The 72,089-nt window shown below is 37.3% G+C and overlaps 1 protein-coding gene across 1 annotated transcript; it reads right to left on the bottom strand.

The window, feature by feature from the left end:
* Positions 1-41,254: 41,254 nt before the first annotated feature.
* Positions 41,255-55,898, bottom strand: LOC121382655 (kelch-like protein 24). Its single transcript, XM_041512189.1, has 2 exons — positions 55,619-55,898; positions 41,255-43,288 (listed from the first exon to the last, which is right to left on the bottom strand). Exon 2 carries the CDS (start codon positions 43,272-43,274, stop codon positions 41,550-41,552), a length of 1,725 nt encoding a protein of 574 aa, XP_041368123.1. The 5' UTR covers positions 43,275-43,288; positions 55,619-55,898; the 3' UTR covers positions 41,255-41,549.
* Between the last annotated feature and the right edge of the window lie 16,191 nt (positions 55,899-72,089).

The raw sequence follows: 72,089 nt of genomic DNA on the forward strand, positions 1-72,089 counted from the left end.
GAAGTAAAAAAAAAAAATATTACGATAAAGCACAACTTGTTCTTGAGTTATATTACTTGCCAAGTAAAGTATATTGCTCAAAATAGCGCCCTGAAATATATATTGAGACCTCTTTGTACTCTTACTTATTTAATTTAAATCCATTTTTTGCTAAAACAATATACTCCTTACATATATTTAATAATTTATTATAATCGTTAGACTGAGAGCGATAAACACTTGGTATCAGAGTCAACATAATATAAGAATTTTGCAACATAAATATGAATGTGAACTCTTAAACATTTATATGCATATATATATACACTATCCGGCCTATCCACGTATATGCATAGCTACAAATACAATGTTTAATGAATTTGAGATCGTGTTTCGTTTTGCCTTGATAAAAATACATGTATGTATATTTATTTCGAACAGAACATATTAAACCAATAGCTACTGTGCTACACTGCAGGATGTCGCCATCTTACAAGTATATTTAAAGATGTCAGTAAATAAACTTATGGTTTTTTACCTATAGCTTATAACAAACAAATAGTAATTAATTAATTAATAAGTAAAATTATAAAAGTATATAAGTACATGTATATGGATAGATAAATAAATAAATAAATATATAGATAAATATATAGATAAATAAATAAGTTATGCAGACATGTCATATCCACACATATACATATGCCACTACACATAATAAATAAATAAATAAATAGATAAATAAGCATGTTAACTATATACATATACATAAAGAAGGGAAAAGGAGTAATAGCAATATTACGCAGACGTAAACAGAAAGTCTCCATAGTTGTAATTTGTGCCCACCTGCTACATTTAACTCAACGCAACACTCAGTTTCATCTATTACAAACATAATTACATTTGCAAAAGGTGTAGTCTGTTGTTACTCTTTACCCCTCTCTCTCTCTCTCTCTCTCGTTGCCCCCCCCCCCCCTCTCGCTCTCTCTCTCTCTCTCTCACCCACACACACACACACTGTATAAGCAAAACTCATAGACACAATTGCGCAATGTATACACATGGGTGTATAAAGATGCAATGGTCACTGGTCTGCGGATGTATAACTAAATATAAATGTAAGATATAAGTATTATTATTATCAAAAGGTCGCACATAAAATAGTGAAACAGTTTTACCCTACACATGCTGTACAAAAACAAATCCTACAGTTTGATGGACATCGTTTTGGTAGACTGTGATAATTCCGATATGTTGCTAATATTAAAAGTATTCATCTTCTGTGTCTGCATTATTAGTTGTATTTTCAGCCAGAAATTCAAATGGATCAATCTTTTTCACAAAACCAGTCTGTTTCAGTTTTACAAAAAAATTCTTATCACTGGTCCAGGCCGCCTCGACATCTTTATGTTCCTGCAATCTGCTTAAGTACTGGTGATTTTTGTGCGTTAAGTCCTCACTAATGCCCATTCCAGTGCCTTTTAGTTTCCGTCTCTGCGACAGGGCTTGGATTTTGTGGATTCTTGCTTTGAATTTTACTATGATTGGCCGAGATCTGTTGGACTCAAATTTTCCCAGACGATGTGCAATACTGATATCACTCTTGCTTATTTGAACGTTTATTTTTGATAACACCTTAACTACTGTCTCCATTGTTTCTTCTGCGTTTTCACTTTTATTAGTATCTGCCACCCCAAACATGCGAACACTATCTTTTCTAGTGTATTGCTCCAAATCGTTTATTTGTTTCATGGCAAGATCAGTTTTGTACACCGATAGTTTCGCCTGCGCCTCATATGTATTGCATTTAGCTTGTAACACGCTCACAACCTTTTCCATTTTTTCTTTATCAATTTCCAATGTTAGAACTCTCGATTCCAGTTTCTCGATTTTCTCATTCAAACAGCTAATGATTTCGTTTTTATTTGTTTCAAGTTCCTGGCGTAAGTCTTCTTTTGTAATTAATTTGTTATTAATCACTTGGAGCTGCTCTATTACCGACTGCAAGTCGGGTTTTGGGGTACTGTTGACACTTGCTTGCTGTGTGTAGTCAGTAATTTGCTGTTGATTTTCAGATTCTGTTGCTTGGGCAGCTCTCATCTTTTTGGGGTCTGGTTTTGCTTTACCTTTTGTCGTCTGCTTGTCTTTATCCATACTTTCAAAACTAGTGTCACTTGATAAGTTTCTTTTTGAATTCAGCCGATATTTAGACATACTTTTCTCTCGGTATTTTACTTGTGTAATCGCAGTTTACATCATGCGCTCAAACCCTACAGTGTATTGTTAAACAATGTTAACACAGTACATGACAATGATCTGTTGTGGTCAAAGTACATGAACACAGCTCACAATGTGCCATCGGCTTAGGCTTGGGTTGGGAAGGTGGGGGGAGAGAATGTTTATACTGCCATTTGACTGTTTATGATTAAATTTGCGGAATTACACCACAAAACACAACTATAAAACTTGCCTGACCTCTGACGATGATTCTATATTACTTCGGCAGTTTCCTGATACCTTTCTGCTGTAAATTTCTGATTTAAACAGGTAAATAATCGGGTTTTCATGAGAGCGCAGAAAAACACGTCCAGCCACCTTGCATGAACCAAGTGGTTTGTTGTTAGGAACATGTAATTTAGCATGAATAGCATTCATAATTTGGTCTTAAACCTGTTCAAAATATGTCTGGATGTTAACTTGAACATTGCCATGCAGTTTTTTCATATACTATGTTTGTAATACTCAGGACATTTCAAATTCATTGACTCACTATGCTTAGTCAGATGCCAAAAATGTATTATTTTTTGGTGAAATACATTCACCAGTAACTCAACTTTAAAGTAAAAGCAGTGATATAGTCCAGAATTATTTTCAAATATTTTTGAAAATTATGTGGAACATTCACCGTGATCAGAAATTTGCCCTGTTAAAAATAAATAGAGTGCCTACACTCAAACGTGCCCTACAGGCACACCCACCAACAGATTGCCTGCAGACAAGCTGATTTGAATATGTCTATGGATAGGCTTCAAAGATATACTCATCTTGAAAAATCCCTAGGGGGGAGGGGGGGGGGGGCAGGGGAGGTTATAGTGGACCCACGGTCTAAAACCATTAACAAACATAACTGAACACATTATATTCTGATTGAGTACATTTAGTTTGCATCTTTTAATGTCAGGATACCAACTTTTAAGTATGTAAATACTGCCTGAGTTTAAATATTTATTATAAGCAATTCCTTATTTTTATAAACCATAGTCAAACATTTAAAACAACAGAACTTGTCGATTAGATTTGGATGTCCAAAAATATGTATTTCAAAATTTCAAAATTTTCTTGTGGCCATTTTAAAAAATATGGCACCACTCCACCCATTGCCCACTAATTTTATATAGTACCTATCATAGCATCTATATATGTATATATATATGTATGTATGTATGTATGTATGAATAAAGGTCATTGTCATTGTCTTTATGATAATCTCGAAGAATTACCAATTGGGTGTGCAAAATTTGATACATAGTTGTTATCTATGGATTCTGAAACTGTTGGGGGTTCACATCGATAATCCACTGGGTGCCATCCTTGCGAAATTTGAAAAATCCAAGATGGCGGCCAAGATGATGGCCAAATCAGAAAACAAAGAAGAACAATTTTTATATCTACCCCATGGTTTTAGGAGCTAGGAAAGACACTGGTGCCATCATAATTGGTGTCATCATAATTCATGAGGGCGGGTAATGCGTTAACTTGATGCACGGTCGGTCTAGGATCGATCCCTGTTGGTGGACCCATTGGGCTATTTCTCATTCCAGCTAGTGCTCCACAACTGGTGTAACAAAGGCTGTGGTATGTACTATTCTGTCTGTGGGATGGTGCACATAAAAGATCCCTTGCTGCTAATCAAAAAGAGTAGCCCATGAAGTGGCGACAGCAGGTTTCTTCTCTCAGTATCTGTGTAGTCCTTAACCATATGTCTGATGCCATATAAGCGTAAATAAAATGTGTTGAGTGTGTCGTTAAATAAAACATTTCCTTCCTTCATAATTCAGATTTCATAAATGGGTCACCTGAATACAAGATGGTTGCTAATATGGTGGTTCAAATGGAGAAAATGGAAATAAATTGCTTATTGTTTGACCGGCCTCAGTGGCGTCGTGGTAGGCCATCGGTCTACAGGCTGGTAGGTACTGGGTTCGGATCCCAGTCGAGGCATGGGATTTTTAATCCAGATACTGACTCCAAACCCTGAGTTCTCAATGGGTAGGTGTAAACCACTTGCACCGACCAGTGATCCATAACTGGTTCAACAAAGGCCATGTTTGTGCTATCCTGCCTGTGGGAAGCGCAAACAAAAGATCCCTTGCTGCTATCTGTCAATTTATAAGCAAGCTATAGCCATTTCCCTGATTTGGCCACCATTTTGCCCGCCATCTTGGATTTTTCTTCAAGGGTGCCCAGGTGGCACCCAGTAGATTATTGATGTGCACCAAATTGTGCAGACTTTGAACCCAAATTGGCATTTTGCTATTCACATTTTTTTTTTTTTTAATTATAATAATAATAATTTTTTTTTTTAATAATTTCTTATAATATTGAAATCTACCCTGATCATTTAGATAATGGATTAATCCATCATATACTTATTTAGTTGTTAGTGTCTATATAAGAAGGTGTTTACTTAGCTAAAATATATATTAGCTAACAAACAAGTAAATTAATATATACCATATTTTGGGAAAAGTATCCTCGGTGGATGATCTTGTAACCCCGGTAGTTGGGTACTATAAAATCCACCCTATTGAAACCTTAAGTGTCTCATTTTCCTAGAATTATCCCTAGCACTAATAGTAACCATACAGTGAGATTATTCACATATATATATATATTTTTTTTAAATGTGTCTACATAAGAAGGTGTTTACTTAGATAAAATATACAATAACTAACAAAGAAAGGAAATATTTTATTTAACGATGCACTCAGCACATTTTATTTATGGTTATATGGCATCAGACATATGGTTAAGGACCACACAGCTATAGAGAGAGGAAACCCACTGTCGCCACTTCATGGGCTACTCTTTTCAATTAGCAGCAAGGGATCTTTTATAGGTACCATTCCACAGACAGGGTAGTACATACCACAACCTTTGATATGCCAGTCGTGCTGGAACGAGAAATCAATAGCTCACAAATACATAAATTAATATACCATATTAAGGAAAAAGTAGGCCTACACTCGGTGGATGATATTGTACCCTATTGAAATCTTAAGTGTTTCAATTTCCTAAAACTATCCCTAGCACTGATGGTAAACATACAGTAAGGTTATTCACATATATTTAAAAAAAAAAAATAATAATAATAATAAAAATATAATAATAATAATAATTTCTTATAATTTGGAAACCTACCCTGATCATTTAGATAATGGATTAATCCATCATATACATATTTAATTATTAGTGTTTATATAAGAAGGTGTTTACTTAGCTGAAATATATATTAGCTAACAAATAAGTAAACTAATATACCATATTTTGGGAAAAGTACCTTCGGTAGATGATCTTGTACCCTCGGTAGTTCGGTACCATAAAATCCACCCTATTGAAATCTTAAGTGTCTCATTTTCCTAGAACTATCCCTAGCACTGATAATAAACATACAGTGAGATTATTCACATATATATATATATTTAAATTAAATAATAAAAAAAAAATAATAATAGTAATTTAATTCTTATAATTTGGAAATCTAGCCGTATCATTTGGATATTGGATTAATCCACCATATACATATTTAATTATTAGTGTCTACATAAGAAGGTGTTTACTTAGATAAAATATACAATAACTAACAAAGAAAGGAAATATATTATTTAACGATGCACTCAGCACATTTTATTTATGGTTATATGGCATCAGACATATGGTTAAGGACCACACAGCTATAGAGAGAGGAAACCCACTGTCGCCACTTCACGGGCTACTCTTTTCAATTAGCAGCAAGGGATCTTTTATATGTACCATTCCACAGACAGGGTAGTACATACCACAACCTTTGATATGCCAGTCGTGCTGGAACGAGAAATCAATAGCTAACAAATACATAAATTAATATACCATATTAAGGAAAAAGTAGGCCTACACTCGGTGGATGATATTGTAACCTATTGAAATCTTAAGTGTTTCAATTTCCTAAAAGTATCCCTAGCACTGATAGTAAACATACAGTAAGGTTATTCACATATTTAAAAAAAAAAAAAAAAAAAAAAAAAAAAAATATAATAATAATAATAATTTCTTATAATTTGGAAACCTACCCTGATCATTTAGATAATGGATTAATCCATCATATACATATTTAATTATTAGTGTTTATATAATAAGGTGTTTACTTAGCTGAAATATATATTAGCTAACAAATAAGTAAACTAATATACCATATTTTGGGAAAAGTACCTTCGGTAGATGATCTTGTACCCTCGGTAGTTCGGTACCATAAAATCCACCCTATTGAAATCTTAAGTGTCTCATTTTCCTAGAACTATCCCTAGCACTGATAGTAAACATACAGTGAGATTATTCACATATATATATTTTTTTTTTAATTAAATAAAAAAAAATAAAAAAATAATAGTAATTTAATTCTTATAATTTGGAAATCTTGCCGTATCATTTGGATATTGGATTAATCCACCATATACATATTTAATTATTAGTGTCTACATAAGAAGGTGTTTACTTAGATAAAATATACAATAACTAACAAAGAAAGGAAATATATTATTTAACGATGCACTCAGCACATTTTATTTATGGTTATATGGCATCAGACATATGGTTAAGGACCACACAGCTATAGAGAGAGGAAACCCACTGTCGCCACTTCACGGGCTACTCTTTTCAATTAGCAGCAAGGGATCTTTTATATGTACCATTCCACAGACAGGGTAGTACATACCACAACCTTTGATATGCCAGTCGTGCTGGAACGAGAAATCAATAGCTAACAAATACATAAATTAATATACCATATTAAGGAAAAAGTAGGCCTACACTCGGTGGATGATATTGTACCCTATTGAAATCTTAAGTGTTTCAATTTCCTAAAACTATCCCTAGCACTGATAGTAAACATACAGTAAGGTTATTCACATATATTTAAAAAAAAAGAAGATAATAATAATAATAAAAATAATAATAATAATAATTTGGAAACCTACCCTGATCATTTAGATAATGGATTAATCCATCATATACATATTTAATTATTAGTGTTTCTATAAGAAGGTGTTTACTTAGCTGAAATATATATTAGCTAACAAATAAGTAAACTAATATACCATATTTTGGGAAAAGTACCTTCGGTAGATGATCTTGTACCCTCAGTAGTTCGGTACCATAAAATCCACCCTATTGAAATCTTAAGTGTCTCATTTTCCTAGAACTATCCCTAGTACTGATAGTAAACATAAAGTATGTTTATTCACAAATATTAAAAAATAGTAATAATAAAAATAGAAAAAAATAATAACTTGTTATAATTTGAAAACCTACCCTTATTAGTTAGATAATGGATATACATATTTAATTATTAGTGTCTACATACAAGTTTTTTTCTTATCTGAAATATACAATAGCTAACAAATACATAAATTAATATACCATATTAAGGAAAAAGAAAGAAAGAAATAAATTTTTTATTTAACGACGCACTCAACACATTTTATTTACGGTTAAATGGCGTCAGACATATGGTTAAGGACCACACAGATTTTTAGAGGATCTTTTATTTGCGCTTCCCACAGGCAGAATAGGACAAACCATGGCCTTTGTTGAACCAGTTATGGATCACTGGTCGGTGCAAGTGGTTTACACCTACCCACTCACTCAGGGTTTGGAGTCGGTATCTGGATTAAAAATCCAATGCCTCGACTGGGATCCAAACCCTCTACCTACCAGCCTGTAGACCGATGGCCTACCACGACGCCACCGAGGCCGGTCTAAGGAAAAAGTATCCTCAGTGGATGATCTTGTACTGTTGGTGGTTAAGGTACTCTAAAATACAGCCTATTAAATTCTTAAGTGTCTCATTTTCCTACAACTATTCCTAGCATGGATAGGAAACATACAGTAAGGTTATTCACATACCCGGTATATTTTAACAAAAATAAATGAAGGAAGGAAATGTTTTATTTAACGATGCACTCAACACATTTTTATTTCTGGCTATATGGTGTCAGACAGGAAGGGATCTTTTATATACACCATCCCACAGACAGGATAGTACATACCACGGCCTTTGTTACACCAGTTGTGGAGCACTGGCTAGAATGAGAAATAGCCCAATGGGTCCGACAGGGATTGATCCCAGACTTACCTCACATCAAGCCAATGCTTAATCTACTGGGCTACATCCTGCCTCACTTTTACAAAAATAGAAAATGAAAATTACAAATAACAAATTGTAAATATACCCTGATCATTTAGATAATGGATTAATCCATCATATTCATATTTAATTTTCAGTGTCTGCATAAGAAGGCATTTATTTAGCTGAAATTAACATTACATATAAAATGGAAAATCTACCCTGATAAAACTGAAATCTGAAGTTTCTCATTTTTGCAAAATCTACCCCAGTATATATAGTACTTGTGCAGCTTTGGTGCAATCTAAAGCCCTGACATTAGCCAAATATCATGTGCCACATTGTTAGGTCAGTTGTTCGGTCAATTTAACCTCACCGTACCTGTAGGTGGTAGATTATGAATTAACGCATGATTATATATTCATTTTTACATATACTGTATATATATTCATGTTTACATATCTGATACAGACGTTAACCCCCCCCCCCCAAAAAAAAAAAAAAAACACCCACCCAAACTATGCAATATATTATATTATTCACATATTATTAATATTGTGTCACGTTTACAAACGATTAACTTTACAGCGTTGTTTGTAGTCCGATACATCTGTCATAAACTCACTGTTACTCAGTTGCCGAGTTGACGGCAGGTGTATCGGACTATGTAGGTACGTCAAAACATCGGAAGTACAGATTAGAAGAATAAAACACATTGAAAAACGCTTAGTTATAAAACTGATTTGTATTACTTAATATTTTATTAAATGCTCGTTACAATAACACAGATCTATATTTGACATAATTTACTAGGGAATTAGGCCTATTCGTTCATATTTATGTTTATTTCCCGCGGAAATATATCAGACTCGTTTATGACATGGGGCGTGGCTTACGAAAAAGGGCGTAGCTTAAAATCGCATTTCGCGAGATGTTACATCCTGGTGGCTACGATTAAGTATTTCCCCCAACCCCCCCCCCCCCCCCCCCCCCCCCGTCATGGAACCGTGGACTGGCGAGGTCAGAACATGGATCCATGGTGGGCGTGCCTGAACCTTTTTGGAGAGGGGTACGAGAAAATACCCATTGCCGATCATGTTAACGTTTACTAGTTGTATGATGGGGACATATAATAAAAATGTGGTAAGACCATTATATTTACTTTTAAGAGGGGATCAATACTGTACTTATTTTTAATTATATATACCTACTTGGTATATTATTTACAATATTATAAAATATACATTTTTGTTTTTCCGCACCAATATAAAACATAAAGTCAGGCTATAGCATTTAGGATATCATTATTTGGTGCTAATTTTTGATCGGGCTGGTCAAAATGTTATATTAAACTAGTAATATAATTTATTTTAACTTAGTTGCCTATCTTTAGCCCTCGAGAGAGGAGGTTGGCATAGGCAGGCGGGGCATCACGCCCAGTCCAGCCCGCGTACAACACCAGGCTAAGCCCAAAAAGCCGGCCGGATTCCCACGGGGTAGGCGTGCCGGGGGGGGGGGGGGGGGGGCCTCCTACCAGGCATTACTATCGGTCGAAACCGCCTACGCCCTACCGCACCCAAAAAGCACCTTAACACGGCGTCCCTCCCCCATCCCGTCTATCCCAAAGTTATCCATACAGCCAATTGGACCACGTTAAAATGTTAATATGAGGGGAAGGATGGGTAGGAATGATAGGGTAAGGAATGATATGTGTTGAAAAACCCGCCAATCACGTCCGGACCGAAGCGGTGGCAACGCATCCCTGGCTCCATCGTTGATGTTCATGGCTCCGAGGTGTCTCATTGGATTCCTCCAGCATTCGTACGCCTACACCCGCTAGGGTGCGTCACCCATACGGATGACAAAGTCATTGCTATATAAACCTTGGTGTCGTCCAAATGACCACTATTCGTTAGGTGGACGGCTCCAAGTAGCAGTCCGGTTATTTTCTTTTAATTATATTAAATAAGGACTGCTTAAATTAATACCTGTTTAAAACCTGTTTATTAAAAGAAAAATACATGTATAGTTAAAGCATTAATTAAAATGCCAAGAGGAAGTATATCTAATAATTAAAAATAATTATTAAAAGAAAAGGGAGCAGTCAATCTCAACTTATTGTGATCAATCACTCCCTAAACAACATATAACTACATACCACATTCATACTTCTGTCAGTCCGGCCGGCGCCCGGGAAGAGCCCACACTGCCAGGTGTGCGTCCCACCAAAAGACGCCAGTCTAGACATCTTTCATACATAGCTCATTCTTACTAATAAAAGAGAAGGGGACATTTAGTAGAGAGGTGGGCCCACCGGCACCAACGTGCCGCCGTGGCCAACCTCCCAACACAAAACTTACCAGGTCTGGTACCGGCCTGTTGTGAGCTGCAGGAATCACAAAACCAGCCACCATCCGCAGCGTATCTGGCTGTTACCTATATACTAGTTAAAACCACACCAATTCTGTTAAAATCATGTCCATCATGTAGAATACCATGTTATACCTCAGTAACAAGGATGGAATTACAATCTTGACGCCGACGCCAGCCCAGCGGACCTCTATACTACTACTATCGGCTAGATCCTAACACCAGTCTCCTTAATATATTTAATTATAGCTTTATTTATTTCAATTTTACAGTATTTAGGCGGATTAAACATAACTATTGGGTTAAACGATATATTATATTTAGTAAAAATACTTTTAAATATTATTCTCTCCCCACTGTACCGAGTGCAGTAGAATAGAAAATGACGAGCATTATCCACCCTACCGCAGTCGATACAGTTGGGTTTACTTAATTTATTCGGCAATAGGAATTGATTTGGTCGATTGGTCTATATATATATTATATATTCTCCGATTCGGGTTGCGCGCTCATCCTGACAAACCGCTTGGTGGCAGGCCGCAGTTACCATGACGACTACGGGACTGGGTGAAAACCAATCTAATTAAAATTAGCTCCACTATTACATGTGGATCTAAAGACAGCCAGTTGGAGCTCATGTCCACCAATCAAAACCTTACTTGCAGAATCCTGCCAGTGATTTAAAACTAACAACACTGCGTAGTCCCCAATGTCCAGGTAACATTTCGTCTGTAAATAATAATTTAAATATTGACCAATCACACTTCGCCTTTTATAACGTTATTTGGGAGCATACAAATTCTAAAAATATCGGGCAAGTCTATTTTAGTGGCCACAGTGCAGCGAACCATACCAATACGTACGGGGTGGGTTATCAGTCTTCAGTTTTACATTAAAAATTATTTATTTTATAAAATAAAACATGTTTTACGGCATTCGTAATTCACACGAAACATGTCGTATACCCTCAGGATAATTCGGAATGTTTTCAAATTATTTTTAAATCACTGGCAGGATTCTGCAAGTAAGGTTTTGATTGGTGGACATGAGCTCCAACTGGCTGTCTTTAGATTCACATGTAATAGTGGAGCTAATTTTAATTAGATTGAGACGAAATGTTACCTGGACATTGAGGACTACGCAGTGTTGTTAGTTTTAAATCACTGGCAGGATTCTGCAAGTAAGGTTTTGATTGGTGGACATGAGCTCCAACTGGCTGATGTTAGATCCACATGTAATAGTGGAGCTAATTTTAATTAGATTGCACCCGAGTCTATATTTTTAAAGGTATACAGGACGCTTCGGTTGATTACGGTATATTCTCTCAGGCCGAAACGCCATCAGAAATCCTCGGATGGCCAATGCACGTCACAATCAATGGGCTACACTGAAGCTGTGTTAACAGTCGACGTACCTTACTATAGTGGAAAGATGAAATGTCACAATAACTTAATAATTGCAGCTACCACATAAGCAAACTACATCAATATATCACTATGCGTCTGAACATTGATATAGTTTAGGTATTGTGTAGATTTGTTTAATTATTTATTTAAACCATTAACATGACTATCGAAATTAAAGTCTACAAAATGACGTCATTATGACATAGATTGGCCAGACTGGTATTGGGCAATCGGAAATCCTCGTAACTTCTGTCTAAACAGAACCGAGTATTCACTGGTTTAGGAAGCGGGTGTGGGGGGGGGGGGGAAAGACGACGTGCCCCCCCCCCCACTTTTCAGATATTTTGTTTTGTATTGGCTTTATAATAGTGTAAATATAAAAGTGTGCCCGCCCCCCCCCACCCCCCACACACACACCTTTTTGGCACCTTCCTACGCCACTGCAGTTTATCAACTTGTTTGAATATTCCTACAAGGAGAGCGATTTTCCCTTACAAACAAAACAATCTAAATTAGATATGTATCTCTAATAGTTTATTTTGATAACAAATAACTAAACTATAAGAACATAATATCAATACAATAACTAACAGAGGAACAAGCATCGCACCCCTATTTGGAAATTGGACTTGCCCGACATCAGCCCTAGAAATAATCATGGGCACCAGTATTTGGTTGAACATTGAAATTTAACTTAACTTGATAATAATGGCCATTTACTGTCAAAAGCTAGTGTCAATGAACCACTTACACTGACATATGGCAACCACGTGTTTGGAGTGTTCGTAGGCCCTATGGTATGTACTATGTACACTACTGTATACAGTCAATAAACATATAGTGATGTAACACATGGCTCAAAATAAGTGGTGTCGCATCGCAATTTGCAATAATTAGAAATTATAGGCCTACATGATCATGATTAAATATTTTTTTTGTATCTCATTTTTGAGGGACTAGTAATCCGCCCTTCTCCTAAGAGAGTTGCAGTTTTCTAGGTCAGAAGGCCTAACTGCACTATTTGTGTAACCGACTGCATTCAGCAATAGGCCGTGACCCAGTTTCTCTTTGCGCATGGACTAAACAAGCACGTGCCGCGCTTGCGTAGCAAAAGCATTTTCCCGCGTCGCCTGGCACGTTTTTGTTTTTTTTAGAAAATTTATATGAAATGTATTTCAGGCGGCCACTGTTTCAAACATGACTTCTAACGATAGTTTAAGGTATGTATAGGAAGGAAGGAAGGAAATGTTTTATTTAACGACGCACACTCAACACAGTTTAATTACGGTTATATGGCGTCGGACATATAGTTAAGGACCACACAGATATAGCGAGAGGAAACCCGCTATCACCACTTCATGGGCTACTCTTTTTCGATTAGCAGCAAGTGATCTTTTATATGCACCATCCCACAGACAGGATAACACATACCACAGCCTTTGATATGTCAGTCGTGGTGAAGGTATGTATAGAGGCGTTGTAAGGTGCAAAACACTTTGAAGCAAATTAATTATTTTTCTTTACATCCCAAATTTTTCTGAAATGCTGACACAGGGGTTATGCATTTCCTTGCTTGTATGTATTCTTATCCCAGGGGTAGGGATTCTTACCCCGGAGTTAGTAGTAGTGGTGGTGGTGGTGTGTGTGTGAGTGTGTGTGGGGAGGGGGGGTCAAATCAATGTTTTATCGAGTTTGGTGTCAAAATAAAGGGAATTTAAAACTGAATAACATTCTAGTCCTCGTGACCTGCTTTCCAAACGTTTTTATTTTCAAAGATAAACATCGCGTTTGGTACCAAAATAAAGGATATACTAATATGGACTCGTGGATTTTGAGAATGGACTCATGGAAATGAGCCAATTCAGGGGTCCACTGGGAAAAAATTGACTTTATGCTACCCCTGTACCCAGGAACATGGATCGGTGCCACCAGTTGTTCGTTATTCCTCCACTGCAGACGACCGAGTACTGTCAACATTTTGTAGCAAGAAAGTGTCGGATTTCAGAACCTTTGGTAAGTATTGTTTCAGTGTACTGATATTACCAGCATGTAGTTTCATTAGTTCCTTAAGAATTAAGCTGCACCTTGCTTTCATATCCTGGCTGAATACTTTTTGTGCTCACGCTTTTTTTCACGGGTGGGCCCAATAAACATGTCGGGACTAAAGTTAGCTTTGTAATACTTACGAAACTGACTCTGACCTAAGTGGGTTGGATCGGCTAGCCGCTGCACTTTCTACATTGGATCTAGAAGGTTCAAAGCACTATCAAGTCCAGCAGATGATCTGGATTCTCCATCTGTAGTGACGTATCTTATAAGAATGCCTTGTAGAGCCAAGTCTGTTCCGATATCTTTTCCCATCTTGTATTCTGACAGTGGAGCAAACGGTGGCAAGTTTGCTGTGCAGTCAGGATGACCACCGGGACATGTCACATGAACACCTTTGTTTCTTAACCAGGCTCTGGTCCATCAAAGTTTATTCTGGAAGCAGGCACTTATGATGAATTTTCTTTCAGTCATTGTTTTAACTGCAAGTCCTATAGCTTGTGATGCATTCTGGCCCGGTTTCTTCCGACTTGTTATTGTCGTGGAGTTGTATCTCCCATTTTAATATGATGTATGATGTTCTCTGCATGCTGCTGCGACTCTTGCTCGTGTATTGCCGACGGGAGTATCTTGGAGACCGATAGCAAAACCCACATTAGTTTTTGCTGCATTTGGGCCAGGTTTATTGGTCTTCACCACATTGTACAGTTTTCTTTCAGGAGCAGTGAAGTCACATTTCACACAGTGTAGTGTGACTTTCCAACAAATACCCCACTTAACCTCTTTTAATATTTGCATTTCAAGATCGTCGCACTCAGGGGAAGCTGTGGAGTGGTTTCTGAAAGCTGCATTCCATGCATTTTACCATTCTGTCATTGTCCATTATTCTCATGCCTTCTTTGTCTTTGCACTGTTGTTCTTCTTTCATTTCAGATGCAGTACATGTACTCTTAATGGGAAAAAATAGTTTTCTTATGTAATTAATGGCTGGAGAGCTGCTTTGTATGCTGAATTGTTACACTGGGTTAGACAGGGAAGAGGATGCAGTTTGTGAATATGTGCACTTTGTTTACACTGGATACTGCATACTGTCCCCCACAGCACTTTGGTATAAAATGCACAGAAATGGGTGTGATTCGGTTCCTTAGCCCACGTGTGTTTGTTTACATTGATATAACGTGAAAAAGAGCTGGACAACAGGGTTCGTCCTTTGAAGTGTTCATTGGCCCCAGACAGGTTGGGTTTCTTGTGAAATGCCAATGGCCTGGTGCAATTAATAAAAGTGCTACAGCCACTGGTGCTATATGAGAAAACCGTGTAATTGTGGTCCGAGTCCTGATATAGTGGGATGTTTGACACAGGGTGACACACTTTGATAATTAATTGTCAGGTAACTATGACATTTACAGGACTGAAAATGTACATGCTAATTGTCAAGATAGGTAGAAATTTGAAACGTATCAGTTTGGGTGATGAATTTATTTCTTTTTTAAATTAAATTGAATTTAATTATATACTACTCAAAAGAATTTAAGGGTCAGACGATATTTTCGACATTATTTTCTGAATGTCAATTATATTAGCTAGACCATAATGTCACGCATGGTATTGTTCCATTTTGACGAAAGTGGGTCTAAGCAACCCATAAATGAATTAAAATCCACTGTCATTGACACTGTCGACTAGTTCTAATGGCGAAAACATGCTTACATTTGCACGTAAATTAGGGCGAAAGCGAAAGGTCTGCTAAGTGCCCATAACTTGCTTTTTCACAAAGCGCTTCATTTGCACGCTTTGCACGTGTATTCCATGTTCCCAATGCTGAATTTCCGTATAATTGGAGTTTGCGTTCGTGTACGGTGCACACTCCAAATTCGACAATGGTACGACTTCAACTGACTATCAAAGATCGAGGAAGGGCTATTGCTTGGCTTCAGGATGGCAATACGCAAAGAAATGTTGCTCTGAGACTTGGTGTCAGTCAGAGTGTCGTTGGCCGACTGTGGCAACGGTACCAAGCAACGAATTGTTCGAAATCGTCCACGTTCGGGAAGACCCCGAAGCACTACAAATAGAGAGGACCGCTACATCACCAATATGGCTCTACGTCAACGCACAACCACTGCACGCCGATTACGTGACAATCTGCGGACTGCGACCGGAACTCGAGTGTCTTATCAAACCATACGCAATCGTCTGAGAGCCAATAATCTACGCTGCTGTCGCCAGGCTGTTCGACCACCACTCCTACCACGTCACAGAACGGCCAGACGTCACTGGTGCAGCTTCATCTGCGGTGGCAACGTGTTCAGTGGGGTCAAGTGATGTTCACTGATGAGTCCAGGTTTAGTCTCCAGTTCAACGACGGTCGGGTTCGTGTCTACAGACGTCCTGGGGAGCGCTTCGCTTCGCTGATGTTAACATTAGACAACATCACCGGTTCGGTGGTGGCAGCGTCATGGTGTGGGGCGGCATCTCTATCCACCACAGGACCCCCCCCCCCCCCCCCCTCTATGTGGTGGATGGCAATCTGAATGGAATCCGCTATCTGAATGAGATTATCTGGCCGTTGATTCTCCCAGGCCTTCAGCAGATTGGCGGCGGGGCAGTTCTGCAGGATGACAATGCCAGACCCCATCGCGCCAGGGTGGTAACAGGCTTTCTCAGACAACAAGGTATCGCCAGGATGGATTGGCCAGCATATTTGCCTGACTTGGCCCCAATAGAGCATGCCTGGGACGAATTAGGCAGGAGAGTTTGGGATAACCATGCCCCTCCAGCCAACCTTCATGATCTGGGTCAACTTCTTATGGCAGAGTGGCAGACCATTCCCCAAGAGTTCTTCAGACGTCTGATCAACAACATGAGGCAATGATGTGTCGAGTGTATTCGCGCCAGGGTTGGATTCACACACTATTAAACGAATGTTCTAATGTGTAAAATCCATGTTTGACAACCTTCAACTTTGACAGCATGTGATGTGACTTTCTTGTATACAGTGACGTTTATTTGGGGTTTTTTTTGTAAATATGGAACAATAAATAAAAAAATTGGTGTAGTTTACATCATCAATCTAATACACTCTGAAACTTATTTGGTTATAAATGTTTGACCCTTAAATTCTTTTAAGTAGTATATTTATATTTTAAAATTTGTAATTTAACAAATTTTGACATGATTTTTGCCTTCATTGTACCCCTATTAGGTGATAGGTCATTCTTTTTAATCAGAATGTATTTCTACACCCTGTGGCAGCCTCACTTTGAAGGTTAAGATTAAATAAGTCAATATGGAAGTTTTCTTAAAAAAATATGAGAGGGTAATTTTTTCAAAATGTGATCCTGTGCCTAATCATGAATGTATAATATGGAATGGGGCCCTAAGACCAAATGAATATGGTGCTATTAAATTCAAATCACCAATCACAGGCCAGTATCATATACAGTAAATGCTCACAGATTAAGTTTCATGGTCTTTTTAGTAAGGAGATGGACATTGATGGCAGAGACATCAGTCACCTGTGCCTTAACCGTCTTTGTATATTTAAAGATCACATATTTGCTGAGCCACATGCAGTAAACAGTTCACAAATACAGTGTTAACAGGAATGTCTGTCAGGGACATGGGCAATAGGCCTACCTATCCCTGCCTCTTGCATCTCAGAATGCAAAACTTATAAGAATGTAAAACAATAACAAAGTTAATTTAAATAAAAGATTTGTCATAAAATCACATATAAATATCACATCATACATTTATTCAACATCATACATTTATTCACATGACTGTTTTGGAATGTTTAAATTCATTCTTCAATGTCTAGGGTTTATGTCCACAGCAGAAATGCTATCAAGCAAACTGATAGTTCCTACATTATTTTTATAACTTGAAACTGTCACAAAAACTACTTTGAATAACTGTGGTCACAGGAGTTATCTGCTCTTTGACTGTCAATATCTAATAATCCTTTCTTGTAGTCAGCTTGCTGATCTCTGTGCAAATGTTTATATTGTAAGTGATCTCTAATTTTACTTCCATGCTAGACTAAGTGCCTTTTAACCACCTGTGGATTCTTTCGGTATCTTTTTTGATAGTCTGACTCTGTTCATCTGATGTAATGAATGCCTCACCCAAGCTGACAGTTCAGTGCCACAGTACTTGCATTTTTCTATCGTCGATGTTCCCGGGGCGTTGTTCAGCCTGTGGATGGTGGATGCAACTCTTCCAGTCATTGTTCGTGAATAGTTCACATTTTTAGGTAAGGAAACACAGAGAATTATTCGCAGCCCCACATTTCTGTGTGTCTGCATGTATACAGTTTCATTTGTTCTACAGCTGAAATACTAACTTTAATCTTCAGAAGTTCCAGTACTAACACTTTGTCATTTTCATTCATGTTCAGCTCTGTGATTCGGTGTGTACCCAGGAACATGGATTGGTGCCACCAGTTGTTCGTTATTCTTCCACTGCAGATGACCGAGTACCGTGAACACTTTGAACAGTCGCCACATTAGCACGAAAGTGATGATTGCAGAACCTTTGGTAAGTTGCATTTGAAAGTTCAAATCAATTTTTGATGCTGAATTCTTTCATAATGAGTTTTTGACGAATGGTGGGTAATAAGTTGTAGAATAAACACAGTTTTTATTAAAAAACGGATGCGTACCACTCACACAGGGTGCCGTACGTGCACCAAATAAATATGAGAACCCATGTGAAGTCAGTATATATGAGGTAAAAATCACAATAGAAGACTGCACTATATATAGGGGTGAAAACATTGATATTTGTGTTCTGACGTCCATATCCAACAACCCGTCCAAATACAAGATGTACATGTAAACACACGTGCATGTATCGTATGTATTCACTGCTTGGGAGAATCATAGACACATTTATTTTAGTTAATATGAGAACCCATTCGGAAGTCAATATATATGAAGTAAAACCTGCAATACAAGACCGCACTATATATAATGGGGAAAACATTGTTATTTGTGTTGTGACATCCATATATTCAACAACCCGTCAAAATACAAGATGTACCGTATTAGCCGACTTTTGAAGTCTAGAAACACTTTCCAAAAGAAGAGATTCGGCTTATACACAGAGGCAACAAATTGGAGCGTAAAATTCCAATTAAAAATACTTCTGACTGCGACTTATACATTTTGATTAGACCCTTAGCCTTTCACAGATTATGTAACAATAATTTGTGCACAGTATAAATAAAACACCCCATCATGCAATATTATGCAGTTTTTTGTTCTTGAATGCATTATAAGTTTGATGAATTATTTTTCATGGCATGATAGATGTTAGCATTGCCGCATTGACTGCGATCGTGATTACCGTTTTTGTAATAATTAAAGGGAAAACAAATATAATGAACAAGAAAAGCACAAATCTATTTGTTGACAGTATTATTGAAATCGATACAACTGGACAAAAGATGACCTCGTCTTATACACATGCAAGGCCGATGATTTTGTACTAGATATTTAGGGTCAAACTAAGAGGTCGGCTTATGCAAGGAGTCGGCTAATACACGGCAATATACGGTACATGTAAAGACACATGCATGTATCATATGTATTTACTGCGTGGGCGAATCATAGACACATTTTTTTAGTCCTTGGCCAAAATACTTGGTGAAACATTTCAAATCAATATTTTTAGGCTGAATTCTTCCATAATGCGTTTTTGACGAATGGTGGGTCATAAGTTGTAGAATAAACACAGTTTTTATTCTACAACAGATGGGTACCACTCACACAGGGTGAGAAATCGCAATAGAAGACCTCACTATATATATAGTGGTGAAAACATTGATATTTGTGTTCTGACGTCCCTATCCAACAACCCTATCAAATACAAGATGTACATGTAAAGACACATGCATGTATCGTATGTATTCACTGCATGGGCGAATCATAGGCACATTTATTTTAGTCCTTGGCCCAAAGATTTGGTAAAAAATTTGAAATCAATTTTTTTAGACTGAATTCTCCCATAACGAGTTTTTGACAAATTGTGGATCATAAGCGGTCGAATAAACAGTTTTTATTAAATAACGGATGGGTACCACTCACACAAGGTGCTGTGCACCCAATAAATATAAGAACCCATGCGGAAGTCAGTATATATGAGGTAAACATCGTAATACGTATAAGACCGCACTATATATAGTGTTGAAAACATTGATGTTTGTGTTCTGACATCCATATCCAGGGTTTCTGCCAGAGGGTAAAATGGGTATGGCACCATACCCAGATTTTTTTTTTAAAGTTAACCTTTTGACAAAATTAATTACTCTTCTCATTAATGTGTAATTTTCTTAACCCTAACCCTAGACTTAACCTATCTAGGGAAGTCATCCCATACCCCCTGTTGACTGTGGTTGCATTAATTCAATTCCATAGTGCCAAACCCAAAAATTTCTTTCTGGCAGAAACACTGATATCCAACAAGCCATCCAAATACAAGATATACATGTAAACACACATGCATGTATGGTATGTATTCACTGCGTGGGCGAATCATAGGCACATTTTTTTAGTCTTTGGCCCAAATATTTGAAATCAATTTTTTGAGGCTGAATTCTCCAATAATGAGTTTTTGACGAATGGTGGGTCATTAATGGTTGAATAAACACAGTTTTTATTAAATAATGGATGGGTACCACTCACACATGGTGCCATGGACCCTATAAAGATGAGAACTCATACGGAAGTCAGTATTTTTTATGTAAAAACCGCAATACAAGACCGCACTATATATAATGGGGAAAACATTGTTATTTGTGTTCTATCATCCATATCCAACACCCCTGCGCATGCTGTAACCTCACCTTGGTGCAGGGGTGTAACATTCTCTTTGAGAATGGCCAATACAGCACAACTCTCCTTTTGGTGCACCTTGTTGGCCGTGAGGTGCATCCCATAATGCTGGATGATGGGATCCTGGTGGTTGAGTTGGGAACATATCTGCGGATATGTTTTCTGGCAACACACCACTTTGAGTTCAGCCAGACGGGTGGTCAGGGAGGCCCGACCTGATTAATCGGTTGGTCATGCCAAGCTCTAGAGCAAACAACCTTTGTTTTGTTTATATAGCCAAGAACAAACACTGTTTTAATTACCTTTTGTATTTGTTGCTCTTAGGGCGGTGGCTAGGGTCAATTGGGTAATATGTTTTTTATTGCCGGAGTATATCAATCATGTATCCCTGGCATGAACGTCTGCTGGTTATCCGCAGCGTCATGTCCCCTTGTTGGACTCCGTGGTGGGTGGGGACATGGTTGATGAACATTTGCGCTTATAATTATGACTACAAACAGCTTTATACCTTCTGATGGGGCCCTTAAACGGGTCCACACCAAGGTTTCGGACTCTTCATCATGAGATGAAGAGTCTACGAATGTGCATGTTAAAAAATCCAAGGTAATTTCTGGCAAAACCTAGCCAAGGTTCCTTGTCATCGGATCATCCGAAGATGGGGCCTTGCGGAAATTATCACCCTTTGCCATTGAAAAGGGTTTGCAAGGGTTAGCTGGAGAGCTTAAAACAATCATGAAACTGCGGAATGGCTCTTTGTTGGTGGAGTGCGCTACAGAAAGTCATTCTAAGAATCATATTAGATCGAAATCCTTATGCAATGTGTCAGTTGAGGTTTCACCACATTCCTCCCTTAACTCTTCTAAGGGAGTGGTCCGTTCTAGAGACTTGGAGGGTGTAAGTGAGGATGAGATTTGTACAAATCTTGCCTCACAGGGTGTTGTATTGGTCAAACGAATAAGTGTTCGTTGGAATAATGAACTTGTGCCGACGAATACTTTGATTTTGACTTTTAATGTGCCAACTCTCCCAAACTCGATAAAGGCAGGGTATTTAAATATACCTGTTGTACCTTTCATACCCAATCCCTTGAGATGCTTTAAGTGTCAAAAGTTTGGTCATGGGCAGAATACATGTCGTAACAGGTTGACATGTGCTTGTTGTGGTCAGTATGATCATGACAGCAAGGCATGTTGCAATGATATGGCATGTACCAACCGCAGAGGCCAACATTTTGCTTATTCACGTGAATGTCCAAGGTGGAAAGTTGAAAAGCAGGTACAGCAGGTGAAAGTTGATAAACACCTGTCTTTTTATGAGGCAAGAAAACTTGTGGAGACCTCTACAACTGTGGTGGCAGGCAGGTCGTATGCTTCTGCAGTTAAGGTTTCTACAACCAGTGTTGCCTCTCAAATGGATTTAACTTGGCCCAATGGTGATGATCGATTTAAGAAGAATTCAGACATTGCTAAAGCTCAAAAGCATGCTACAAAAATTGTTAGAAACAAAGTTGTCAAGTCTACTCAAGTGTCTTTGGATTCTAGAAATCCACTAAAAGGTTTAACTGCAGAGCCAGGTCCCAGTAAATCTAAGTCAGGCAAAGACACTAAAACACCACATAAGGATTGTTCTTCAGGTCGACTGAAGAAGTCTGAGAAGCAACTCATTCCTTTAGACAATCCTTATGAATCTTTGGCTGATCTGGATGATGAGATGGATATATCACCATGTGATCATCCACATTCTAAACGATCACCAAAGAAAAAGATTATACCCATACTTCCTCCCAGTGACTAATTCAGTCATTCAGTGGAACTGCCCAATTTTGATGAATTAAGTCTTTTAATTCAAAAACATAATCCTCTTGCAGTGTGTCTTCAAGAATCTTTCTTGAAGGACACTGATCATATTACCATGAGAGGCTTTAACCTCTATCATAAGTTTCAAGAAACTGAAAATAGGGCATCTGGGGGTGTTTCCATTCTTGTTAATGAAAACATTCCTCAGAGTATAGTAACATTAAATACTAATTTACAAGCTGTGGCTGTCAGTCACGGCTCATAAAACTGTTACCCTATGTTCAGTTTACTTGCCACCTCGTAATCATTTTAATTTTAATCCTAGGGATCTTCAAGGTCTTCTTGATCAGCTCCCTACTCCCTTTATTTATGGGAGATTTTAATGGTCACCACACATTGTGCGGATGCGAGGATGTCAATATTAGAGGAAAACAATTAGAAGACTTAATTCTCAAAAACAACTTAATTTTATTTAATGATAAAAGTCGTAAATATTTTCATTCTGCAAGTGTATCTTTTACTTCCATAGATTTAACTCTTTGTAGTCCATCACTTTTTCTTGATTTCTCCTGGAAAGTTGGTTCAGAACTTTGTGGTAGTGACCACTTTCCCATTATTTTGGAGAATGATTGGCCACCATCACTTGAAAGGGTTCAAAGGTGGAATTTGGCGAAGGCAAATTGGGGTCAGTTTCAGCATCTGTGCAGCACTCGTCTGCAACAATTTGCCATTACTGATGCTGATGATCCCATGTCTTTGTTCACTTCCATCTTGAAGGACATTGCAGATGAAACTATTCCTAAGACTTCGGCAGTACGAAAGCGTTTCAATAAACCATGGTTTAATGATACGTGCAAAGATGCATTCAAAGAGCGAAACAGGTTGCTTGAGCGGTTCAAACGTGAACCTACAGCAGACAACCTGGATGCATTTCATATTGCTAGGGCTAAGGCTCGCAGAGAAATTAGACAGAGTAAAAAATCATCTTGGAGAACTTTTGTCTCCAAGTTGAATTCACAAACATCAGTAAAATCTGTCTGGAATAGGATCCGTAAAATCAAAGGTAAAGAATCCAGTAATACAGTTTATCATTTGTCTGTCAATGACACAGATGTCACGTCTCATCGTGACATTGCGAATGCATTGGCAGACAACTTTTCTCATAAATTATCTTCTGCTTTCAGTACAGATGCTTTTACATCTGTTAGAACTAAAGCTGAAAAGCAGTCCATTAATTTTTCATCTGAAAATGCTGCAGTGTACAACAGGCGTTTCTCTATGGAGGAATTGCAGGATGCTCTTCATAGAGCCCACGATACTCCAGATGAAATTCATTATCAGTTATTAAAGCATTTACCTGAATCATCTTTGATGGTTCTTTTGAATATTTTTAATAACATCAGGATTTCTGGAGACTTTCCTTCTGAATGGAGGAAAGCTATTATCATTCCTATTCCCAAGCCTGGTAAGGATCCAACCAATCCTACTAGTTATTGCCCTATCGCTTTGACAAGTTGCATTTGTAAAACCATGGAACGAATGATCAATCGTAGACTTGTCTGGTATCTTGAATCCCACAAATTGCTTACTAACGTGCAATGTGGGTTCAGATCTAGACGTGGCACGGTTGATCATCTTGTTAGATTTGAAACATTTTGTAGGGAGGCTTTCATCCATAATCAGCACTTGGTTTCAGTCTTTTTTGATTTGGAGAAAGCTTACGATACCACGTGGAAGTATGGGATTTTAAACGACCTCCATGGCATGGGCCTTACAGGTCGACTTCCTATTTTTATTTCTCAATTTTTAAGAGATAGATCTTTTAAAGTTTGGGTGGGGTCAACATTGACCGACATTCACCCACAAGAGATGGGTGTGCCTCAAGGTAGTATCCTGTCTGTAACTTTATTTTCTGTGAAAATTAACAGCATCTCCCAGTGTTAAACACCTGGTGTGGATTGCTCGTTATATGTCGATGATTTTCAGATTTGTTACAGATCGTTCAATATGAGTATCATTGAACGTAAGTTGCAGCTTTGTTTGAATAAACTTCATCAATGGGCAACTGACAATGGCTTTAGATTCTCAAAGGCAAAAACGGTTGGTATGCATATCTGCCAGAAAAGAGGTCTCCACTTAGATCCACAGTTGTTTTTGGACAAAAATCCTATTCCAGTTGTGGATCGAGGTTACTAAATTTCTGGGGGTTATATTTGACAGGAAACTATCTTTTGTGCCCCATCTTAAATATGTAAAAAAGAAGGGCTTAAAAGCTCTTAATATTTTAAAAGTTATTGGTAATACAGAATGGGGAGCAGACCGAAAGGTTATGCTCCGTCTGTATAGATCTTTAGTCATATCAAAACTAGATTATGGATGCATTGTGTTAGGGTCGGCACGCAAGTCTTACTTGCAGATGCTAGATCCTATATACAATCAGGGACTTAGGCTTTATCTTGGTGCGTTTAGAACATCTCCTGTAGTGAGCTTGTACGTTGATGCACACGAACCTTGTTTGGGTGCTAGACGTGCCAAGCTTTCTCTGCAGTATGCTGCCAAGATTAAATCTTTACCAAAACATCCAACACATGATGCTGTGTTTGACAACAAATATATGAAGTTGTTTGATGCAAGGCTAAATGCTATTCGTACATTTGGTCTTCACATTAAGCGTTTTTTGTTGCTTTCCAACATTGTTTTAACTGACACTTTGGAAACTCCTTCATATTTTGTTTTACCACCATGGTGTATTACACCACCTAAAATTGTGTTTCATCTGGCGCATCTGAAGAAAGATTGTACAGATGCTGTAGTTTATAAACAATTGTTCATGGAAATTCAGGACAAGTACCTGATTACATTCCTGTGTATACAGATTGATCACGGGATGGGAATTATGTGGCTTGTGCTACAGTTTTTCCATCAGACACAATACTTTCCATGCGACTGCCTGACTCAGCATCGATCTTTAGTGCTGAAGTTTGGGCAGTCATTATAGCCTTAGAAGAAATAAAGGATTCTAGTGCATCCAAATTTATAATTTTTACTGACTCACTTTCGTGTCTCCAAGCTTTACGTAATATGAAGCTGGACCATCCCTTAATTGGGATGGTGATACAAAAGTGTGTCTTTTTATTTATTGCCAATAAAGACATTGTATTTTGTTGGGTACCCAGCCATGTTGGCATCAGGGGTAATGAAAAGGCAGATTTAGCTGCCAAGTCTGCTTTGGATTTGCCTCATGCCAGGGTTGGTGTACCGTATACTGATTTAAATTTTTTTATCTGTTCGATTTGGCAACGTGAGTGGGACGGTGAGGTTGCGAACAAGCTTCATGCTATCAAGCCATCTTGGGGGAGTGGCAGTCCTCCTATAGACAGTGCAGGAAGGATGAAATAGTCTTGTGTCGTTCCCGCATCGGGCATACATATTTAACCCATTCATTTATCTTAAAAAAAGATCCTCCACCTCAATGTGAGCACTGTCAGTGTCTTCTGACTGTGCGACACATTTTGGTGGAGTGTACGCATCTGAAAGCAATTCGAAAAGATATATTTGGACTACGAACTGTGATGGAATCCTTTCGATTCCATCCAGAACTTATTTTACAATTTTTACGTGATACTGAATTTTATTCAAAATTTTAATTATACATATATATGTAATATTTGTATTTTTACACAGTCCTTTACACTGTTTTTATTTAACTGTTGAATTTTTATATTGATGATGATCATCACACTGTTTCATTTTACCATAGTTTGACACCCAATAGCCGATGTATTTTTTGTGCTGGGGTGTCGTTAAACATTCATTCATTCATTCATTCATTCCATATCCAACAACCCGTCCAAATTCAAGATGTACATGTAACAGCATTAGGTTTGTGTTCCTAAAAGACGACAAACAGCCGCATGTTCAGGACAATGGCATTTTATTTAACATCACACACAATGTATTTTTAAAACCCTGAAACAATCAAAACAATAAATTAAAATACAACAAGAATCGAGTACATGACATTACGATAAGAAATACATATATACGACATGACATTTCCTATAATGACAGATAGTTAAAGATATATCGAATCACATATTACTAATACATGGTTCCTACCAAAAAATACACTCACAATACACATGATGTAACACCATATGTTAATCCTTAATACAATTATACAATCCATACTTTACTAATACATTCACTACTAATGTTTAACACATTCATGTACATTACAATGCAGTGCTCTACAAAGCAAGTTCAAATTTACTCTTCCATGGCCAGTAAAGTATAATATTTTAGTCGTCAGCCACTTTTATTTAGTAGCCAGCTAATATATACTTGTAATTAAATCGATTCATCTGCCATTTTACGGCACATTACTAATGTCGTAATTGTTATTAGGACTGCATTCGAATGAACTTGTGAAGAGGTGATTCCTAGTTGTTAAATAATAATTACAAGTTACTGTTTGTGTCCGGTTCCACTAAAACAGTGAATGACTATTAACTATCATTATCAAATTCCGTACCCAATAATTGTATTAAATGAATTTAAGCGAATGACTATTTTAATGACACTGCTAAAATATGCATTTAAATTGCAGTACTCATTGAAAGTTAAATAAAAGCACTCAGATAGTATCTACCAGGCTTCAACGTGTTACTAGTAGTTACCAATCGGCTACCTTACTTTTGTTTTAAATAATATTTATTTTCGTCACATACTGCCTTGTAAATACATAAATACTGTTTTGTAAATAGTTGTGTCTTTAAAACCGTCTAAAGTCCAGTCATGAAAATAGAACCATGTTTTCATCCTCCACTGGTGAACATGACTTCTAACGTGATTAAAACGACATTCACGACTGGAGATGTCGTTATCGTGGAGGGACCCATTATCACGATAAACACGAGACGATTGGAGCTCAGCATAACACATATATGAGTCGAACATTTAAAATAATTAATGTGTGAGTTTCAAACAGACAAGTAAAGACATACAGTGGCTCAACAATGTAAAATAAAACCTGGCTCTAAATGGGACAGGACCGACTTGGTCCAAAACTGAACTGGGGCCGAATTATTTGCAAACGCTTGATATTCAAGTTAAGGGAGATAACATCATAACAAAGTATTACCTCCCACTTGGCGTCACTGTGTTTACTCTTGAATACTGGAAAATCGTTATTCATAGTTTGATTAACATGTCTCAAACTTTTACTTTTCAAACAAATTACCGATAGAAACATTTTATGGAAAATAAATTACTACTGGTCCACAGAGTTTTCCGATGTCCAGTTTTGTTTACAGATTAAAGTAAAATTATTGGACAGTCGCCAACTGGCGAATGTGATTTTATTTTTTAGACGCCAGGAAATGTTTTTAGTCGCCATGGCGAGTATTTTACTCGCTTTGTAGAGCACTACAACATCATAAAAATATACACATAACAACACAGTCATGTACATACCAAGGGTGTGTAACTAAGGTTGTAACACCTGGCCGGTAACTGACACACGCATTCAGAACTAGAGATCTAAATAAAATAATAAAACACACTAAGTATATCGGACAAACACTATAATTCAAAACCCATACTTATATTAATAGCAATAATAGCCATAGCATAAAATAAACTACCTCTTCTGAGATAATACAAACTGTGCAAAGATCTTACTCTAGCTCAGTTAACTATCACACCATAATTAATTTAACGTTAAAACCCATTAGTATTTAGTTATAAGAAATAATATTAATTACATTACCATTTAAACATTAGAATTTAATTTAATATACTTCATCTGTCATTTAAAGGTAGGATCAACTCAAACAAGAGCCTTATGTGTTGGAAAGATGCATACCCGGACCACCAACACATACTGACACTTTAGCAAATGAAAAATGTGTAATTTTAGAGTTAATAAAAAAAACATGATTATTCCTGCTAAATGGGGGCAGCTATTTTGTTTCGTTTTTGTGACGTCCGGTGGGATAGCTTGGGACGAAGTGACATCAGCTCCTGACCATCTCCTGTATGTACAGTGTAAACAAAAGCAGTAATTTTCGACAAGGCGCTTCTCTTTGATCAACCTGACTTGTAAAACAGCATAAATGACGTAATAATATAATAAACTATTTAAATAAATATATTTCAAGTTGCATTAACGGAACAAAATGGGGTTATAGTATTTTTCTCTGTTAAATAATCCAAAGGAAAAATGTACACTATTAGGCCTATTGATATGCTACGTTGGAGCAAAAACGACCCACGATACCCAAGTGATCATTTTCTTTTCTTTGGGACTGCGTAATTGCCATGGTCAGTTCTGTGGTTTTAGATGGAAACTATTTACAGTAATAAACCATGTCCATTATCATTTTAGGAGCGACAGGTAATATTCCACAATACCGGTATGTATTTTTGTGTAATTAATTGGCTCATCTGGTTACCAATCAAATACACACCTGCCAATCAGGAATCACAGGTAGAAGCAACTAACAGCATAGACCAATTAATTAAGAAAACACTCCGTGTATCATTTCAGTACAGTACATAGGTTAATGCATGGACAAAACATTGTTAATTATTTCGACTTATTGTGTAGCCACTTTGACAATGGTATTTTATTTTGTATTGAAAAATAATATATATATAGTGCTGAATATACATACTTCTAGCTTACTGGGATATGTATTATTACAGAACATTGCAATGTATGACTATTTACCATCCCACAAAAACCAGATAGATTGTGTTTCTCTAGTTCTATAAGGCGCATTCCTGACGTTAAGCGTTAAGTATTACGTAACCACCAGCGTACTCACTGAGATAGTACAAAATGGCTGCGCCCGTTATATATAATACCCTTCACATTTAACCGTTTTATTAATTAACTATACGATTATACTTGTTGATATTAAGCAGTAATGTGCATTATATATCATTGAATATGCATACCAGGTCAAATGCCTTAATTGTTCATTCCTTTAATTACTTAAATAGATAAATATAGTTGCAGAAGAGTTATTTTACATATTAATATATTATAATGTACCGGCTTAATCCATGAACATTAATTTACATTTAGTACCTGCCCGTAAACAAATACACTAGATAAGAAACATGAATACTACAAATAACCAATACAAATAACTAACCTTAGAAATCCTCTAAGAATACAACATCACAGCAATAGTGACAATATTATTTCCACACTGAGAAGAAGAGCTCTCAGTATTTATGCTAAAGATTATATAACTAGAAGCTGGACAGAAACACCAAGACAGAATACCAGCTTACAGTAGACCCAAGCTTGAAAGTTTAGAACAAAGGACAGACCCAGCCCAAGAATGCAAGTGCTATTGTTACTTGCTCATGCAAGATTCATGCTTGTGCTTTTTATCAACATATCACGAGTTAACAAGCTGACTGAAATAAAGCACCTGGAATAAAGAAGCTGTATTAAAGTAAATAATTAAATTAAAGGAGCACTATCATTTTCAGAATTACCTGAAAGAGACATTGGATTAATTAGGTATAGTAAACATTAAAAACATAATGTACAATGATTACCTGTAAATAACAATAATTTAATTAATTACAGGAAACATTACAAACATTATAAAATACCATTATATACAGATACAATTCGATATTGCCTCATACATGTAAACACATATGAATGTATTGTATGTATTCACTGCGTGGGCGAATCATAGGCATGTTTATTTTAGTCCTTAGCCCAAATGTTTAGTGAAAAATATCGAGATTTATAAATATGAGAACCCATTCGGAAGTCAGAAAAAAGTAGTTTTTTTTATTTAATGATGCCACTAGAGCACATTGATTTTTTATCTTATCTTCGGCTATCGGACGTCAAACGTATGGTCATTCTGACAATGTTTTTTAGAGGAAATCCGCTGTCGCCACATAGGCTACTCTTTTACCACAGCCAGCAAGAGATCTTTTATTTGCGCTTCCCACAGGCAGGATAGCACAAACCATGGCCTTTGTTGAACCAGTTATGGATCACTGGTTGGTGTAAGTGGTTTACATCTACCCATTGAGCCTTGCGGAGCACTCACTCAGGGTTTGGAGTCTGTATCTGGATTAAAAAGCCCATGCCTCGACTGGGATCCGAACCCAGTACCTACCAGCCTGTAGACTGATGGCCTAACCACAACGCCACTGAGGCCCGTTCGGAAGTCAGATTATATGAGGTAAAAACTGCAAGACAAGACCGCACTATAGTGGGGAAAACATCAATATTTGTGTTGCAGGCCATCGGATTTCACGGTAACGATCGTTACCAGTAGCGTGTTGGCAAAACCACGGAACCGAAATTTCATTTCCCATGATTATTATGTCAATTAAAAATTTTTTTTATCTATATGTACATGTATATATATATATTATACAAATAATAATGTTTCTCATATAAAACTACTGGAGATAGTTTTCAACACAATCACGACACCCGGATCGGATTTTAGTGTTCGCCATACTTCTCAGTGTTCGAGTAAATCCGAATCAGAGTTCGACACCGTGCTCAAATCAAACCCGACCAAAAGTTGTAATACTGACATCATGGCATCTGCTCCAAAGAAGAAAAAGTCTGAATCCGTTTCTTTGAAAACTTTTAAAAAATTGCCATTTAGTGGCGATTTTGAAGTCGAAGTCGATGCAGTCGATAACGATCTGATATCTGTTAGATGTAGAGTTTGCAGTGACCATTACAAGTGAGATGCTTATGAAATTGCCCAAATAAACAATTTTAAGGGGCCATTCGTTTAGTACGATACAAAAAAAGTTGTGATTTTCGACATCCTTCTTCGTGCAAACACATCCACTCCCACACACGAGTCCATTCCCATTTCGTAGACGTAGGTAATAATAGGTATGAGCTTACATAGTACCCACGTACGCATATATCGTCTCGGTATGTATTATGACGCAGTATGTATTTTGGCACGCTATCTTTAAATAGCAATTGTGCATCATCAAAGAAAAGCTATGACGTCAAATGCAGAAATTTTTGTTGATGGAAGTATTCTTTATTGATAAGAATAATGCAATGTTTTCAATTTGCCAGTTTGCGGTAAGTATAAAAAATTAAAAATGCCATGTAATTAAAAGTACTATTTTCCGTAAGACACCTTTTTAACATACATAAACATCCCTCTATCTCCAAATTTTCTCAATGAATTTTACTCACCTGCTGCACAAAACATTGTTGTCTGCTACTATTGAAATAAACATAAGGCAAGTGGATGCCCGAATGAGTCCCCTGTCCTTATTTTATATGCACTGCATACAATTATATTGGGTTAGGATTAAATGACATTCAAGTGCATATTACATCTTAAACTAATATCTATTTCACATGAAATGTAAAGTGGATATTGTTTTGAATAATACTAATAATAAACAAACAAAAAAGTCTCGAATGGCTGTCAAATTTACTCCCACCCTATCAGTGTTCAAATAGTGACTATGTTTGCACTGGGCTATATGGTTTCCATGTGACAGTCTGGTTAAAATGTATTTTAATTGTGTTATTTTTGACGTGTATTATTAATATGGAATTTATGGACCACCACACATCGTTTCCAGTTGTTTTTAGTTGTTTTTCTTGAATATTGCGCATTCACAAGTTATCTGGATGTTCCGTGTCAAAATACATACCGCATCAAAAAGGTTAGAATATTACAGTATGCACATGTAAGCTAAAACTAAAACTAAAAATCTCACTATATATTGAATTTAATGTTTATATTTTAATGATATATATACATTAGGTTATGTCTCTGTAAATAATAACAAGAAAAACATCGTTATTTTTACACTTCACGAGATCATTGCTTATCTGCGTCAAAACCCATACCGCGAGGATATATAAATAATTGATCCATATGTAAATTTCACATTTGAACCAAAATCACTGGCGCTTATTATTTGTAGAATAAGAATAAGAATAATTTATTTGCATAACACCCGAATATGGGCAGAGCAAAAAAACAATATAATATACATTGATCTGCAGTAACAATAACATAAATATACATTAATTACATGAACAAATATCTGCATCAACAAATACATATGTAATTTAAGCCTTATTACTAGTGATAATAATATTTAGGTAAAGCAAATATTGTCAGAAGTGTAGAGCCATGTAGTGTCGCTGTTAAATTTAGGGACCTAAAATAGGATTTTAATTCACATATTATTTGATAAAAATAATTAACCTTTTATTACTGTTACTGAAGTCAACAAAGTTATTGCCGATGTCACGCACGCACTTGAGTACTCAAAGGTGACAATCGAATAATGGCTTGTTCAAGGAATGTTGCATTGCCCTTCAAAAGTTTCAGCCTAAGCCCTTTTCTAATCCCAAACAATCTTGATGTTGTGTTACAACCCAGCAGTGCATGTGCAAAGAGAATGTTTTTACAAATGCTTTCACCAAAAACAATGGCTTGTTCAAGGAATGTTGCATTGCCCTTCAAAAGTTTCAGCCCAAGTCCTTTTCTAATCCCAAACAATCTTGATGTTGTGTCGCAACCCAGCAGCACGGTTTCAATATTCAGACATTTTCTTGGATTTAAATTAACCTTTCTTTGATTCTGGCATGAAAAACAGATTGTGTGCTGCATTCTTGCTATAAATAGTAACATATTAGTACCAATAAGTCTGTCATCACGAACAAGTACAGTATCAGATTTGCTGGTGACCCCAACAGCTGTCTTTGCAATGAGTAGATCTGCATCCCCACTGGCATTAATCACTTGTCAACCACACTGTTCCAATCTCCCTCCAAGCATATCAATGAACCACTGCTTGTTTTCCTTGTTTCTTAGAAACTCTTCTTTCTTGAAACAAAGGGCCATTGTATCTGTGAAAGAGACTTTCATTCCCTGTTGTCCTCCTCTTCTTTGAGGCGTACCATCTTGGTAGCCATCAAACACAACAATGGCCTTCCCATACTTCTTACTGACATAACTGGTGTAGCGGTCAAAGATGTTTTCATACATTTCACTCAATTGCCATGGTATCCTTTGTAAGAGTGCACCGCCATCAAGTACATACTGGATGTCTCCAATTGGTTTGACAGCATCTAAAGGTGACAGGGCCCAAATTGCTGAAGCTAATACTGGCTTGTTTGCTGGTAACAAAGTATGTTTATATTCAAACAGTGCTGCTGGATATGCACATAGTTCAAATCACAATGCATTAGCCAATTCCCCTGCTTGGGTCACTGCAATCACGTCTTTGGAAGAGCAATTGCAGTGACCCAAGCAGGGGAATTGGCTAATGCAAGACGTGTTTGGTGAAAGCGTTTGTAAAAACATTCTCTTTGCATGTGCACTGCTGAGTTGCTACACAATATCAAGATTGTTTGGGATTATCCCCAGCTACCAAATACCATAGTCACCGTGTGTTTCACCAGGTTCAAGAATGGAAAGGACACAAATTGGATCCTCTTGAATGGGGTTGGAAAATATCTGATGGGGAGGGATGATCCCCATACATTCAGACTTGGCCGCAGCACCAGAATTTCTTCTTAAACTTGTGAGGTGTTCTTGCAAAGGGAGTTGTGCCAACAAGCGCTGCATTTGTCACAGTATTGGTTTGCCTTGCATGATGGCATGCAGTGATTGTAGAGCCATTTGTGCAAATTTATGGTGATGATCTGATGGTAGATTGATTGGTAACTGACTTTGTAATATAATGATGTGAAAAAATACCATACTGGGACTCTTTAAATACGATTATTTTATTCTAATTAGTAAGGACTATTGTTCTACAGTAAATGGAGTTTTTAATCTACATCACTTGCCACCACTAAATCTCTGAGTATCTGACATTGAAATTATCACTTGCTTCACTAAATCTCCGAGTATCTGACATTGAAATCATCACTTGCTTCACTAAATCTGAGTATCTGAGGTGGTAAGATATTATTGATAAGACATTATAATAACAACTATATCAATTAATTCACATAAAAAACTTAGGAATGGCCAATGATAGTATAAATGTACCCCAATTATATACACATGTAATTATTTCTTGCTTTGATAGATGCATGGTGGCCATTTTTAAATTATTGTAATCAAATTACAACATCATATCAGTATTAAGAGTGAATTCTTTCACATATAAACTAAATAGGAATGATCACTAATATAATAAATGTACCCAAATTAAAAGCAGATATTATATTTTGGGATTTAATATTCACTTGGTGGCCATCTTGGAATTGTTGTAATCTGGTTAATTTAAACATCACAGATGTATCAAATTTTAATTATCTAATACAAAAGACATTAAAATAGCCTATAATATTATAAATGTACCCCATATAAAATCCTGGATATTAGATTTTTAGTTTTTGTATATATTTGCTGGCCATCTTGAATTTTTAAAGATAAATAATCAAAAGATCAGTTGGCAACATTTATTTTTGGATTCAGCACCCATGAATTATGTAATATCAAATGTTTCCATTTTTTAAATACCAAATACCATAAGGGTTGTTATTAAGCATGTTTTATAAATATGGTCAAATCTACTGCAAAAAGGTACACAATGATACATTTAGAAACTGAAAATAAACAGTGTTCCACTCATTATTTTTGAGTAGAATTTTACTATGTTACTTAGGTGGGTCCAAGGTTTAAAAAAAACGTCTTTTCAGTAAGGGCGGAAATGACGTAAACTGTTATATTTATGTCGCTGTCAGTCAGAACAGCATGCGTATGTAATGTGGAGGGGAAGGGGTGCAACTATGTCGAAAATATTGAGTTTGAAAACGTGTCTTTTTCCACAGGTTTGTGCGTTGGATAATCGGTAGCTTGGGCAGACTCAACTTTTTCAGCACAGAACTGGCTGTAATGCAAACAGATCTATGTATCTTGCGTTCAGCACTCACTGTGACTCGGTATATCTCGGTGATGGCCAGTTGGGGACTTGGTGATTTTCAGAACTACTGGGCATCATTAAACTTGTTAACATAAATAATAATCGACAATGATGAATCTCCACATTTAGTTTATTAAAAAACCAGTCAGTTGGCTGGATTGGAAGCTTTATTTGTTTAAAATAGTAAGTCAGTTGGCAAGATTCGAACATATTACCCAACCTGCATAGCATTTTGACAATCCATTGCATTATGATATAAGAAATGGTTCCCATAAAATGTTTTCATGGAACATAAAAAACAGCTTTCGGTGGGTTCCCATGATCTCAGGGCACGGAACCCAAAAAGTGTTTCCCATGAAATTTGAAATCCTATGGCTTGTTTTGTGACATCCATATCCAACAACCCGTCCAAATTCAAGATGTACATGTAAACACAAATGCATGTCTCGTATGTGTTTATTTTAGTCCTTGGCCAAAATATTTCGTGAAAAATTTGAAAGCAATATCGCCAAATTCTCAAAGAATGAGTTTTTGACGGAGAAGTGATCGAATAAATTTAAAAAAAATTAAATAACGGATGGGTACCACTCACACAGGGTGCCGTGCCCCTATAAATATGAGAACCCATTCAGAAGTCAGTATATATGATGTAAAAATCACAATACAAGACGGCATTATAATGGTGAAGCCAGAAGTACGAAAGGTGCAATTTTCTAATAACATTGAAAATGAAAGTTGAGGATCTGATATAAGCATTGTTCAGATGAAATTAATTAAAAAATCCAGTCCACCTCTCCCCTGTGTGTGCTGTAACCTCACTGTGGTGCAAGTGTGTAACATTCTCTTTGAGAATGGTCAATACAGCACAACTCCCCTTTTGGGGCACCTTGTTGGCCATGAGGTGCATCCTGTAATGCTGGATGATGGGATCCTGGTGGTTGAGTTGGGGACATATCTGCAAGTATGTTTTCTGGCAACACACCACTTTGGCCTGGAGTTCTGCCAGACGGGTGGTCAGGGAGGCCCGACCTGATTCATCAGCTGGTCATGCCAAGCTCTAGAGCAAAAAACTTTTGTTTTGTTTATACAGTCAAGAACAAACAATTTGATCATGACAACAAGACATGTCAAAATGATATGGCATGTACCAACTGCAAGGGCCAGCATTTTACTTACTCGAGTGTCCATGGTGGAAAGTGGAAAAGCAAGTACAACAAGAAAATTTGTAGAGACTTCAACACCTGTGGTGGCAGGTAAATCTTATGCCACTGCAGTTAAGGTTTCTACAACCAGTGTTGCCATTCAGACCGAGTTAACTTGGCCTAATGGAGAGGATAGATACAGAAAGATTTCAGATATTGCAAAAGCCAAAAAACAAGAAACAAAAGCTGTTCAAAAGCAACCTGCTAAATTTGTATAGGTATCTTTGGATTAGAAAAATTCATCAAAATGTTTAACTAGGGAGCCGGGTCCTAATGTAATTAAATTTACTTTTCGGGTCCCAAACTGGGGACCACGGGTTCGGCTACCCCTTTCGGTTATAGACTTTTGCTGGTACTAAGAGTATTAATAATTCTCTAGAAGGCTGAAATTACTATAAACCAGAGGCCGACTTGGCTAGCACAGAAAACCCAAACTAACAAATAAACAGATTACACATTTATTCGAGGGAGTACAAACAAATAACAAATATGTATGGTAGTCCTCTAAGAATCCATATATGAATTGACTACCACTAAATAAATAAATTTACACCAACATATCCATACAAATAAATATTTATATTTAGGGACGTGTATGAATGTGTTGTGGATAATCCCGACAAAGAGAATATTCGTGGAATTAAATTTACATCTGCAGGACAGCACACACCAAGTAATTAGGCTCTACACCTTACACAATTACCCATCCATGCCGGTGTACACGAACTCCGTTAAATCATATATATTGGACAGCCCCCTTCAAAGCTATTTTTAACCAAAACACCCTATTAAAGTAGTCGTTAATCGATATAATTAGGACTCACTTATTCGGAATGGGGTTACAAACCATCGACAAGGACGAAGACCGCTTATTAAAATCAACGAGATCCTAATTTAATCAGGTTTAATTTATTCAGATGGGTCGTCCGTTCTCTAACTCGGCCAAAATGATTAAGCGGACAGTTCGTGCACAGTAAAAACACGGAATTATATATGGGATGATTACACCTTACACGTAACACGGGTCATTGCATGACTCGCTTTACGTAGCTAATTTATAATTTTAATAACCGAAACTTATAAGATATACATTGGTTAAAACTATGTATAAATGGGCAGACAGCTAGGAATGGAAGCAAACATGTTTACATATATATAAAATGAAAAACAACACAGCACACACAAACTAACCTCACAGGAAAACAACCCGAGCGCAAGTGGGGATGAATAATGTGTGTCGAAAAATAATCTAACCTGACCAACCTGATTGGTTGATTCAGTCAGGTCACACTCTTGCATGGACTTCTGCCGACAACATTTAAAACGGTTGCACGACACTTATTGTATTATCCATAGTAGCAATGAGAAAATAATGTTCCTGATATTCATAAGTGAGTAGAGTTACATTATGCTGTTAATGTAATTAGTAAGAGATATAATCAGAATCTTAACTGAATATAATAACCAAGGAAAATATGAAAAGGTAGACAGACTAAAAACCAGGAACGCTACACTAGTAAACCTACGTCACGAAAAGACACCAAAACTCAGAATAAGGATTGTTCTTCAGGTCGATTGAAGAAATATGAAAAACAACTGATTCCCTTAGACAATTCTTATGAATCTTTGGCTGATCTGGATGAAGAGATGGATGCATCATCTTATGATCATCCACCATCTAAAAAATCACCAAAGAAAAAGATTACACCCATACGTCCTCCCAATGACTAATTCAGTCATTCAGTGGAACTGCCATGGGTTTAGGCCCAATTTTGATGAATTAAGTCTTTTAATTCAAAAATATAATCCTCTTGCAGTGTGCTTTCAGGAAACTTTCCTGAAGGACACTGATCATATTAACATGAGAGGATTTAACTTCTAGCATAAATTTCAAGAAACTGAAAATAGAGCATATGGGGGTGTTTCCATTCTTGTTAATGAAAATATTCCTCAGAGTATTGTCACATTAAATACTCATTTAAAAGCTGTTGCTGTAAAAGTTACAACTCATAAAACTATTACTCTATGTTCCCTTATAATGATTTTAATTTTAATCCTAGGGAATTTCAATGTCTTATTGATCAGCTCCCTACACCCTTTATTATTATGGGAGATTTTAATGGTCGCCACACATTGTGGGGATGCGAGGATGTAAATATTAGAGGTAAACAATTAGAAAACTTAATTCTCAAAAACAACTTAATTTTATTTAATGATAAAAGTCATACATATTTTCATTCTGCAAGTGGTTCTTTCACTTCTATAGACTTACCCCTTGGTAGTCCTTCACTTTTTCTTGATTTTTCCTGGAAAGTTGGTTCAGAACCGTGTGGTAGTGACCACTTTCCCATTATTTTGGAGAATGATGGACCTCCATCGCTTGAAAGTGTTCAAAGGTGGAAGTTGGAGAAGACAAATTGGGGTCAGTTTCAGCATCTGTGCAGCACTCATCTGCAACAATTTTCCATTACTGATGCTGACGATCCCATGTTTTTGTTTACTTCCATCTTGAAGGACATTGCAGATGAAACTATTCCTAAGACATCGGCAGTGCCAAAGCATTTAAATAAACCATGGTTTAATGATACGTGCAAGGATGGATTCAAAGAGCAAAACAGGTTGCTTGAGCGGTTCAAACATGAACCTACTGGGGATAACCTGGATGCGTTTCGTATTGCTAGGGCTAAGGCTCGCAGAGAGATTAGACAGAGTAAGAAATCATCTTGGAGAGCTTTTGTCTCCAAGTTGAATTCACAAAGATCGGTGAAATCTGTCTGGAATAGGATCTGTAAAATCAAAGGTAAAGAATCCAGTAATACTGTTCATCATTTGTCTGTCAATGATATGGATGTCACATCGTGACATTGCGAATGCATTGGCAGACAACTTTTCTCATAATTCATCTTCTGCTTTCAATACAGATGCTTTTGTATTTGTCAGAACTAAAGCTAAAAAGCAGTCCATTAATTTTTCATCTGAAAATGCTGAAGCATACAACAGACATTTCTCTATGGAGGAATTGCAGGATGCTTTTCATAGAGCCCATAATACTTCAGTAGGACTGGATGAAATTCATTATCAGTTATTAAAACATTTACCTGAACCATCTTTGATGGTTCTTTTGAATATTTTTAATAACATCTGGATTTCTGGTGACTTTCCTTCTGATTGGAGAAAAGCAATTATTATTCCTATTCCCAAGCCTGGTAAGGATCCAACTAAGCCTACTAGTTGTCGCCCTATCACTTTGATAAGTTGCATTTGTAAAACCATGGAAGGAATGATCAATTGTAGACTCTATCTGATATCTTGAATCCCACAGATTGCTTACTAACATGCAATGTGGGTTCAGATCTAGACATGGCACGATTGATCATCTTGTTAGATTTGAAATGTTTTGTAGGGAAGCTTTCATCCATAATCAGCACTTGGTTTCAGTGTTTTTTTATTTGGAGAAAGCTTACGATACCACGTGGAAGTATGGGATTTTAAATGACCTCCATGGCATGGGCCTTAGAGGTCGACTTCCTGTTTTTATATCTCACTTTTTAAGAGATAGATCTTTTAAAGTCCAGGTAGGATCGACTTTGTCTGACATTCACCCACAGGAGATGGGTGTGCCTCAAGGTAGTATCCTGTCTGTAACTTAATTTTCTGTGAAAATTAACAGCATCACCCATTTGTTTAACACCTGGTGTGGATTGCTCGTTATATGTCAATGATTTTCAGATTTGCTATAGATTGTCCAATATGAGTATTAATAATGTATGTTGCAACTTTGTTTGAATAAACTTCATCAATGGGCAACTGAAAATGGCTTTAGATTCTCAAAGGCAAAAGCGACAGTTTGTATGTATATCTGCCAGAAAAGAGGTCTCCACTTACATCCACAGTTGTTTTGGGGCAAAAATCCAATTCCAGTTGTGGAAGAGACTAAATTTCTGCGGGTTATATTTGACAGGAAGCTATCTTTTGTGCCCCATCTTAAATATGTTAAAAAGAAGGGCTTAAAAGCTTTCAGTATTTTAAAAGCTGGTTTGGGCATATATATTTTGGGCTTTGGTGCAATCAAAAAGTCCCATCTATATAAAGTTATATAATTCTGCATCTTGACCAAAAATAATTGAATGCCTCAAAAAACATGTCATTGACAATGGTAAACAGTGGCCTGGGAGGCTAATTATCTCTGATCATGGATGCAATATTTTTTTCTTTATTCCCCTTTATTCCCTGTTGGCCTTATCACAGTGATTATATTCATGCACATGATGGTGAAACCAAAATAAATAATAATTAAAAACTAGGAGGGGGATAAGTGAATTTATACACGTGAATACTCCATCAAGAGTCAAAGGGAACCTATACACGTTGATACCCTGTCAAGAGTCAAAGGGAACCTATACACGTGAATATGCCATCAAGGGTCAAAGGGAACCTATACACATGAATACTTCATCAAGGGTCAAAGGAAATCTATACACGTGAATACTTCATCAAGAGTCAAAAGGAACTTATATACGTTGATACTCTTGTCAAAGGGAACCTATACATGTTGATACTCCATCAAGAGTCAAAGGGAACCTATACACGTTAACACACTGTCAAGAGTCTTCCAGCCATTCCATTGTCAGGTTTCTCTTCTTCATCACTATTTTTGCACATCCAAAGTTAGCACGAGCAGGAGCCATTTGTAGGTTTGTGTGTGAGACAACAGTTTTGCTTTCAGGGTTGAACATGAGGATATCTCTCAGCACCTTTTCTCCCGATTCTCCACCGAGTATTAAAACCATCTGGTCATGTACGATCACTCCAAACCGTCTCCGAGTGAAGTTGGCAATTTTGGCGAAAACTCTAAATTTTAAATCAGTGGTTACTTCAATTACTGTTCCGTCAGTACAAAATATGAGTATTCTTTTGTCAAATGTCACACTCCTTGTGAGTTTACAGCACAATGGAAGATCTCCCACTATTGTGCAGCTCTGTGTACGAGTATCATACGACTGGATAGCTGCAGTTTCGTGTTCACCACGAAGAAGTCCACCAAATATCAATATCTTTTCTTTGGAAACAGCAGATGACATAGACCGCACAGGTTTTACCAAAGTACCCACTGTATACCAACAGCTTGTGCTGATGTTATATTCTTCGATATCAATCAGTGTCCTTTTCAGCTCATCATTCGTTTTGTCATCATATCCTCCAATAACAAAGAGAGACTCTCCCACTGCTACCATAGCATGCCTTCTGCGACCTTGAGCCATTGACGCGCACCTTTGCCACTGGTTGTACTCTGCAGAGAACCTAACAAGACTCTGCAGTCTCTGTGAACCGCCAGATACGTAAATATCATTTCCATATACACAACAAGCGTATTCTCGACCAAGTTTGTAGATCAGAGGACACAAAATAAACCACTTTTCCTGGCGGAAACTGTATCCAAGAACGTCGATGACTTTCTGACCTGATTGAGAGTAGCCACCAAGTACTACAAGTACCTCTTCGTGTAGTGCATGTTTTCTGTAAATGACCCTTGGAGAAACTATTTCATGGCGTCGTGCAGGAAGCATGTGGTAGCTTATTGCTTCTTTGACGATTTCTTGACACTTCTTACTGCTGGTGACTACCTCCAGGGAGTCTACATTATTGACAAGGTATTCAGAACTAACTAAAGGCAGACGAAGATGTTCAAAGAGATCTTCGAAATCAGATTTTCTTGCTACATCATCAGATTTATACCAGGTAAAAATAGCATCACATACTATTTCTTCATTTGCAACATTAAGCTCATCATGAGAAATAATCAACAGTAATTCGTCTTTATCTAAGCGGTTAAAATTATCTGTGTTCATAATGTCTTGAATGTTACTTAAGATGAATGAGAAAGATGTATGTTCAAGAATTTTACATCGGTGCATGGACGCCAATTTCCACATTGCAATGCAGTTTTCTGGATCTACATGATTCACCAAAAACAGTTCACACATTTGTGTAAGCATGCCAATTTGAAACATAGCTGATGCTTTTAGAAGGTCCTCAACATTTTCGGTATGAATATGACATTTTCCCAAATATAAAAACGACAGAACACTTTCGAATGTACTTGCTGACAAGTTCTGCAGCCGTACAACATTGTCCGTACATTCAATCATTCCAGAATAAAACATAGCATCGAAATATGGTGACATTGCTGCCAAAACAAGTTTGTGGCATTCAAACGTTGTATCCTTGACCTTCACTTCGATGTCTGTATGCCGTTGCTCTTTGTACATTCGGTGGATGTTCTCCATCATTTGGTGCGCGAATGTGTCAGACGCCATATTAGTCATTCACAAACAAACTACTGAAACAGAAAAAAAAGCATTACAAGCTAGTGTGAGTAATAACATAATGGGTAGCAGATGAATTCATGTGAACAGTGAACATATAATATTAACCAAAACCTCCACACATTCTAGTCTGATGCAAAATACTGATGTTTAAAAGTCCAGTGTAAGTTGTTGGTATGCATATTATGTATACACACTGCACAGTATATTTAATTTCAACAGACCATAAAAGAAGGAAATGCTTTATTTAATGACACACTCAATACCTTTTATTTACGGTTATATATATATATATGGTTAACGACCACAGATTTTAAGAGAGGAAACCCGCTGTCGCCACTTCATGGGCTAATCTTTTCGATTAGCAGCAAGGGATCTTTTATATGCACCATCCCACAGACAGGGTAGTACATACCATGGCCTTTGATATGCTAGTCGTGGTGCACTGGTTGCCTCTGTAGACCCATTGGTTTCAAGTTACTTGAATAAAGTAAAACTACAAAAGACCATGACTTACAGGCCTAATCAAAATTTTAACCAATATTTATTTTATTTTATTATTATTATTATTATTATTATCATTATTATTATTATTAGATGAAATCACTAGATTGAAAACCTAAAAACTATATTAGTATTAAGATGATCGGCTTCTATTTACAAACAACCATGATGAATGTCAACAGGATATCTGCATGTTATAGACAAAAAAAAACCAAAACAACAAAAACAATTACAATTAATTTGTTTTAATCCAGACATTTCTGAAACGGGCTATACTAAATCGATTAAAACTGATTGCATTTCAACAAATAACATTACACTAGTTTCATATTTTGCAATATTGAATAAGGTATAAGTATGTCTGAGTAATATACAGCTATTATACATGTAGCTTTGGAATCCATCATTACCATTTGCGGTTATATATATATATATTTTTTTTTTTGTCGTTTGTTATGTCATCTTGTAAGAACAATTCAGGGCTGATTTAGCTGCAGTTTGGTAGATACTTGGGTACTTCGGGTGATTGATTGTATTAAAAAAAAAAAGCATGTATTGGTTATGTGTATTGGCCTCAGTCACAAATTTTGTAGTATTTTGTATTAAAATATTTTTGTGCTGTCTATTTTGTCATTTTGTAAGAAACATTCTGGGCCCATAGACATGTAGCTGAAATTTGGTTGCCGTGTATACATGTAGGTCATGTGTATTGGCCTCTATTGCGAATTGTGTATAATTTATATTTGTAGGGCAGTTTCAGTGAAACTGACAGGTGAAATAAATTGAAATTGTAGATTTAATTTCTACTGCCTATTTACAAAAAATTGAATTAATCCAATGCCTACTTTCAGAGGAATAGGGATTTTTAATGTTGACCCCGGCCTGTTTTTGGAGAAAAAAATATATTTCTAAAACCTGAAAATCAGTGCTACTAGAGAAGTTTTTAACTTACACAAATGTTGTTTTCACTGTTATAATCTACCCATTAGAGTGCAATAAACTGTTGATTTACATTTTTTTGTCATTTTTGAACTTTTTCAGATAAAAAAGTAGTTTGTTTTATTTAACGACACCACTAGAGCACATTGATCTTTTTATCTATCATAGATTTGGCTATTGGACGTCAAATATATGGTCATTCTGACACTTTTTTTTAGAGGAAACCCGTTGTCGCCACATATGCTACTATTTTACGACAGGCAGCAAGGGATCTTTTATGTGCGCTTCCCACAGGCAGGATAGCACAAACCATGGCCTTTGTTGAACCAGTTATGGATCACTGGTCAGTGCAAGTGGTTTTACACCTACCCATTGAGCCTTGTGGAGCACTCACTCAGGGTTTGAAGTCGGTATCTGGATTAAAAATCTCATGCCTCGAATGGGATCTGAACCCAGTACCTACCAGCCTGTAGACTGATGGCCTAACCACGACGCCACCAAGGCCGGGGTTTTTTCCAGATAAATTCTCCAAATGAAAGATATAAATTTTTTGCACTGTTTGTATATTTAAATCTATGAAGTTGACCAAAATAAAATGTATATGTTAGGATTAATCATTTACTGCCCCCCCCCCCCCCCCCCCCCCCCCCCCCCCGCCAACACACACATAGGGCCTACACACACTCTCTCCTAACCAACTACCAAACTTAAATTGGCCCATAATGTGTGTTTTGTTTTAAGAAACAGAAATAACACTTTTAAAAAAACACACATAAAAAAACTGTGACATAGCTGCTTTAGGTAGTACTAAACCAAATAACTTCCGGCTGGGTCAAAGTGCGAGGAGTTTTAGCCATAAATGTTACTACTGTCATCTATGGGATTTGATTTGGTAGTACAATGTATATACACCCTATAGCACATATTCAGTGCATAATAAAAAAATATTATGATTTTGTCGTTTTATATAATTAAATTATACTGGTTGATTAATTAGCCTCCATTCGACCATGCAAGTTCACAATGACCTTGCCCTTGACAATAATCACTGTACATGGCTGAGGAGTAGTTGGTTTTGGCCTATAATTCATACTGTAAAGATTTCAACAATTTCTTTTTACATGGTATTTGACTTGCCATAAACAACTGCTCTTAAATATGGTATTATATATAGGCAACCTGAACTAAGATTTTAATAGCAATTTATTTTTATATTAAAAATAGCATGTGCCAATAGTGGGTTAATGTCTTTAGTTGCCATTAACATAGTTAATTTTTCATGTATGAAATTCTGAAAACTCAAAATTTGTAAAGAACTTGATTTTGAGATATTTATAGGGTGCTAAGTTATATGTTAGACAAATTTGTAGTTTTATGCAAAATTTAAAGTAAATTTGAAGAAAAACTTTACCAAAAACATAATTAAACTTGTTGTCACTAATAATTGTGCCTTAAATTCTGTTCTTATTTATACATAACAATAAGCTTGTTAAACATATATTTAGATCCCCAGATCAATTTTGTTTCTAATAATCACTTATTTTACTAGATTCAGAACCAATGTTTTCAGATTTGATTATTTGCCTTGGATTAAGTTGATAATTTATTTTATTGTTAAAGCTGTATTACCCAATGTTACTAGCTAAATAAAATGCTGGATTACAGACTGTAGGAGTACATCCAATATACATATTGTATTCATCTGGATTAGAAAATAATGCAAGAAAATAGATGTTCGGGTAATTATGTCATTTTAAAATAGGTGGGTTTTTTCAGTAATTAATCAAAAATAAATGTGTGAAAGCTGCATGATAATTCCACATATCACAACTATTAAAACCCCCAACTACAGTAGGCTATAAATAAAATATAGTCAGGAATATTGGTAGCTGCCAATGGTTTTGATGGTTCATTATGAAAATCAGCATGGCCGATGGATATGAAATTCTCACACCTGGTAACTTGAAGACACCCACACCCAGCACACAGAATTTCTTCCCAACACTAATGTTCAAGACATTAAGTCATTACTTCATAAAGGTACAGTCACGTTGGTGTTTCTTTCCTCAGACAGTGTAATTTTTTTTAATACTGATATTTCTTTGATGTGCCTGTTAAGGTCTTCATAATCTAGGGGTCAATCAAGTGCATGTGTTTTAATGGAATTCTTTAAAGGGGTAGAGGTACTCTGACTATCTTTGTTGTCTCTACATATATACCTGAGTACACACCCAACTGACAGTAAATATCTTCAGGAGTTTTATTTTAAAACATTTTGTTGTTTAATACTACATATTGCATTTGTACAAAACTGTATGCAAATATATATGTCTTTTGAGGTGTACATTATATTAGGTTGCACTGTAGAAACAATGGTTTCAGTGAGGTTGTCAGTTTATGTTTAGAATTAATACACCAGATCCTGGTTGTCATAAAGACACAAAGCTGGACTCTTTTTGAAAAATGTATGTTATCAGTATAGGTAGTACTAAAACAAATAACTTCCAGCTGGGTCAAAGTTCGAGGTGCACCCAACTTTTGATAGAGAAGTGAATACCACAAATCCTGTGATTGGTGATAAATGTGAGTGTGTTGGTTGTAAAAAATAATAGTTTCATCTGGGTAATAAAAAAATGCAATTTTGTTTCATCTAGTACCACTGTGTTAAGTAGTCTTGCACTTGAAACATGCATGGGGTACCTGTAAAAAAAAAAGTACTTGAATTTTGTGTGGAACTAGGGTAGTCATAGATACTACCTGTTATCTCAGAAATGAGCAGTTTGACCCCTAATTTTTTCTGATTTACTTTAAGTATGACGGGTGGTAGTATTTATATCCATGGTGTTTATGTCAATTGATACACTGCAGGTAGGAGTTTTAGCCATACGTTATTATTGTCGTCTGTGGCATTTGATTTGGTAGTATACACCCTTTAAGAGTACATAGTAACAGCAACCATGCATGCAGATTCTATTTAGGTAATATTTTATTTTGTCTTGCCATATTAATAAATAACATTTTCCATGTTAATAAAGCAGTAAATGACTAATCCTAAACTAAACATTTTATTTTTGTCACCTTCATAGATTTAAATATACAAAAAAAAATAATTAAATGTAAATTTACAATATTATTGTTATAACTTGACAACTTCTCAACTTAAACTCACTTTGGAGTTTTAAAAATGAAAAAAACCCTGCCTGAATGGGTCTGGACATAACATTAGAAATCCCAATTCTTCCGGAAGGAAGCATCGAAGTAGTTCAAGAATTTGACACTTTGATGTAGATGGGCAGTAGAAATTAAATATAGAATTTCAAAAGATTTTACCTGTAAGTGTTATAGAAATTGACATACAATCCGAAAATCTCGTTATGGCCAATACACATAACCTATACACATCATTTTTTAATACAAGCAATCCCCCTAGTCGGCCTAACTGCGTACTACATTTCAGCTGTATGGGCCCAGAATGTTTCTTACAAAATGACCAAACAAATTGCACAAAAAAAAATTAATTTTTAAATTTTAAATTTTTAAATCAAAATACTACCAAATTCGAGATTGAGGCCAATACACATAACGTATACAATCAATCCCCCAGAAGTACCCAACTACATACCAAATTTCAGCTCAATCGGCCCAGAACTGTTCTTACATGATGACACTACAGAGACGACAATAATAATAATAATAATAATAATATAACTGCAAGCGGTAATAACAGATTCCCAAGCTCTAATGGCTGTACATTACTCAGACATATTTATATGTTATTTAATTGTAGCAATAATTATCCAACCCATATACACACACATACTGTAACCTAACCATTTACCAAATTTCAATCAAATCGGCCCAGAACTTAATTTACAAACAACAATACAGAGCCTGGTCGGGCTGCTTGTACTCTCTTGCACTTGCTCAGCATGGGCGGTCCTTCTCCAACCCCCATCCCTTTTCTATCTTGGACGAAGGAGCCGACGTACGTTGTCATCTGCTTGCTACAACACCTTGCTCCAAGTGTGCAGGTTAAACCCTATGGCCTGACTTGAACTGACCTCGATGACAAACTCTATTTTTGTCTCCAGCTAAGGCTATTTTTTCCGCTGCTAGATCGCAATGCTACTTGACGTGTCGCCGTGTGCTCTCGACTTGCCTGCCCCCCCCCCCCCCCCCCACCTGGGGGGACTTAGGCAAGCTTTGGAATGTTATTGGAGTTCCGTGTTGCGTACACCGGGTCACGGGCGACCGTGACTGGTGTACGGGGACGCGGATACCAAGAAGAGGAGCAGAAGAGGAGGAAGGAAGAAGGAACGTGTGCCAGGGGCGGCTCAAGGGGGACCAAAGCGGGCGGCTCAACTGTCAGCGGCGGTCCCTTCTGCGTCGCCACTCCCAACGACTCTGCCGAAGAGGACGAAGACGCCACCGGCCAAAATGACCTCGGACATAACGAGCGACTTGCTGAACACCGCCATGGCCCAGTCGCCGCCGCCTCCCGTGAAGTCTACTTCCATGCCTGCTCCGGTGCAGCGGTCGACTATACAGACTGCTCCCGTTGAGCCGCATGTCGCTGTTGTTGGTGCGAGGGCGGCTGGAAAGAGGAAAGCGTCATCTCCTACAGTCCAGCCAGTCCGACAACCGAACCCCCCTGCACGCAAGGACGACTGGCACTTAGCCCTGGGAAAACTGAAGACACAGTACCACGACTTCGTGCAGGGAGACACTACAGATACGGGGAAGCTGAGGGGCAGGTTCTCCAATCAGGACTGGAAACCACTACCAGATGGATGCCACTATGAGCTCCACACACTCAGGCTGCAAGAGAACAAGACGGGACTCGTCGTGACCACCGGCGCCAGAAGACGTACCGCCAAGCGATTCTACTGACAGACATGGATAGCCACACCATTCATAGAATCACCAAGACGATCTGTGGCGCCGGCTACGAAGTCGTCATTGAGAACTTGGCCACGAATCGACATCTGCTCCCGTCGACGAGTGTGACACCGCTCCTCGGCTCGCCATAGGCTCAACCTCCGCACCCTAACGGCCTTAACGAGGCCACTCACATGGACATATAGATCGGACTTTAAATATTTAAACCTTCGTTCAAAATTTTATGTAGAAATTACTTCTTTTTAAAACAAATATTATTAAATAGTCCGATCCTCTCTTCTTTCTCTTATTTATTTTTGGACTGTCCTTCTAAAATGCTCCAAATTATATAAATATTTGGCCGAGCAGTCAATTCATGTCCATTTTCACACACACACACACACACACACACACACACACACACACACACACACACACACACCTCCCCCCCCATCCCAAGTCTGGCCACCGATCGTATCGGAGATCGGACTCTGAATGGGCGTTTTTAAACTAGTTATCTATCTATCTAATTTCTTTTTGACCGCCCGATCTAATCTAGCGACCAAATTTAATGTATATAATTTTCTTTATTAATTATATTAATTAGAGATGCGCATCAAAATTTTCCCCTTAATTGTTTTTATTTTCTGTCCCGAAGCAAGTCACTGGCTATCCAGAGACAGGCCCCGGGACGGACATGCTCAAAACTCTAATGGTATATGAGCATGTTAAAAATGTTCGCACTCGCACCCAGCTAAGGCTATCTGCAGCTGCATTTTGGCAATAAATTGTATTTGTTTTTGCTGGTAGTGTTTTTCTTTTATCTTGTCATGCCAACAATTCATGCTTGACGTGTTTGATATTTCACATGATAATAAAGCAGTGAATGAGTAATCCTAACATATAAATTCAATTTCTGTCACTTTCATAGATTGAAAGATACAAACTGCACAAATATGTGCAATTTTCATTTGCAAAATCTATCTTAAAAATTTCTAAAATAAAACAAACGTAAATCAACAGTTTATTGCGCTCTAATGGGTAGATTATAACAGTGAAAACAGCATTTGTGTAAGTTAAAAACTTCTCTAGTTACACTGATTTTCGGGTTTTAGAAATTATTATTTTTTCTAAAAACAGGCCAGGGTCAACATTGGAAATCCCTATTCCTCCGAAGATACGCATTGGATTAATTCAATATTTTGAAACTTTTTTGTAGATAGGCAGTAGAAATTAAATCTGCAATCTCAAGATATTTCACCTGGCCAATTAGCTTGGGAACCTAATAATAATAATAATAAATATAACCGCAAGCGATAATGACAGATTATCAAGCTATAATAGCTGTATATTACTGAGACATATTTATGTTATTTAATTACAGCAATAATTACCCATCTCCACAACCCACATACATACACACACATATACTGAACAAAATAAGAAACTTCCGCTAACTTTGCTTGAACATAACTTGATGAAAACAAACCGGGGGAAAATTATTATATATGCGTTTAAAGAGTGTTCCATGATGCATCGTTTGGTGCAAAAATCATGGCCATAGGTTAACAGAAACTGGGAGAAATTTTGACCAAGTGTTGTAGGGGTTAAAAAAAAAAAAACCCACTTAATAACGGGTATGACCACCTCTTGAATTGACCACTGCAGTGCATCGCAGGCGCATAGAATTGACTAAAGTGTTGATTTCTGCCTGTGGAATATTGTTCCATTCCTGAATGAGCGCTTGACGAAGTTCGTTGACGTTAGCGGGTGGGTTGGGACAACGCCTCAATCGTCTGTCCAGACTATCCCAGACATGCTCGATGGGGTTGAGATCAGGACTTTTAGCGGGCCAGTCATCAATGAAATCAATGTTATTTGTCCTAAAAAAAATTACAGTGTCTCCAGCTGTATGAGAGGTGGCATTATCGTGCTGAAAAATCGAGATGTTGGCGTTGTTATGGAACAGAGGAATGACGTGATGAGCGACGCTCGACTAGAACTCCCAACATGCCTTGCAACGTCTTCTGTCGACATGCCAGCATCAAGCATGCCAGTCGCCCGTTCGCGTAAATTATTGGGTATTCTTGGTATACTAAAAATGCTACAATGTAAAAAACGTTAATTTGTTTAACAAATTTTTAAAGGTTTTCGTTCACTTGACAACAATGTCATTAAGACAAGTAAAACAAATTGACCGAATACTACACGGGACATGTCGAACCATGCATGCACGTGCAAATTGAATTTCACGTTGTCGACGATTAACAGTGCAAAATAACCTATATAATTTCATTACACAATGAATTCTTTAACACAACAAATACTATATGTACAAATCGGAAGTTTCTTTTTTTGTTCAGTATACATGCACACACTGTCACTTAATTATTACTCAGACTTACTTGTGTTATCTAATTACATCAATAATTACTCCCACCCCCTAACCAACATACAGGCACATATTGTCACCTAACCAACTACCACATTTCAGCCAAATCTTGACAGAACTTAATTTACAAATAACAATAATACTTGGGAAAAAAAAAAAAACCCCACACACCCACACACACACATATAACCGTATACTCATATTTGAGTTTAGCCTTTAAAGGCCAGGACCCGGTTTGATGAGCATGGTTATAAGCTGTGACAGAAAACAGCTGTACTATCCACTGCATGGTTACAGCCGTGCGCACGTAACAAAATTATGACAACTCCGCGGTTTTGAGGCCACGATACCAAAATGCTCAATGTCTCAAGGCACCACACCATGCCACCATTTGTCGTGTCATTAGTAGCTGTAGCAGCTTAATATAGTCCGGCTTAGGAAATAGTTCTTCATTAAAAAATAAAAATAAAAAATTGATAGAAGCTTCTTTCGAACTTTTCTTTTGAAGATCCGTGGTAGGTTGACCCAGGCTTGAAAATTAACATGAAAACCATGGTCGCCAGCAGGGCCAGCTGAAGAAATATCTTACTGGCCCTTCTAAAATTCAACTAGCCCTCCAGTTAGCACATTGAAATTTAACCGAAGAGCCAAAATCAAAACCTATGAATAAAGAATAAATTTAAAATTTATATAAAAAACATGTTATTAAGTTTTAAACCCATACCAACTCAAATAAAAATAAATTGAAAACGAAATCCAGTATAAATTTTAAAAAAGTTACTTTACAAAGTGCCATTACATTATACATATTCAATCTCATTTTTAATACATTGTCTCTGAAGGAAAATATAATGCAGTACAAAGAGACTAAAGGTAGAACTGCATGCTCTTTAGTCAACTAGTCTGGGAGTGGCAATCCTTTTTGTGGCGATGCAAGAGGGATGGAATAAACTGTGGCGATGCAAGAGGGGTGAAATTCCCAGAAAATTATTCCCTGGGGAGTGGCTGTTCTCCTACAGACGAGACACTAGATAGAGATCCATGGAATCATACCCATTCGACCCTGCTTTGTGCAGAGATACGGCCATAATCATGTATTACGGTTTTGTCATTCAGATTAACTTGGATGTTCAATCAATTGCCTTAACCCATGGAGTTTCATGGTAATTTGTAAAATAAAAAAGTTTTAATTTACACTGAAACTTTTACCCCAATAAAATGTTATTTAAAATAATATGGGTTTACAACTTAATACATTATTTTGGCGCTGTCAAAATATATAGCATGTTCTGTCTTCTTGTGCCAGATCTGTAGTGTGTTTTGTCATATTCGAGTCAGTAACAGTGTTTCTTTTTTAACTAGTATCATACTCGCCATAATTGATGGTCGCTAAACGGATTACCTTTGTAAAATTCTTAGTCCCCCTTTGCCAATAAAGGTTGCCACGGGCGACTGGGCGACTGCTAATTTTCAACGCTGTTGACCGTTATAATATTTAAATAACCCAGTTTTTGTAAATTATTTGTTATTGTTATTATTGTTATTATTAAGTAACAGCATTTCTAAGTGTGGAATGCAGTCACATGGAAATGGCTGCAAAGGTGCTAAATGAGAATGTGCTCTAGCTTAGGGGTGGATAACTAGACCATTTTGTGGTCAACCTGTTTCGATTTTTTAAATGCCACTCGACAAGTGACCACAGCTTGAAAAGGTGGTTGTCACTTATTCGTTGTGATATTATGCTGTTTATGACACTACTTATTCTGAGGTAATATTTGCTTTGAAATGGATGGAGGGTGTAATGCTGGTGTGCAACCCCAAGCAGGATAGCACGTGCCAGACTATATTTAGCTGCGACAGGTAGATCTAACCTCAGGATTTCCCTGCAAACTTCCGCTTTGTTTCCACCATCGCCTAAGCACAGGCGACTGGCTTAGCCATATTTTATATATATATATATAGCCAAAGGGAGGGTCGTGGCCTCTCCCTCACACTTGTCCTTCCCCACTCCACCTTTTATATTTTTCTGTGGCCCCATAACACAACTTATAGACAGTGTGGTTGGCCCCTCCCCAATGTGAGTTCCCTTGCACAATTCAAAATCCTGGCTGTGCAGTCACTCAAACAAAAACCCACCGTAGTAAATTCTGTTACGATTGTTAGACAGGCCTGGGATGCTTTTCCCGTCCCATCCAGTGCTCTACAACTGGTTTGTCAAATGTCATGGTATGTGCTGTCCTATACTTGGAAAAGTAATTTATGATATATTCTTTGCTGCTACTGGAAAAATGTAGTGGGTTTTCTTTAAAAAAATATTGTTCAAAATCATCGATTAATTAATCAGTATGCTCTAGTGATGTCGTTAAACAAACAAACAGAGAGAAAAAAAAAAACGACCTCCAACTGTTTCCTCCATTTGTTCAATGATGGGCTCAGTTTAAAAAAAAAAAAACACCATGTAAGTAACTTTATTGAAAGTGAGTTAGGCTTATTGTTTAGGCCTTGCTAAAGATATGACCTGCTCAGGCCCATAGTAACGATATGTCAAGTGTGCGTGTGTAGGCTATGTGTTTGGGATACACAATGTAATAGAGCACAACAAAGTGAATGGTTTGGACCACAAGTAGGGGGCACAGCAGAAACTGTACTACAAATGAGTAAAATAAAGACAGGGTAGCACATACCACGGCCTTTGATATACCAGTTGTGTTGAACTGGCTGGAACAAGAAATAGCCCAATGAGCCCACCGATGGCGATCGATCCCAGATATAGGCAGACCGCGCATCTGGAAGGCGCTTTATCCTTAGTCTACGTCCACCATCCATTACAAATAAAACAACACACAACACATGGCAGTTTGAAAACAAATTATGAAATCGGTAAATGCGCCGAACACTTCTTTTGACAACTGCAAAAAGAAATGGCTTCAATTTGGCACTTTCATAAAACAGCTCATGACTTACATGCGACGGTTTTGATATATATATTTTTTAACTTTTTCTATTTTTTTTCACATTTGATAAAATGGGCAACATTGCACAATACTATCCATTTTTTTTTTACAGAATATAAATTAGGCAATGATAGCATAAACTACTAAACTATACAAGACTTGATATTTAATTTTACTTGTCATTTTAATGAACAAACGTATGCAATATTCCTATTCAAATTGATCGATCTTGTGTGTGTGTGTGTGGCCGTGTATGTAAGAATAATTGAGAGAGAGAGAGAGAGAGAGAGAGAGAGAGAGAGAGAGAGAGAGAGAGAGAGAGAGAGAGAGAGAGAGAGGCTAGTTATTATATTATTGTTGTTATTGTTACTGTTGTGTTACGTATTTTTAAAGGGGGGGGGGGGGTAGTCATCTCGTTACATGGAGAGGGGTGTAAAAATCCCAATTTTGCGTTATGTAATTGTTGAACGACTCCCTAACATACCAGTAACGTCAATGGTATGTTCCGTTTAATAATTTATGACTTGTTACTTGTACCATATTAGTAACAACTATATTTAAAACATGGATTTCATGTATGAATTAATATTTATTTAACCATGGCATAGTACGTGCATTGAATACTATAGTTATAGTTGGGTACTACTGAATCATGTGTACATCTATGAATAACTTACCACATGTATTAGTTCTTGGATGTTTGTTTTCCTCGCTGAATTATTTACACACCATCCAACAATCTCTTGGTTTGTTATATCGTCAGAACAGCAATCAATTGTTGGAAACAACATGATTGATCGCGTTTACCACGAAAACGATCGGACTATATGGTTACAATATATGTTCTTCTACTGACATTTTTTTATATTTAACGTGGAAGAAGATTTCCTTGATTAACAGACAGAAAACGCTATTTTCAAATGACGCGTAGCAATCACACGGCGTTAAAAACAAGGCGCAGTCGTCAAGGTAACAACAAATGTCAACAAAATCTGTCCAAGTCAATACTTGCTGGCTTAATCGACATCTGCATTTAACTTAGTTCACCTGCTGCTGGGATCAAACTATATCACTATATCGATTGTGTCCCACACAAACGTCTGCACAGCAAACAACAGAGATACTAAACAAAAAAAGAAGAAGACGGACACTAAACCGAATACGGCTGTTTCTAGACTATTCTAAGAGCTAGGGGTAGGGGTGTTTATTTAACCTGAAAGGTCCAAAAGATCTGAGGGTATTTTTGAATGCCCTATTATATGTAGTTTATAGAATGAGGTTTCTTAGATGCCAAATCTATGCCGATTTTGAAAAAAATGTTGATGTTTTTAATAACGGTGTTGAAATCTGCGCCATGAAAGAATTAGGGGTATTTTGGACCCACGCTTAAAATCTGGGCCATTTTTTGGTCAATATTCTCTTATTTCTGAGAAAATGCGGTTTTTCAAATCTTTTAAACTATTTTTGTATACTTCTGTGTACATGGAAGAGGAAAACAACAGATTTAGTTAACTAGTTCCGACATATCCTATATAATGCAGTGGCGGATCCAAGGGGGTGGGGGTGGGGGGGGGGGGGGGAGGGGTGAATAGGGTGGCTAGCCACCCCCTCCCTTCCTGGGCATTCCGTTTGCAAAAATAATATGCATCGCCCTGTTGTCAATCAGGTGTACAATTGAACCGAATATGGCTTTCATCGGTAAGGACAACATTAAATCGTTTTCTATATACTCTTCAAAAAAAGTAGGGGAACCTAAAATATTAATGTTAATATCAACTATTAGACCGAACATACGTTTTAACCACAGACATCCTAGTAAAGCACGTTCAGGTCTGTTTGTCAACACACCGAAACACATTCCATAGTTTACACGTGCATCACGCAGTTTCCCCGTACACGTACGTGGGGTGTCATTCTCGATTTTGACAATTTCCAGGAAGGTCTAATCACTGTGGAACATTATTTCTGTCGATCTTTTTCATTCTGTTGATCATACAGTTGTTATTGTTTTGTTTTTAGTAATTTTTATTGTTTGAATTTGCGATGCGGCGTATACAACGCGATGGGCATCTACGGGCTATTGACATGCTGCAAACGGACAGAAGTCAGTGTGAAGTGGCCAACACCTTCAATGTTTCGAAGTCCGTGATTAGCAGACTCTGGAATAGGTACCAACAAACCAAAAATGTTGACGATCGACCCCGTTCAGGTCATCCCAGGTCAACGACAGGAGTACAGGATCGATTCATCCGTAACCAGGCTCTAAGAAATCGAGGTCAAACTGCAAATCAAATTGTTGCAAACCTTCATCAGGCTACTGGTGTCCGAGTTACGGGTCAGACGATTAGAAATCGTCTTTATGCAGCCCATCTTCATTCTCGACGGCCCCGGGTTGTGCCTACCTTGACAAATCGTCACATTGCCCACAGACGTGAATGGTGTAGGGAGCGTCAGAACTGGGGTATTCGTCGCTGGTCACGTGTCATGTTTTCAGATGAGTCCCTATTCACTTTGGAGTTCCTTGACAGGCGTGGTCGGTCTGACGACGACGAAATGAACGGCACGCCAACGTCACAATGCGATTTCATGACCGATATGAGGTGGATCGGTTATGGTGTGGGGTGGTATCACTGTAACTGACATTGTGCAAGGAAGGGTCACTGGGCAGTACTACCGGGACAACATACTGACACCCTTTGTCGTCCCGTTTGCTAGGCGTGTGGGTCGACGTTTTGTTTTCCTGGATGACAATGCCTGTGCTCACCGTGCACGAATCGTCAATGCTCACTTCCAGCAGCACAACATCTATCGAATGCCATGGCCAGCAATGAGCCCAGACCTTTCCCCCATTGAACACGTCTGGGACATGATAGGGAGACGTGTGCGTCAGCGTCAAAGACCGCCGACCACGTTAGCGGAACTTGGCCTGGCGCTGCAAGAGGAGTGGAACAGATTCCCTCAAATGGCCATTGGGAGACACATACGTAGTATGCCTCGTCGACTGAATGAATATCTGACACATCGTGGTGGTATCACCCACTACTGATAAAAAACAAACCCGTCAACTTTCAAATTTCACTTCTGACCCCAATCGTCCTTCAAGATCTTTGGTGGTCATAAAAACTACTGTAATACTGAACTACCGGTTGTAATGTTTGCCCAATTAACAATCTAATTAAAATTAGCTCCACTATTACATGTGGATCTAACACCAGCCAGTTGGAGCTCATGTCCACCAATCAAAACCTTACTTGCAGAATCCTGCCAGTGATTTAAAAATAATTTGAAAACATTCCGAATGTAAAATTGAAGACTGATAACCCACCCCGTACGTATTGGTATGGTTCGCTGCACTGTGGCCACTAAAATAGACTCGCCCGATATTTTTAGAATTTGTATGCTCCCAAATAACGTTATAAAAGGCGAAGTGTGATTGGTCAATATTTAAATTATTATTTACAGACGAAATGTTACCTGGACATTGGGGACTACGCAGTGTTGTTAGCAATCCGATTAAAATTAGTTCTACTGGTCTAAATAAGGCATTAGTAATTCACATGAAACATATCGTATACCCTCAGGATAATTCGGAATGTTTTCAAATTATTTTTAAATCACTGGCAGGATTCTGCAAGTAAGGATTTGATTGGTGGACATGAGCTCCAACTGGCTGGTGTTAGATCCACATGTAATAGTAGAGCTAATTTTAATTAGATTGCCCAATTAATTCACTATTATCATATACCATTCCCCACAGCTAATATACCTTACAATTTTGGCCAATTTTCTTTTTTCAATTTTACGGAATTATTAATTAGGAATTAGATTCCCGGAAATAAGTGAAATAAGGCTCTAAAATGTCCACAATGCGGAAAGTTCAGGGGGCTTTGCCCCAGGAACCTTCGCCATGGCTCAGCCCCCACCAGTTCACTCCATCCCAATCCAGCCACCCCCTCTTATTATTTTCTAGATCCGCCACTGCTGTGGCATCAGAGTTTCCTGCAGGAAATACACTCGTGGAATACAGAAATCAGAAAAACACATATATGTAGTTTTGTCTTTGTATTAGCTGGTACCGGCCTCGGTGGCGTCGTGGCAGGCCATCGGTCTACAGGCTGGTAGGTACTGGGTTCGGATCCCAGTCGAGGCATGGGATTTTTAATCCAGATACCGACTCCAAACCCTGAGTGAGTGCTCAGCAAGGCTCAATGGGTAGGTGTAAACCACTTGCACCGACCAGTGATCCATAACTGGTTCAACAAAGGCCATGGTTTGTGCTATCCTACCTGTGGGAAGCGCAAATAAAAGATCCCTTGCTGCCAATCGGAAGAGTAGCCCATGTAGTGGCGACAGCGGGTTTCCTCTCAAAATCTGTGTGGTCCTTAACCATATGTCTGACGCCATATAACCGTAAATAAAATGTGTTGAGTGCGTCGTTAAATAAAACACTTCTTTCTTTCTTTCTTTGTATTAGCTGATTCGGTAGATAGGCTGACCCCTTAGTTTGCCCCTCAATATCAGGTACAAAAAGGTTGGTATGATGTATAAGCCGACTTAACATTTATATTTCTGAACCAGACAAAAATACAGATATATCTAATTGAGATAATGTCTGTCTTGTGCTACACTGTTTCCAACAGTTAATCGCAGGTATTTGTTTTGGTGAACCGATCAAATACTATTTTAATAAAGATTTCAAGTATACTAAAAAAAAGAAAGTTTTTTAAAAATAATCCCCTAATATGGGATAACATTGATGTGATGTTCTTTTATTAATATCTTTCTCGAATGAATCTCTAGATTATAAAATTCTATGTAATTTTGTTTCATGAAGGCAGTGTAAATATTATTTAGCACCAAAGTTATATAATTGTCATGGTGTTCCGTAGAAAGCAAAAAAGCATCAGTTATAACCAATTAAATCTACAAATAAGGATAAAATATCAGTTGGGTTACTATCATTTTCAGCTGATTCCAAATTATATACAATTATAACATAACAAATAGATTGTAAACTCAAAACGGAATTCTTTCAAAACGGGACGTTTTTCATGGTCCCCTTTTAAACATCAGTACAAAAGAGAACCTCTCTAAACTGGATACCCCTTAAAACCAGACATTTTACTTGGTCCTGAGCGTCTCCGGTTTAGGGGGTTTCACTGTACACATTTATTTGAATTATTTACATAACACAATGGAATCCATCAGTGAGCACTAATATAGAATTAAGAACTAATATCAGTATTAATTTATAAATACTGAACATTAGTCGAATAGGAAACTATCACAGACTTTCTGACAGGTGGCGTTAATGCACTATACACTATAGTGTGTATAATAACGACGCGACCCCTATGGGGGAGATAATTTCTGGGCCTTCGCCATTATATGCAAAAAGTGACTATTGTTGATTGTTTGGAAGAGGATTTGACATTTCAAATAACAATAATGCGTATAAAATTATATAGAAATAGTGATAGTACGACTACGACATTCATGTTTGGTTTTCAGCGCTTTGACAGAACACACTAAAAATACACAAACTCACTTTGTTAATGTCGCCTCTCTAAATAACACTTGTTTTGTTGCCCATTGTCGGTTACCTTGATGGAGTGATATTTCAATTAACAATTAGGTTCGCCCAGTTTGGTTGGGATGACTGTGAATGTGTATCTTCGACTAAGCTATAATATACACATGTGGAGGCAACTTGAGAGTAATCAGCGTTCTGGACCGGGCATTAAAAGTAATTGCAATGATGCTCTTCTTCAAAAGTTACATAATTTGTATAGTCAGTGTGTTTCTTTTTTAATATGACCAATGAAGTAATAAAGTGTTTGTTTATAAATGTGTTTAATTAGCATGTCACTGTAATCAGAATGTGTGTAGGCTTGTGAGTCACTTGACTGACGGCAGTATGAAAACAACCAATCAGCGCATTACATCGCTCATTAATATTAACTAGGTGACAATGTTTTCCGGAAACTGAAAGTTCTGGTATTCTTCCCTGACCACAGATTAAACTAACATCATTACTCTTTGTACTACCTATCATTTGTTCCTAATCAGTGAGAACAAAGAAACCATTAGACGCGTGACATTTCAACACTTGTGTAAACGATAAAACCCTGAAAATTTGCTATAATAATAATAATATGGTCGCTTTGACGGGATGGAAATGCACTAAAAATAAGCAATGGGACTGACTTTACTGGTCTTAATCCACAATAGCGGGGTGGAAATATTCCGGTCTTTAAAAAAGGGGTCTTAATACCGGGGTGGTCGTTAGGTGTGGTTTTACTGTATCACATTTTCGTAAACACCGAAATTTTATTTATTTTCTTAGACAGTTTTTGTTGACTTCTGTATTGGCCAACCCCTGTTCTCATGGTGGTATTTAGTTGGCTAATACATATAGAATACTAAACGAGCTTGCCTGTCATACCATTTTTATGAAACGAGTGAACAGTTTTGGTATCTGACTCGCTTTCGCTCGTCAGATACCGATACTATTCACGAGTTTCATAAAAATGGTATGACAGGTAAGCTAGTTTAGTATTTTATTTATTACAAACCACCTGCAAACAAGCCACAACGCACAAGTAAGCAAACGTGAAGACCTACTACACATTATTTTTCTACGAATTGGGTCAGCAAGTGATCTACGTCACACGTAAACTTAAATGACGTCACAATGAGCAACGAGACATCAACAATGTAAATAACAAATCCCCTTACCCACCCCCATTGCTGACAAAGGAAGCTGCGGTGATCAGAATAAGCATTGCCACCCACCCATAGTTTAAAGGTAAATCAAGAACTACACTACCATCTCACCCACCACAACCCCCAGCATCTTTTATGACCAACCGGCGTCGTGGTTAGGCCATCGGTCTACAGGCTGGTAGGTACTGGGTTCGGATCCCAGTCGATGCATGGGATTTTTAATCCAGATACCGACTCCAAACCCTGAGAGAGTGCTCCACAAGGCTCAGTGGGTAAGTGTAAACCACTTGCACCGACCAGTGATCCATAACTAGTTCACAACAAAGGCCATGGTTTGTGCTATCCTGCCTGTGGGAAGCGCAAATAAAAGACCCCTTGCTGCCTGTCGTAAAAGAGTAGCCTATGTGGCGACAGCGGGCCTCCTCTAAAAAAACCAGTGTCAGAATGACCATGTGTTTGACATCCAATAGCCGATCATAAGATAAAAAATCAATGTCCTCTAGTGGAGTCGTTAAATAAAACAAACTTTACTTTTATGACCAGTGCATCATGTAACTGGTACCTAAACTAACATAAAATCAGAACTTCGTTTTGTTGAACAAGTGTTTGTTTTTTCTCTTGCATTATAACTAATTCTTTAGTCCCACTATAATGATTTGTCAGCAGAGCGTTTCTAAAACCAATTTGTTCAGCGTCCATCCATCAACTTTGTACATAATATATTAATATAAAATATATACATGTACACTGGTGGCACCTAAGTCTGCACACCTAAGCATGTGTGTTATATTTTAAAGTTAAAATCTTAGTTTAAAAATATTTGTTTCACCGCCACAGTACAATGGAACAATAAATGTGTTACTACTGAAAGTTTTTTAATTTTAATGTTTTTTAAACTCAAGTAATGGGCACATTTTTAGTGGGACTTCCCTGTATTTACTGGCCTGCATGACGGCACATACATGTAAGTCTGCGCAGCAAACATTAAAACAACCACTTCTATCTGTTATGTTTACAGAAACACTTCCTGTTATAGTCCGTTTCAGAAAAAAATTAGATTATGCAAATGAGATAAATATAAATGGTGTTCCATGCTTCTTAGTTTGGACAATATAAAAAAAGCCAATGTAAAAATATTTGATCATTATTCAACAAAAGTTGTTTGTTATTAACTGTGTAAATGAGCACAAATAGTGTTCGTTGGACATATAGGACAATCAATGATTATAGCACAAAACAGGCCATGCTGTAAGTACAAGCTTCAAAGTCTTGGCATCCATATTGCGTTGTGTCACTCGGAGGGAAATTTAAAGTTAGTCTGGTTACCATATTATAACATCGTGTACAAATATGAAATACAAGCTCAAATGCACTTTAAAAAAACTCGTGTGTGTTCGCTATGAACGGAGATCGTCAAAAGTATACGCTTGATTCGTCGCCTGTGCCGCCATAGCTCGGCAAAGCACAAACGACAGCCTGTTATCAGTTTCAGTTAACACGTGCGTTTGCCGATTTCAAATTGTAGGGTTCGTCTCAAAAAATTAAAAGAGAAACCTTGCACTGTACGAAGAACGTTCGGTTGAGGATACGGTACTAGTCTTTCGTTAAAACCGGTTTGATCTTGACAACGTATTATCGACAATCGTACCTTCCTATTTCAGAATTAATATTTTATAAAGTGTTAGTAGAACTTACAAAGTTTAGTTTGTATACTAGTAACACGTTAATCAAGTATATATTTTTTTAAATAAAATATACTGAAGTAGAAAATGAATGTTTTTCACTTCTTAATTTTACGTGTTAAAATCGACAAATTCAAATAAATATTCTTTCGTTTAGAAAGGGTAAAGTTGGGGGGGGGGGGGGGTGTTAACGACATCAACGTTAGAGCATATTGATTTAATAATCATCCGACGCCATACAACCGTAAACAAAATGTGTTGAGTGCGTCGTTAAATAAAACATATCCTATCCTTCCTTCCATCTGCTGTTGGATGTCTAACATTTGGTAATTTTGATGGATCCTAGACTGACCGCGCATTTCCAAAAAACACCTTTTTAGGTCTGAGTAATAAATAAAAATAACATGTCTTGAAAAATGTTACGTAAATCGAACACAGTACAGTCAAAATTTCAAGGCAAATCCCCCACCCACCGACCCCTGGAAAGGCGTTGTACCATACCTCTATGGATATAAATATGTCTGGAGATATGAGACGACCCCTCAATCAAGACAGTTAAATTTGTTAAAAAATTGCGAAATCTCACGTGATCTCTTATTGGGGAATTCCACATTTGTGATAAGCCAATGAAAACCGAGATAGGTAGAAGCCCGTCAAAAGTGTCCCACTTTCGAAATACTGGCTTTGTTTTTGACCTGGATAAGCCAGCGTAGTGAAACCAATGCGGAGTGCGGCGTCATATATGCACCAAACGTAATTGGATTTTCTGTTCTATATGCCTAAATAATAATATTCCGGATACTGCCGCTTTAAGGGTTTATAAACCAGTAAGCTAAATCAGAAAGTGGCAAACGGCGTCCCATATGCCACGGACTTTGTTACTTCAGATGTGGCGTACTGGCTGGAACGTGAAATAGCACAATGGGCCCACCAACGAGGATCAAGTCTAGACCGACTGTGCATCAAGCGCGCGCCGTACATAAGTTACTCTTACTATAAAGCAGCAAGGGGATATTTATATGCACTTGCTCATAAGCAGGACAGTACAGACCACGACGTTTGATCAACTAGTTTTGGCCGGGCAACTGGCTTGGACGTCGGGGGGGGGGGGGGGGGCATATTCTTGATAGCAGTTGATCCGACAACCAATTGGTTTGGTGTTGTAACTAATTTCTACACTCACTTTCAGTACAACTCTTTGTACTAATGTTCATTGGGTCTCTTCGCCAGTGGGGCGGAATTTAAAAGAACAGTAAAAGCAACGAGTACTTCCTGTATGATGGGCGCCGACAAGAGTAAAGGTCTCACTACACAGATGACTTCCGGGTGAGAGTTCATTCATCCACTATAGTTCCTAATTCTGACACATGTTATGGCTCACATATTCACTTTAGGAAATGGTGAAGAATGGTTTATAGAGGGTTACGCGTCATTCTAGATTACCCACGACCCATAGGCTAGCGGTCGGCCATGTTGGAAGGCATCAACACCTAATAATGGTTGGACTATACCAATTCAAATCCCATAGGCGACCATGTTAACGTTTGTGTTTAAAAATACTATATGCAATATATCAACCAAACTATGACCCATAAATATCAGTACTACAACCCCTACCCAGTATTAACTTCAGAAAATGGTACCTTTCATGGCTCATTTTCGGTATAACCAGATGTTTTTACAACACCCCTAGTTTCGCACAAAATTTTTGTACTTTTTTTTACATGTACCCCTAGCCCGAGTACTCTGACTGTAAGAGAGCTAGACGGACATTTGGACAGTTATACGCTCTCATTACAGTCGGAGACCAACCTATGTATTTTTTTGGCAATTCCTGACAACCAAAAAGTTGGCAAAGATTCCCACTCTAATACCACACCAATCCTATGTTTGACGTCAAATACCTTTACATCGATCATTTTCGAGTTAACTGATAAAAAAAAAAATCCACATAGTAATCACTAATACACATACTACAGAAAGAAATCCGACAGCACCCACATTCAGCTACGCTTCGTGACACTCTGTCGCCATAATTACAAAGCTCGGCGATCTATTTCAAGACGTAGATCACGTGAGGCGATTCCGCCTTGTGCAGCAGTTACAGGGGCCGTCTCATACCAAGCGACGTTACAATGAAGTTACACTAATCTAAAACTCGTAAAAGTAACACACACACACACACACAATGTTATATTCACCTTTTCTCCAGGTGAAAAAGTATTTGATCTACGACTGGTATGCCTGCTTGGCGTGTGTACCACGCTCTGTCGTTTTGGTGTTTGTCGGGCACTTGGGGTGGCTGGCAGTTTTGTGGCTATGTATGAGCCTGGTTTTTTTAACTTTTCTAAATTTTATCTCCACAGTTGACAATTGTTTGTTTTTATGTGTCCAAGGAACGAATCGTCAAACTACATTGGAGACAGACGAATAATTCTTTTTCGGGAGTGAGTTACATAAAAAACATCACTTAATGCCTTTGTAGCACTGGGCCCACCTTTGAATTGTGTACAAATTCCTGTTCTACGCAACCGTCCACTTTTATAATAATCCATGTTGTAACGTCGCTTGGTATGAGACGGCCCCTGTATCTGCTGCACAAGGCGGAATCGCCTCACGTGATCTACGTCTCGAAATAGATCGCCGAGCTTTGTAATTATGGCGACGGAGTGTCACGAAGCATAGCTGAATGTGGGTGCTGTCGGATTTCTTTCTGTAGTATGTGTATTAGTGATTAATATGTGGATTTTTTTTTTTATCAGTTAACTCGAAAATGATCGATGTAAAGGTATTTGACGTCAAACATAGGATTGGTGTGGTATTAGAGCGGGAATCTTTGCCAACTTTTTGGTTGTCAGGAATTGCCAAAAAAATACATAGGTTGGTCTCCGACTGTAATGAGAGCGTATAACTGTCCAAATGTCCGTCTAGCTCTCTTACAGTCAGAGTACTCGGGCTAATGTACCCCATACATGTTCCAAGCATAAGGCTACTTGACACAGTGGTACTAGATGAATTAAAATTGTATACATTTTTAGCCCAGATGAAACTAATTTTTTTTACAACCAACACACACACATTTATAACCAATCACAGGACTTGTGGTGTTAACTTCTCTATCAAAAGTTCGGTGCACCTCGAACTTCGACCCAGCCGGAAATTAATTGGTATAGTGCTACCTAATAGCTAGGCCTACTTGTCGAATCTTTTTGTTAGATTTCATTCATCCTGAACCAACATAATGCCGACTACTTGTGGCATTGTCAGTTGTAATGCCCGCATTATCACGCACCAGGGTGAAGAAACTAAAGAAAAAAGTGAAAGACGAAGGAGGCTTTGGCCCAAACTTTTCATTTTGGCTTAAGTTTCAGCTATAAACTGATCGGACCTAGGACATGTCCTATTGATTATCTTATAACAAAAACTGACAGTTCAAACCCAGTTTTTGATAAAATTGTGTGTGTTGTGCCGTTACAAATATGTACCCATCAGTTGTTCCATTTGACTGAAGAATGGAAATGCCATCACACACCTGTAAATATGTTTTATTAGGACATTTATAATTAGCATCTGAATACCCTGGGAAAAAATACATTCAAAACAGATTCACTTGTAAAATAATTATCTCCAAAAAGAACTCTATATATTAAAAAAAATAATCCTCCAAACATGTTTGCAGTTTATTACTAGTCACTGTTGAGAATATTGGTAATTTTCAGGCATTGATTAGTGAATAACCCTATCTGCACTGGTGAGCCCTGGGAGGGGCGAAACATGTTAATGAACTAGGTAATGGTGTAAGAAATATTGGTCGCCTGTGTTCTACCTAGTACTTGTGCGCAAAAAAATTTAAAACAAATTGATTACCATATGAGTGGTCGGGTTCAAAAATATTCAAAAAAATTACTTGCCACAGGGCAAGTGCCAATCAGATATTCACTTGCCCCATATATTTTTTCACTTGCCCATAAGGTAACCGATTGTGTTGCTCCTATTTAATTTAATACAGTGCTTAATAGTGTAATAATCTTGAAAGTAATTGGTTTAATTGCACATATAAAGAATTTTGCCAATAGGTTACAAAACTTGCCTAGGAAGTACTAAATGTATATGTCTGTCCAGTAGTATCAACTGTCTTCTCTATTTGTTGATTTAAATTTTATTTTTGAATAGTGTCCATTTGTTGATTTAAACTTTGTTATTTGTTTGGTAGTGTCCACTTGTTCATCTAAATATAATTATTGTGTCGATGTGTGCCTTAGTGACCACTTGTATGGCCGTGGATGTTGTGAGATTCCTTTCCACTCATGAGCCATTCTTTTATGGCTGGCATTGGTTCAAATTTTTTTAGGGATTTTGGCCCATGTGTCATTATTGTGTGTATATTATTTAACATTTTGTGCCCCAAAACACTTCTCTGGAAATGTCTCTTGCAAACAGTCGTGGCTGGGCTCAAAGTAAACATGAGCTATGCTATGTTGTTAAATAGTTCAGGTTTGGTAAACAACATTGATTGCAGTCTTGTATTTTTAACTTATTGAGCATAATTTATTTGTTAAAAACTATTAATAAAGCAGAAAAAAGAGAATATATTCATGTATGTTTAGAGGGCATCGCACCATCACAATTATGACCTAGGGCTAATGAAATATAATTTCACCTTACCCGTTCATTTTACACGAACGTAGATTTAGGCCTACATTTGTAAAGTACTGAAAAAACACATTAAGTATATTCTGCTACAAGGTTTATTATATCTAAATTAAAATGTCTTGCAACTTTTATAAGAATACAGTGCATAATATTTATGCTCTGTTCAAGGTAACTCGGAAATTATAAACTTGCTTTATGCCCCCGTTCATTTGCAAAGAGCAGATTCCGGAACCACGTTAACGTCTAATTTAATTTGAATATGTCCCACCTCATTTACCATGTTTGCAAGTATTAACCATTATGATTGCACACACAAGGCATGTATACTTTATTTTTATATGAGAGCTCTGTAAAGCATATTGGATGTTATTTCTAAGTTTGAAGATCATCGAACCGATTGCTTACAAGTATGAATTCAGTCGAATGTTCAGTGCTGGAAATTACCGATCTTAGGTCTCACTACACAGATGTCATCTGCCATTGAAACCCATGTTAAACTGCCCAACTTCAAGCGAAGATTGCCCATAGAACGGGTTCTCGTTGGCACTAACAACATACACCATTGCGAACATACATTATATAAGCATTTATTTTCACTCCAAAATTGAGAACATTTCCGTCTCAGTTTTTTGCTATATGACCGCATCTGGCTGTAGTACCGGTCCGAACAGGTGGTTCATTAACCGATTCACTCCGGCTGTCACTTGCGCTATATACCCATGTCCCAAAAGGTCGATGCACAATATTACAAAATAACATGGGCAAAATACAGGCAGAAGGCTTACCATTAAACATGCATATTGTTTTAATTCTTCACCATTTCCTAGAAGTGAATATGTGAACCATAACATGTGCCACAATTAGGAACTATAGTGGACCGTGATGAATGAACTCTCACCCAGAAGTGATCTGTGTAGTGAGACCTTAAAGTCTAGTGACCGATTTTGTCAAACTTGGTTTGAAGTCAGTTTGATAATTTGGGTCATTTACACCATGAAAAGCTATACTAGAGCCGTGTAAATTATGGACTCTAACCAATACACCAAAAGATAGATTCACCATACCATCCAATAAAACTTCATATCACATTGTTACTCCTTGGTCATCCACACCATAGATGGCCATCAAACAAGCAGCCACTATATGGTAATGTATGACCTTGTTGGTAGTTCTGATATGGGGAACATACAAAGAAGCTAATTATCTAGTTAGTTCATTAAAAATATTAGTTTCCATCAATTGTTGCTATGGGCAACAATTGTTTCATAATGAAGTGTTGAAATCCTGTTTTTTTCTGTATTCTGTGTGTAATAATCCGATACCTGGTGAAAAATGTCCGGTAACAGGTTTAAAATTTTAGCAAAAAATCAACAAAAATTGTTTTCTATTTAATTGTTTTTTTAGTGGATCTTAATTTTTAAATTTAAGGATGTTTTGGTAAAATTCAAGCACTTGGTCACAAAATTCAAGGACTTTTTAAGCATAAATTTAATATTTACGAAATTTAAGGACTTTTAAAGGACTACCCTGAAATTCAAGGACTTTTCAAGGTCTGTGCTAACCATGAGCCTATAGGAGTCTGCCTCAGGCCTGTTAATCAAAGGTACCCTCATTTAACTTCAGTGTAAGTAACCACTGTTAATGTATTCCCTACACTTTTATGCATTTATTACCATGTAGTTTTTCATGTAGATTATCTCCCCTTACACTGTAGTGTGTATTTTGTATAGTGCAACATTCCTACTCTTTGATGTTTTATCATAGTTTGATACTTATACAGATGTAAATTTCATGCAGACACTTATCCATTTAATCTGCAATTGGTGATGTTAAGCCCAAAAAACCTCAGTAATTTATTCTTTGGCCAGATAATGTGGTGGGGCATTCCGCAGTCCACGCAAAAGCCGACAGGAATCTGCAGCCTGAACTTGTTTCACCTGTACACCTTGAGCACTGGTATGTAAGACCCTTTCAGTCATTGACTTTGTAAGTCTGACTGTCTCTTTCACTTTTGATGTGGTTCACCCCCCCCCCCCCCCCCCCCGTGAATTGTAATAAATGTGTAATGGTTTGCTTAAAACTAGGATGATTGTCAGTCTGAGTTCAGAAATTAAATGACAAACTTTGCTGGTGCATGGATAGTAATATTAAATGAAGGCATTTTATTTCTATGTGTTGATACATACAGACACATTTGTTACCCCCCAAATTAGCCAGATTTTGTGATGTCGACACCTTGTCATTTCTTTTTTGACTCATTCTCCCTGTGTATATTGTAAACTTTGCCACAATGGACATTAGTCTTTCACTGCTTCCAATGATTAATTAAGGTACTAGTTACAGCTGCCTCATCAGTGGTTTGGTCACTAATTGGGTGCGACTTTGATGTTATGAGAACTATTTTCCTGATTTCTGGGGTTCACTCAGTACATAGCATCTCCATGTAAAGTTCTTCTAGTGTGGGGTATTCTGAATAGCTCAGTTTGGAGTATGTACCCTATACAGTATACAAACCCACATGGGTGTTATATTATTCAGCTGTGCTACATACCAGACAAGGATAAAATATGATGTACCTCATTCCCATGTATATTTATTATGCTGTGCATCTATTTTGGTAGGTACTATTGAAGACGCCGCTCTGTAGTTCCACTTACTCTGCTGGCAATATCATTTCATACTAGGGTACACAAGAAAATAACCTTCTCAAAAATATATCATTGGACACTTTTTGAAATTTAAACTTTTTCATTATAGGTTGTAATGTACCAATCGTGATTGTCAGGTCAGAGTTCGAAGTGCACCGTCAAATGTTTAATGAGTAAACCGTAACTATGGCTGTGATTGGTGGATATATGTGACACTGGTTATTTGTGCAAATAATATGTCAAATGCCCTATCAGCTCCACATGTTTTATTACCTGAACAATTATAAGACTATTGACATTCTGTACTTGTCAATAACTGGGGTGGCAATAAAAAAATTCTATTGGCATTTTGTGGGGATCAGAGGGAGGGTACTGTAAACTATCTGTAAGTGCTTAAAACGATACGTGACAGTAGAGTTTCTTCAAATAATTATCATTGGGAGGTACCACACTGTCAGTGTAAGTACGGCCCGGTGGTTTGAAATGTTGCTTGTGTTAGTTTTATTAAGAATTGTTACTATGGTTATCAATAGGAATTTATTTGGTCTAATGGAACCATAAACTGGGTACATGACGTTTCCTTTTTAAGAATATTGGAAAAATTCCAATGCAAAATTGCTGTTGAATTTTAATGTTACTAATGCACTTTAATGTATTTGAACAAAATCTTGTGATTAAAAAAATTGTACCTTTTACGAAATATGGATTTCAAGTGAAATTACGGTAAGGTATGCTATATTTATTGTGTACGAAGCCAAAACAAGGGTGCAAAAAGTGACTTTCATCGACTTTAGCAACAATGATGTTGCATGCACCGCCTTCTCACGTAGAAAATGTAGATGAACTGACGACCGGATTATTCAGTGGAGCCATGATTTATGGAGGCACAATTAATATAAACTTCAACTTTTCAGCAACGAGTAATTCCATGAACATCAATAAAAGAAAACACCGATGATGACACAGACATTGAGTGAGCAATTCTTGACAATTTCTTTGTTGATAAAACTGGCATGCTGAAGGTTTTGGGACGTATTACAAGGAAATTAAATATGACATAGTTCGTGAATTTTGGCTATTTAGCTATATGTCTTTAAAAGGCATTTCAAACAATATCATTAAAATATAGGTAACTTTTCAGTCATTCTTTCTTATTTCTGTTTATTGTTTAAATAGAACTACACGTATATCCCTATGTGTAATAATTGGTGGTTCATTGGTCCGCGTAGTAACACAGCTGACCTAGTTGTGTAAATTGAGAAATCCCCGTCATTGGCTAGCAGTGTTACAATTTTTTAACTATTATTTGGAAACAAAATTCCAATTTAGAGTATGTAATAAATACAAAACTACATATATGTGTTTTTCTGATTTCTGTATTCTACGAGTGTATTTCCTGGTGGAAACCCCTATGCCTGCGGCATCAGAGGCATCAGAGT

This window comes from Gigantopelta aegis, chromosome 10 (genome assembly GCF_016097555.1).
Source record: "Gigantopelta aegis isolate Gae_Host chromosome 10, Gae_host_genome, whole genome shotgun sequence".
In the NCBI taxonomy this organism is placed as follows: Eukaryota; Metazoa; Mollusca; class Gastropoda; order Neomphalida; family Peltospiridae; genus Gigantopelta; species Gigantopelta aegis.

Bases quoted from the DNA above. Each gene is read 5' to 3' on its own strand.
- LOC121382655 (XM_041512189.1), bottom strand. From the start codon at position 43,274: ATGACTAATATGGCGTCTGACACATTCGCGCACCAAATGATGGAGAAC.